The sequence below is a fragment of the Schistocerca nitens genome, chromosome 5 (assembly GCF_023898315.1).
Source record: "Schistocerca nitens isolate TAMUIC-IGC-003100 chromosome 5, iqSchNite1.1, whole genome shotgun sequence".
Lineage (NCBI taxonomy): Eukaryota > Metazoa > Arthropoda > Insecta > Orthoptera > Acrididae > Schistocerca > Schistocerca nitens.
Window position 1 is genome coordinate 102,395,531 of NC_064618.1, and position 72,089 is coordinate 102,467,619.

The window sequence follows — 72,089 nt, forward strand, 5'->3', positions numbered from 1 at the left end:
TATTCTTGCATCTGACGAACACTCGCCGTCGGGGACAACTTGCTGGGTTCTATTACCGAAAAAGTCTTTGAGCCCCTCACATATCTGGGAACATAATGTCTTTGCTCCGAACATCAAAGACAGTTGAGCCGTGGTAAAAGAAAAAAAAATTGCTGTTTTGAAGAGCGCGCCGCAGTGCGTTGTGTGAAGCAGTCGCCCTCCGTTTCTGGCGGTGGCGCCGCTGTGGTATTCGCAGCTCTGGTGTCTCCCTCTGGTGGAAAAGCGGAAAGGTTGCCTGTTCACGTGCATTTAAGGGGCGCTATCAGCTCGCCAGTGGGTCAGTCGGAGTGAGGCTAGGTCAATCTCGCGTCACCACCTGCTGGTCTGTCTCTCGTTCGCATTTGTGCGGCAGTTAGTGTCTGTCTGTCGTCGGAGTGCAAGTATGTCTGTCGTTTGGATCAAACTTTAAGCCAGAAAATGGGAGTCTTGCCACTCCGCCAGTAACAGAACTCAGCCAGGGGTCGCCCGGTCGGGGCTGAGTTCTTGTATCTGAGTCTGCGCGTTAGGCCGCCTGCTCGAGTTGCTCGGGCAACGGTTATTGGCGGTTGGATCGGTCGGTTGGTCAGTCGCGCACTGAGTCACGAGATGACTTGTTCGCCCAGAGCGACCGCGCATGTGAGGTCCCCACGTGAGTCCAGTGGGCCGCGACGGATAGAAAGGGGTAGTGGCTCCGCGTCTGACACGAGAGCAACAGAAGTGAAACCATGACATCTGGCTGGCCGGGGCGAGCTGCGACGCCGTGAGACGGGAGATCGGCGCGCCTTCCTGCGTTCGTTGAAGCGGCTGGCAGCGGACGGTTCGGGAGAGCGTTGGGGGGTGCTGCGCCAGGTCTTCGCCAGAAATCGCAGTTTATTAGAAGTTGAAGGTATGTCGTTTCATTTACTTGTTAAATTCTACTTGTTTTCTTGGTGAGTTAACCAGCCGCTTTTTTTGGGGTCGTCCCACCATTCTTCTCCGTTTGCCCACCTGCGGAAAGGTGGTTATTTGTGAATTGTCTGGTCCTTTTTTCCCTTGTGGAGTTGGGGAGGTTCAAATTGCTCTGAGCACTAAGGGACTTAACATCTGAGGTCATCAGTCCCCTAGAACTTAGAACTACTTAAACCTAACTAACCTATGGACATCACACACAACCATGCCCGAGGCAGGATTCAAACCTGCGACCGTAGCAGTCGCGCGGTTCCAGACTGAAGCGCCCAGAACCGCTCGGCCACCGCGGCCGGTGGTTGGGGAGGGTTAGAGCAATCTGCGGTTCAGGTTGTTTAGTAATCCCCCTGTCAATCTGCCATATGTTAATAGCTGCCTCTGTCATGTTTGTCGAATTCGGAGTTAACGAATTTATAGAATTAAGGTGTAAAGGCCGAATTCTTGAAACATGTTTTTATCTTACCTATCATCTTGAGAGGCGGTATATGTGTAATGTAAAGCATGTTGTACATTTTATGATAGTCTGAATTTGATGGGTTTTATTTAAATAGTCATTTTTATGAGGTTGCCACCCTTCCACCGTAAGAGTCCTTTTAAAAACAAATAGCACTTTCGGTGGCAAATAATTTCTTAGTGTGAGTGTTTGCACCATTTCTATCCCTCTTATGGGGTGCACAGTTAATGTGTTTGTGTGAGTTTTTAAAATTTTTAGTTTAAAGTAATCTGGTGTGTTGCAGATTTGCACCAGTGTAGTCTTTCAGAGGTTGTTGTGAGAGGTCGTGACTACGGCCGTGTTGAAAGGGAATGGCAAGCTTCTCAGCCCGAAGGCTCATACTGTCAATATTGTTCTTTCAGCCTAAATAAAATTGTAACTTGATATTTCGAGGGTGTTTTTCTGCTTATAAATTTTAAATCTGTTTTTAAAAGGCGTTTATGAATAAAATTCCCATTTGTTAAAGGTAGTTTCATTTTCATCAGTTACTCCCTGGCAACTGCTTCCATGCTCACATAGTGTGATTAAATGTGTTAATGTTCTTGATGAATCGCTAGTACATAAAGTAAATTCTTTAAGAAAAGATTTTGAAAGTAGATTCACGTTTCAATAGTCGGCACTGTGGCACCATATCAAGCGCTTTCCGGAAACCTAGGTGAGGTGTCAGGTCAGAGGGGTGTTCTGAACACAATTTCGACACAAAGCAGCTCAATAGGCTGTGGAGTGGAAGGAGTAGGCTAGCAATAGAACAGTGCATCACCACTGACTAGACAATCATTTATTGAACACATAAGTCAGGTATTACCCAAAAGGAACAATCAGTACAAATTACAAATAATATTCCTTTCCCTTAAGTCACTCAAACATTTAAACAGGCAAATAGCAATCATTTAACTGAAATCCTTTTAAGAAGGCAAGACTAGAAAATTTGAATGATGAGTTAAAATCATATTTAAATAGGCTCTGACCGAGCACATATTTTAAAACGAAATACTTCCTTTAAGGAACCAGCGATCAAAATTACATAATCCTCAACAACCTTATTACATCCAAGACATTTAAGATTAAACAGTAACGTGTAACATCAGAGAGCTGCAGTCCCAAGTTTTAAGCCGCACGTTTCAGATGGACTGCACTGCAACGGTACAATACAAGACCCTCAGAGGATCTCCCCACACAGGAAGTTATTGCAGCAATCGACAAATATCAACATCATTCCATGTACAGACCTAAAACAAACTAAAAGCTCTCTTAAGTTTGGTATAGTTAATTCCCTTTCAACATAACATACATCACAAGTCTAGCCCTAGGACGTCACCGACACCCCGCAATTTCGCACGCGAAAAACTACAGCGATGCACTCATCACGTATCCTTACACAATCCAAGAACAGAGAGCCGGCTCCCCAATAGCGAAACATTTACCCACGCGCAGCGCGCGGGTTTGCGGAATGCTGATCTCGCCCTTAAGCTCAACACCAGTTCAAATAGTAGTCAGCCTACAATCTTGAACCACCCTACACATTCCTTCACTTACTGCACAGAAAGCCAATGTGATAGGGAAACAGACCAGCATATGACAAAAGCTTAAGCAATTTCCTTACTAGACAACCCTTATGAATAGTAGCAGTAATCATATTTTTAAAATGTGAGCACACCCACAATCAAAAGACAAACAACGCCAATCATAAGGACAGTAGCACATAAGCAAGTAGCAATGGTAACTTCTGCTTAGATTGGCTACAAATCAGCACGTGATTTAACACACCAGAGAACAGTCTTTACAACATAACCATCTGTACAATAGCAAATTACTGACTCGTGTACTCCCCCACGATTTAGATTCGCAAAACCATAGACAAACGTGGAGAACGTATCACTTAGACCAACATAATGGTGCTCCCTCAGTTACCCCAAATAACTGACTCGCTTAGTTGCACAGCAAAGAACCAGACCTAATGAAACCAACCACAGTTTTCGCCTCTAAATTGTCACAGTACAAGTGAGACTCAATCACAAATGTAATTTTACATCATTTCCTGTATAGTCAATACAAGCGCCTGATTTTCACCCGTTTATAACGGCAGGCAGCAACATCGTACGGAAAAGAACGCAGACACAAGCTCTTACCAATTCTCTTCTCCGAAAGTAGCCACCGCAACTCTCGGGAACCACTAGGACATCCGATGCAAAAATCGTTACTCCTTCACACAAATTACAGGATGCCAACTCGTATATTTCCATGCGATAGATCCGGTCCCACACTCGCTGCGTCAACCCGACAACCGTCTTCCAAGACGTCCCGGAGCACACGCCCACAGGACCTCGCCTCGTTACTCCTCGCGTTGGACCCAGAGGGCGCTGCTTACCGCCCTGACCGTGGCAGGAAAGATAAACCACCAGAGTGGCACTATCGATATGAGCCGCCACGGCTCACTAGGAATACAGAATCTGGCTGTTACCCTCCGTCAGCGATTTGTAGGATATCGGATGAGAAGAGGGCGAGCTGAGCTTCGCACGAACGATACTTTTTAAATCCGTGCTGTTTGTATAGAGATAAGGCTTTAACGCTGTTGGTTAGTCATACCTGGAGTGACGCCGGGGCGGACCGCCCGGCGCCGGCGTGCATTATTTCCGTGCGGGGGCGGAGGACGTGGGCTTTCGCAATGCGGCGGGCGGCCTCTTGCCTTTGGCTCGGCGCTGCCTGTGTGGGACGTGCCTTATCTGGCGGCCTTTGCCGCTCCGCGCCTCACGTCGCTCTCTGAGACCTGCTCCCGCCGCCTCCAGCCAGATAGCTCCCCCCCACCTCGTACCGTCCTCCTCATCTCCACAAATGAGGCGCCTCGCCCGGGGACTCTGGCGGGATTTTAAACCCGGCTCCTCCTGCTCATTACATTACCGGCCGGCCTGCCTGCAAAGTCTGGCAGGCTCCGTCGCAGTTCTCCCTGTCGCCCTCGGAAGGGCCCTCAATACATTCTCCTTATTCCCTTCCCCGCCTTCTAAGAAAACGTCGGCAAAAAAGCACAGCTCATTTAAGAACTTAGATCCTCTCATCGAGACGGTCTCGTTATGACGAAAACAGATGCGCAGCGATATTCATAAGGGGCAGTCAAATGGCAACGGGACAGATGGAAAAAAAAAAATGAGGAAGTGCGTCTGATACTAGCACTCTGACGGTTCCACACAAACTTAATGACGTTGATAGACAGTAAATCGCGCCCGAGGATACACAACCTCAACGACTTTCGCTTATCGACATCGGTACTGGCAAAGTATTAGCCCGGGATTCGCCAAGACCTTCGAGAACATTTGAAGTTTAAAGCTGGACAACAAACGACAAAATAATTTTTTTCACTGTGACATAATCAAAAATTCACAATATCCAGATTTATTTTTCCTTTACTTGTACTATGAGACCTAGATTCTTCTCAAACTTCATGATTCTAGGTCAACGGGAAGTTCAAAAAATGGTTCTGAGCACTATGGGACTCAACTGCTGTGGTCATAAGTCCCCTAGAACTTAGAACTACTTAAACCTAACTAACCTAAGGACAGAACACAACACCCAGCCATCACGAGGCAGAGAAAATCCCTGACCCTGCCGGGAATCGAACCCGGGAACCCGGGCGTGGGAAGCGAGAACGCTACCGCACGACCACGAGATGCGGGCAACGGGAAGTAGCCTATAGCTTTTACTGAGTGACTTTGTAAGTGACAAGATTTGTTACATAAATGGTCGTATCTTTCGATCGCAGCCGCTTAGGAGCTTACGTTTATTAGCCGCCAAGGAGCCATCGATCTAGAGACACCAATTTCAGCTTAATAACTCCACCCGTTACTGAGAAAAAGGGGTCTCAACAGACGGGCTGACAGACAGTCGGAGAACAAGTGGCAAATATATATATATATATTCGTGTGATGTAACTACAAATTCACAATTTTTGGACTTTTTTTTTACTATCAAAGCGTGTAACATAAATGGCCGTATCTCTTGAGTGCATTCACATAGGACCTTATGTTTATTACACTGTCAAGGGGCCGTAGAGTTTAGTAAGTGATATAAATTTCAGGTAGCTACGTCTACTCGTTTATGAGAAAAAAGAGTTTTTAACATTTGGACAGAGAGGTAGAGAAATTGAAACGTCTCTGCGGAGTCGTTTTATAGACGCTTGTTTTACTGGATTCTGTGCATCCTATTCTGTCCACCGCCTGATTGAAGTTTAATTATTAACCCTCCCAGAAAGACTGAGCAATTACACTAAGGCTTATTAAGTGATATAATGTTTGATTTTTTTTTTTTTTTTTTTTTTTGTTCCATAGGAAATCATGACCTGTAGTTATTACGTCTTTCCCTTCACCCTACCCAATGTGTACGTAAATGTGACTGAATGAGTGTTTTTACGAGTGGTTCCCGGTTTCTTCTGTGGGGGACGCTGAGTTGGTTGTCGTCTGCTATGAGCAGTTGATGTTTGCTTCTCGTTTGGAGGGTAGCACAGGATGACCAACTTAGGATCCCAGTACCTGGACAGAGAGGTTTACCCATTTTAGTCTGAGATTGATTTGTCTGTCAGGTTGATGGCGGAAGCCTACTCCTCTGGTAGCTTCCGCTGCAACGGTAGTTAGGCGAAGCTCGGTGGAGAAAGGACACTCTGCAGCTAGCAGTTGGTGAGTACAGTTCGTAGCTTTTAGAGAGGGTTTCTGCCTTGCCGAGTTAATTTTATTTCGTATGGCAAAATCATTCTGCTATTGCACCATTAAAATTTCTTATATTTGTGTCTGGTTTAATGTCTAATTTCTGAACACGTGCTGCAGTTCAGTTGTTCGTAAGCGGCAGGCGCGGATTCCATGTCGTATATCTACTATACAAACCTTGCGAATCGGATAAACCTCTTTCCAAGCTAGTGCATGAGCATAATGGTGATACGTATCTCTCTGAACTACTTCTGTTGTGGGTATGTAGATGGATGATTGAATTATTGTGTTCAAATTCCCTTTTGTGTGTTTTTCCTTTTTTAATTGCGCTATTCTGCCATTTTTGGCGAATTATTTAGTTAAATTTATCATTCTGGCACCAGTCATGTGTATTCATAGGATGTGCATCAAATTCAGTAATGAAATAAATGTACAACGGGAAACATAAACTCTGCATCCTTTATCTTTCTCATTGATTCCAGTTTTCAAATTAATTTTCTATTCCCTGATTTTTTTAAGTTAATCTGCTTGCTTGTGATGAACAAAAATGGGAGGAAAAATCGATTTAATTAAACAAGCTCATTGATATACGACATACAATGCTGTTCATCTTGTTAGCGTCTTTAAAAAAATTGCATTCTAATAATTAAATTCTTAATTTAATTCAACTGATAATTTCCAGTTCGCTCTTTTCTTAATTGTTAGGAAGGACTTCGGTTGGTGGCTACCTTGTCATTTTTAAATTTATCATTGTCCTTGTGCGGTGGCTCAATCAGAAATTGAGCACAAGGGTTACATCTCCATTATTCTTGGTAGGCCTACGTAACGTGTGTCGAGCCTTGGCTAGGATCCGTTTACAGTTATACATAAATACTTTACAAAACAGACAGAGAAACAGACAGGCAAACGGGCAACAAAGTGATCGTATAAAGGTTCCGTTTCTTTACTGAAATATGGAAACCTAAAAAGAAAATAAACCATTTTTTAGAAGTATCCGCGCCAAATTTTATTACATTTATCTCATTGTGAGACGAGACGGTCAATGCCTTCACGGAAAAGTCACTGCACCGTGGCGTGCACCTCTTCGTGCGAAGCAAGTCGGCGGCCACGAATTCTAGAAATCGCATACGGAGAGATCGGGGCTGTAACGATAATATGTAAAGGTTTTCCAGCGAAACTTCTGCAGCATAGTGGAAACAACCTTGGCAACACATGGGTGGGCATTATCCTGCAACAGATTGATGCCGTCCGGCAACCTGCTGCTCTTTGAGCTTGTGGAACTAGGTGTCATAGTAAACACACTTGGCGGAAATTCAAGCGCGCCATCAATTCCAAACGACCAGGAAAGTTGACGGTATCATTCTGCTGCAGGATAAAGGCCGGTTCCCACTAGGGCTGCAGCGCTCAAAACCGCGCGTCAGCGGCGTAGTTGCCATGGAAACGGCGTAAGCGGCACGCCGCGGCGGGCTCTGCGTCGCGGTTTGACCATGTCGAACCGTTTCCGCTGCCGCGTGCCGCGCTCCAGGTGCGCGCCGCCAATCACAGAACGCGCTGAGCGTGACGTCAGGTACGGAATCCCGGGCCACACGAACTTTCGCCGAACCGCTGGCGCGGACGCGGCGGCAACCATGAAATACTTATCATCCGATTCCAAAGAAACTATTCGGTAGAAAAATTTGATTCTTGGGCATGTTACAGCCTTATATCTTCTCTCGATAAAGGACCGAATTTCTTTTCGTTATTCGTCGTGGTTACTTGCTGTATCGCATTTACGTAAACCTTTACACAAAATTTGAATGAGTGTGCAGAGGTAAAAACGCATTGCGTGGACTTTGCGTACAGTTCATTTTAGGTAATACATTACTGCGTATGAAATTTAGTCAACATACCGAAATTGTTTTTAAAGATGAGAGCAGAAAGATAGCTATCACCGTTCTCGAGTTATTGAATGATATGTCGGCGGACGGGCTGTGCGGTGACCGCGCGCGGGTCGCTCGCGACGCGACCGGTACTTCGTCCTGCTCGTCGTAAACCATGTGGTTGTATCAACTGCAAATTTCGTAAACGGTTCAAGAAATCGAAACGTGTTTTTTTGCAAACGATAACTTGTAAAAAGTCATGTATTTCGTCACATGATAAATATCCTAAATCTATCTACCGAGATATGAAAGAAACTACAGTTTTTCGGAAGGGATAGATGAATTTTTTAAAACGGCATTTAATAGCATGTGGATTCAGAAGTTAAACCGAGACTAATTTACTGGTATGTCATAAGATGTAATTTTCTAAGTATCTACAGCTGTTGATTATTTCCTTTGGAAGTAACAAACGTTTTTTTCTTTACCCAGTGTACTTCATTGGTTCAAGACGTGTTTCGCCTTTTACTTTAAGGCATCTTTGGTGGAATCTAGAATGATTCAGTTTTGTTTTGATATGTGATACTTGCAGATTATAAAACAGTTCACATCTCTTTTTACGTGAATAACTTATTACTTACAGTGAATCGAGTTTTTGGGTGACATCTGTGTTTCCCCTCACCTGGTCACATGCTGGAGATTGAACTAAAACTTAGATTATGGAACATAAGCACATTTTCATGTTCTTTCTTTTCTTCTGTCACTAGCTGTAGACATTTTACCGAAAACACTGATTTGAAGTCGTACCTACAGTGTGTTCACCTCATGTCCCTTCCTGTTTGGTTTGTTTATGTACATGTTGCCAACCTAAAGAATTATATGCTGAAAACTAATGTTTGTTTATGTCTGTTCTCCTTATATCTGTATGTGTGTGTGGCTAGCCAGTGATAGTTATAGAAAGTTGAAAGTGAATGCAGTAGTTGTCAGACAGTGGTTGAAAGATTTGGTGTTCAGCTGATTTCAGTTTTGGTTTAAATGTTTTGTGGAGGAGTGCATGGAAGAGTAAATTCACTGCTTTCATTAATAGATAAAATAGTAGAATAGCATTTCAACAGATGATTATTATCAGAATACTATCACCCAACCCCCTTGTCCTCACTCTTTGACGCCTCATAATATGTCCTGTCAACTTACCCCTCTTGTAGTCAAAGTTGTGTCATAATTTCCTCTTCCTCCTCTATTTAATTCCGTACCTCTTCTTTAGTTACACGATCCTCATATCTAATCTTCAGCATTCTTATTGACCACCACGTTTTGAAAGCGTCCATTGTCTTCTTGACAGAACTGTTCATCGCCCACGTTTCACTTACATACAAGGCTGCACTCCACACAAATGCCGCACTCCACACACATACCTTTGTAAAATAGTACCCAGTCATTAGAATTAATATTCGATGTGAACAAATTTTCTTTTTCAGAACGCTTTTGTTGCTATTCACAGTCTTCATTTTATATCCTCTATACTTCTGCCTTCTCAATTACTGCTTCCCTTTCAAGTCATTGCAGTCTTAGAAATGCAGTTTGGTTTCTGTACAAGTTGTAGATAATCTTGTGGCCCTGTGTTTGATCGATGACATCTCCAGAGTTTCAAAGAATGTTTTTATTAAGATTGTCAAAACCTTTCTCTAAACATGCAAATGCTATAAACACAGTTTCGCAGTTCATCAGTGTGTCTACTTAGCTAAGTGGTAGGATCAGTATTGCCTTGCGTGTTCAGACATCTCACAGGAATCTAATATTGTGCTTATGTTAGTTTGTACAACCCCTCCCCCCCTCCTCTCTACATATTCCTTCCACTTTCTAGCCTTCTCTCATTTGCTTAGTTCTGGCTTTGCCAAATTTCCTGACAGTTGCTTCTCCTTTGAGCAAAGTTTTCTTTGTTCTTTCTCATTTTCATTCCCCTATGTTTTCCAAGAGCAAAATTGCGTTGCAATTTTGGACTTTCTGTCAACGTCATGTTTAGACATTTCTATTTCCCATGGCCTACTTTATTTGCTGCATTTCTATATTTTTCCCTCGTGTCAAATATAATATATCACGTTTTATCTAACGAATTCTACTGTACCTTCTTCCCGTTCACATACTCTGCTGCATTCACCACTTCTTCTCTCAAAGATATCCATTCGTATTCTAGCGGATTCCTTCCTCTGTTTCTGTCAGTCGTTGCATTACGGTAACTTTAAGGTTATCGAAAAACTGTGGTTCTTGACTTATTCAAGTTCCATTTCCGTAATTTGCTACCGTTTACTCTCTCTTTAGTTGTAAACCGCAGCTCGTAACCAATAAATTATTGTAGGTTTGCGTCTGCACCAGGAAATATCTTATAATTTAAAATCTGGTTTCGAAAACTTTGTTCCAAGTATGTATTATTCTTTCATGATTCTTAAGCAAGGTGCTGGCGGTGATTACATTATGCTCTGTGCGAAATTCTATCAGGTGGCTTCCACTTTCATCCCTTCCCCCAAGCCTTCGTGTTCTTACTGTTTTCCTGTACATGCTACCGTATCACATTTTAAACTTTTGTCTCGCTTAACCATCTGAATAATCTCTTTTATCGTACATTATTTCAATGTGTTAGGAGATAGTGAACAATCATGAACGGTAGTCATGAAATCTGTTTATGGTGAAATGAGAAAACATGAATAATGAAATATGTGAAACAGTACATTGTACAGAAAATGAAAAATTGGTATGTCTTCACCCAACTTAGTCTTCCCTTCATGTAGGTGTAAAATATAGTTAATCAAACGCACCGGGCGTTTCAGTGGGTCCCGCCCCGTACCTCAGTGGCTGTCCATCATTGGCTACCGCTAGCGTCTGCCGCTTCCAGATGGGAACGCCAATTACGCGAGCCGCCGCGTCAAAGCGGAAAACGCTTGCCGCTGCCGTTGCCGCACGACGCGCTGCCGCGCTCTAGTGGGAACCGGCCTTAAGGCTCGCCCACACGTTGCATGTACGCTGGAATGCCCTTTCCACATCCTCAGTAAACTCCCGATCTCCGACAATGCGATTTCCACATTTCTGGAGCTCTGAAGAACGACATTCATGTATTTGCCTCGGACGAAGAGGTGTGTACGCCTGGGTATAATCAAGAGTCCGCAGCCAGCCGCAAAAATTTTTCCATGAAGGCATTCACCATCTTGTCTCATGGTCGGATAAATGTAATAACACTTCCGGCGATTTCTTTTTGAAACAATAAACAATTCACTTGATTTTTCATTTGCCTCGTTTTCATTTGACAGCCCATTATGTAAATAGTACTGGCCACATTTTCAGCATAACAAGGCTATGAAACAGGAGGATCTCCTCCGAATCGGCGAGAAAACGAACTTAAGGAAGATACTGACAAGAAGTAGGGACAGGATAATATGGCATGTGTTAAGACATCAGGGAATGACTTCCATGGTACTAGACGGAATTGCAGAGGTTAAAAACTGTAATAAAGACAGAGATTGGAGAACATCCAGCAAATAACTGAGAACGTAGGTCTCAAATACTGTTCTGAGACGAAAAATTTGTGACAGGAGAGGAACTCCTGGCGGGCCGCATCAAGCCAGTCAGAAGACTGATGACTGAAAAGGAAGTACACCAGAATCGACACACACAATGAAAAGCCATCAGCACCAGTGTGTTTGCTATCTTTCAGTAGAAGTTCTCCGTATCGAGGCCACTCTGTTCGCTATCAAATTAAAAATCTTTCAGTTCCCTTGTAAAGATCAATCCCCAACAATTACTGTAACTCTGTGTTTCTCTGATTTTTCTGGCCTATGATATGAAGGAATAATTCTCAGGTGGGCGCACCAATCACAGTGCCTGCCACGTACAATATTTCGACAGCAGAACAAGTTGTCCTCATCAGGTCCATTATTAGAATGAGATGAGTAGGCTGTAGCGGCTACTAGTAATACCTGCGGGTGCTGTGTTGAGTTTCTGACAGTTGTGCCGAGTGACTAATACGAACAGTATATCGTGGCAGTCGGCCGCGACCGCAAACAAACAAGAACAGTCCGAGGGGAGAGGAGCAGTGCGGGGAAAGAAGCCCCGCCTCCCTCTGGCAGGGCTGCCATCCTACTGCACGTTCTGTGCTTCCACTAAAGCAGAACTTGCATAACGCTCATAGGAATCGCTGATTTCATTTGTTGTGGCCAGAGTTGCATTCGAATCCCTTCATGCAACAGGATTAGTCTCTAATAAAAAATAAAACATAATAAAAAATAAAACATAATAAAAAGACCCAATCCACAACACTAAGCAAACTGGAGTAGACAAAGCATTTGGTAGTGGCTATAGCGCAATTGTATGTTGCCGTTACCAGTGGTAGTTCAGGCCCGACATCTACCGGTACCTTACGCACGCTTAGTTCAAAGCGCTCCCCACCTAAAACTGTCGGGACGAAGTGTTCACATAATACATTGCGGAGGTCGGATGTGTTGAAATTCCAAGTAGTTCTTTATTTTTACTTTCGTTATCTTTGGTGTTTCTCTTTTGCAATTCGCAACCAACCTGTCACATTCCAGTCATTCGTAGACTTCGTCCAAAGATGGGAAAACCAGCCTGAAGCTTGTCAGAATAAATTATCGTGAAAAAGCTTCTCGTCGCAGTATCTTCAATTTAGCCCGCCCGGATAGCCGTGCGGTCTAACGCACATCTTTCTGGATTGGGAAGGAGCGCCTGGTCCCCGGCACGAATCACCCCGGCAGACTTGTGTCGAGGTCCGGTGCGCTGGTCAGTCTGTAGATGGTTTTTAGGCTGTTTTCCGTCTGCCTCGGCGAATGTGGGCTGGTTCCCCTTATTCCGCCTCAACTACACTATGTCGGCGATTGCTGCGCAAAGAAGTTCTCCACGTACGTGTACACCACCATTACTCTACCACGGGAACATAGGGGTTACACTCGTCTGGTGTGAGACGTTCTCTGGGGGGCGGGGAGGGGGGGGGGGGCTCCGGGGGCCGAACTGCACAATAACCCTGAAAGAGTAGTTCGGTGTGGGGAGGCGGAGGGGTGAAGTGGACTGCGGTAGTCGTCGTGCGGTTGTAGACCACTCCGCGGCGGGGGCGGAGCCTCTCCGTCGTTTCTAGGCCGCCAGTTAACATACAATACAATACAGTCTTCATTTCATATTAAAACTAACTCCAAGTAACATGTGTCGAGGGCTACAGCACGCTGCGCTACGCATCTAGACAAGAAACAAATCCTTGTGTGCTTGTGTGCTACCGGCTGGAAGTTGCTTACCCAACAAGGGTTGCCACTCCACAGAAGTGTCCGTTTCTCAGATGCTCCATCCTCCGCCACCTTTGGGCCAGGCGGTCGTTACTCCCCTCACAGATTCCCCAGCGCCGCATTCTATCCCCTTTCGCGGTGTTCAGCATCCCAAAGACCCCATGGCCATTCTTGATATCGGATCTTTGCTTTTCCATTCTCGTTCTTTGGTCCAGGTTGCTGTTGCTTCCTGTGCACGAGGAGCGATCACAAGCTAAGGAGTTCTCAATGCATTCTCCTTATAGCTATTCACCCTCAGAGAAACTGTCGGGAGAAACTTATCGTCTGTTAATAAGGCTTTTCTTATGCCGATGGGCGATGTACAATGATAAGTACCTCCAGTATTTCAGAAGACAACTGCACGAAAACTGCAAGATATATGGAAAAATTACGCTCATCAGTTGTGAGGTACCCCTTATTTGCAGATAAGAGCGCATTGCTTTATTTCCACTTTTGTTGTTTCAAGTATTGTATGTGAACTTAATGTATCAGCGCTGCAATACGTACAGAGCAGGGAGCGAACGGTGAGTTCCCACACTGGCTGGAGGTTAGCAACCTAGCACTTTCAGAGCCAGTGGGATTAATACTCCTGATATTTTATAAAATATCGGGAATGCGATATATCGATATCTTTCAAAGTATCATAATCGGCTCCCCACACAACGAAAAAAGTAGCGATATAACGTTGGGAAAAATATCGACGTACCTGCCTATAAAAATATGTGCTGCACATTGTAAATATACTGCTGGTTTTAGAGCTATATCGATTTATTATTAGATATTCTGTACATCAACAAGCCAGCACCCTGCCTAAGCCCCTTAGAGCAACAGCTGAAAGGAAAACGATGTACGTTCAAGCTTAGCGATAACCACGTTGCTAGCAATGGTAACTGCATGTAAGTGGCACAACAAAAGTTGTCTGATGGGTCCGTCGTTTGGTTTCGTCCGGAACACTTCATGCTGATTTCCCTGTTTTCTTCATTTCTGCAAACGGCAACGACCTAGCAGCTGTAGTGTCAAAATTGCGTGCTAAAGCTAAACATTGCAGATTCTGTAAGTAGGCTGTTTATGTTTTCTTATTGGCAACGTTACGTAGCGTTCTGTATGAAAATCACTGGCTGTGCTGTGTGCAGTCTGTGGCTAGTTTGCATTGTTGTCTGCCATTGTAGTGTTGGGCAGCGGCAGCTGGATGTGAACAGCGCGTAGCGTTGCGCAGTGGGAGGTGAGCCGCCAGTAGTGGTGGATGCGGGGAGAGAGATGGCGGAGTTTTGAAATTTTAAGACTGGATGTCAATTATGACTATTAAGGTAAATACATTGTTTGTTCTCTATTAAAATCTTTCATTTACTAACTATGCCTATCAGTAGTTAGTCCCTTCCGTAGTTTGAATCTTTTATTTAGCTGGCAGTAGTGGCGCTCGCTGTATTGCAGTAGTTCGAGTAACGAAGATTTTTGGTGAGGTAAGTGATTTGTGAAAGGTATAGGTTAATGTTAGTCAGGGCCATTCTTTTGTAGGGGTTTTTGAAAGTCAGATTGCGTTGCGCTAAAAATATTGTGTGTCAGTTTAAGCACAGTCATGTATAATTTTCCTAAGGGGACGTTTCAATTCTTTTGGTAGCATTTCTCTTCACACGTCTCCGTCCACCGCAAAGACCAATCTCGTCATTTAGGTTTTTGTTCATCATTTTCAACGACTGTTTTCGTGGGACCCTGCCCACTCGTCTAGTATAGGGTGCCTAGGAAGGTGTTTGCTTGGATAGCTACACAACAATTCAAGCAAATCATGTTAATGGAGTTTATTACAGTGAATTAAATTGACAATATTTAACTTTGCCTTCTTATAAATAGGTGTCGCAAGCAATTGGCGACATGCAAATAATCAATATCCTTCGATATATACAATTTCCATGCAAACAATTACATAAATAAGTCACTTTCGTATAGGTGCCGTTCCTGTCGTGGTGTCGTCCTAGTCAGCGTTCTAGTGGCTGACGTCGTCTCACAGCCCTCTCTGCTGCAACGTTTCGGCCCGCCGTGCCGGGGCTTGATGTTACACCGGAACAGTTTTTTAAGAATGTCGACATGAAGCAACAGCACCATTTTTTGGCGCAACTGGCGCGCTGTTTCTTCAATTTGGAAATTTGTTATTCCATTCACACCGCCACCTCCCACTACAGTCGGAGTTCTTCTTTTTGCCACATTCAGTTGCATCACATAGCCAAAGTAAAACACAGGACGTGCTGAAAGCTCAAAAAGTAGTAAAGCTCCTTCACACAATGAAAGAAAGTTATGCCCTACTACAAATTCAAAACAACAACTAGAAATATTTTCCGAAAATTGTAGAAAAAAGTAATGTACTCGTAAAAAAAATCTGCAATCAATATCGCTGTTTTGATATTGTTATGTCGGGGTGAAATACAAAAATGGTTCAAATGGCTCTAAGCACCATGGGACTTAATATCTGAGGTCATCAATCCCCTAGACTTACAACTACTTAAACCTAACTAACCTAGGGACGTCACACACATCCATGCCCGAGGCAGGATTCGAACCTGCGACCGTAGCAGCAGCGCGGTTACGGACTGAAGCACCTAGAACCGCTCGTTCACAGCGTCCGGCGAGGTGAAATGTAACACCTATGCATCTTCGGTAAAATATCGATAGATCGATATTTTATCAACTGCCCAAAATGGGATGAGATGCCGATGGAGAAATCGTTTGTGACGTCAGCAAAGAGATACGAAGGGAAAGTACATGGCTTCAGGAGCGAATCAAGTCATAGTAATTAATAAATTTTTGCTAAAAGAATTACCTTTTGTCGTTCAGACATTAAGAGGTGATTACAAGTCATAAATATTATCTTTGAGTAACTTTACTATGCCAGTAAACGGTGACATTAATAAATAAATGAATTACTTGGTATAATCGAAGAAGTACAATCTTATACGAAATTTACCGATTGTAGGCTCAAGTTACAGATTGTGCGGCATTGACGGCAGTCGTCGATTGGATGCTTTCGATCTAGTCATGCGATAGACCACGCTCTCGTACCGTTAATAGTTATACGAGTATTATATTCAGTGTGAACAAGTTCTATTTCATGGTGTTGCTTAAATAAACGCATTATAACGGCATCCCGTGTAAATATTAGTTCCACAAAAAACTTCTTCATTACTTAAAACACAGACGGTAGTGCTGCAGTTTCAGAATCCGACGGCGCTACTACGGCTCCGCGAGGAGTCATAAAACTACGAGAGCATCTCCAAATAGCAAGTAGGAGGGACTCATACGCGACCGCTCAAAGTGTCAGTTCAAGGACAGACTGGCTTAACTACCACAAAACTTGGGTGGGAATGTGCGGCGATTTATACTGTGCACAGCTTATACCAACATATACGGACCCGCCGCCTAAAGTGAGATACTTCTGGAGGTTTATTACGAGTGGGGCGTTCTTGCAGAGTGAGTAGAGTATCTCTGCCAAGTTTCGATTCATAATACGCGCCGTGGTGTAGTTGCCGAGACCACCGCTGAGGAACAGGAGTGTCAGAGCATGTAGACAAGCCATCTGTTCCCTATTCTCGTATCTAATTGGATACCACCTGTTTATTGGTAATCCAACGAGCATAATCAGTCAACATCAGCAGCATCTTCATTTAAATGCACGCACATATTGACAGTAGCGACGTAACATACTGTGCCAATATTGATCACCTGTGATGTGGATTGAAAACTTGAAGAGATGCTGTATCCTCTGATATGTACCTATTTTCTGTATGCTTTGTTGATTCCATGCAGCCGTCTTATAAAACGCCAGAGGTGCTGATGGGTAACCCTATAAGACAGCAAAATACTTTTGTTAAGTTGTTTCAGTTTTACTGTAAAAGTAAGTAATCTCCTACGTAATATCTGTAGCTCATGCATTACTGTATACTAAGCAGTGTGTCATTTGTAGTAACTACCTTTTTGCAATTTCCAACCACTACTTCCTGTTCGAGGTCAGTGACATGAGGACTGACTTGTCCAGCTGCTCTTTCGGGCCCACGCATACTTTGGTGCACGCTGCATGTCACTGTACTCTTTGTCTACCGTGTTGGTAGTATTTGAATAAAGCTAGGGTGTTACTAAAATGCAGATATGTAGATGGTAGCTGTACATGTCCACCAAAGTGTCTCGTAAACGTTATCAAATGGTTCAAATGGCTCTATGCACTATGGGACTTAACATCTAATGTCATCAGTCCCGCCGGCCGGTGTGGCCGAGCGGTTCTAGGCGCTTTATTCTGAAACCGCGCGACCGCTACGGTCGCAGGTTCGAATCCTACTTCGGGCATGGATGTGTGTGATGTCCTTAGGTTAGTTAGGCTTACGTAGTTCTAATTTCTAGGGGACTGATGACCTCAGATGTTAAGTCCCATAGTGCTCAGAACCATTTGATTTTTCATCAGTCCCCTAGACTTAGAACTATTTAAACCTAAGGACATCACACACATCCATGTCTGAGGCAGGATTCGAACCTACGACCGTAGCATCAGAGCGGTTCCGGACCGCAGCGCCTAAAACCGCTCGTCCACAGTGGCTATCTGGTTTCTGTACAAATTGTAAATAGCCTTTCGCTCCCTGTATTTTACCCCTGCCACCTTTAGAATTTGAAAGAGAGTATTCCAGTCAACATTGTCAAAAGCTTTCTCTAAGTCTACAAATGCTAGAAACGTAGGTTTGCCTTTTCTTAATCTTTCTTCTAAGATAAGTCGTAGGATCAGTATTGCCTCACGTGTTCCAACATTACTACGGAATCCAAACTGATCTTCCCCGAGATCGGCTTCTACCAGTTTTTCCATTCGTCTGTAAAGAATTCGCGTTAGTATTTTGCAGCTGTGACTTATTAAACTGATAGTTCGGTAATTTTCACATCTGTCAACTCCTGCTTTCTTTGGGACTGGAATTATTATATTTTTCTTGAAGTCTGAGGGTATTTCACCTGTCTCATACATCTTGCTCACCAGATGGTAGAGTTTTGTCAGGACTGGCTCTCCGAAGGCCGTCAGTAGTTCCAGTTGTCCAGTTGTCCACTCCCGGGGCCTTGTTTCGACTCAGGTCTTTCAGTGCTCTGTCAAACTCTTCATGCAGTATCGTATCTCCCATTTCATCTTCATCTACATTCTCTTCCATTTCCATTATATTGTCCACAAGTACATCGCCCTTGTATAGACCCTCCATATACTCCTTCCACCTTTCTGCTTTCCATTCTTTGCTTAGAACTGGGTTTCCATCTGAGCTCTTGATATTCATACAAGTGGCTCTCTTTTCTCCAAAGGTCTCTTCAATTTTCCTGTAGGCAGTATCCATGTAACCCCAAGTGAGATAAGCCTCTACATCCCATAGCCATCCCTGCTTAGCCATTTTGCACTTGCTGTCGATCTCATTTTTGAGGCGTTTGTATTCGTTTTTGCCTGCTTCATTTACTGCGTTTTTATTTTTTCTCCTTTCATCGATTAAATTTCAACGTTTCTTCTGTCACCCAAGGATTTCTAATAGCCCTCGTCATTTTACCTACTTGATCCTCTGCTGCCTTCACTACTTCATCACTCAGAGCTACCCATTCTTCTTCTACTGTATTTATTTCCCCCATTCCTGTCAATTGTTCCCTTATGCTCTCCCTAAGACTCTGTACGACCTCTGGTTCTTTCAGTTCATCCAGGTCCCATCTTCTTAAATTCCCACCTTTTTGCAGTTTCTTCAGTGTTACTCTACAGTTCATAACCAATAGATTGTGGTCAGAGTCCAGATCTGCCCCTGGAAATGTCTTACGATTTACAATCTGGTTCCTAAATCTGTCTTACCATTATATAATCTATCTGAAACCTTCTAGTATCTCCAGTGTTCTTCCATGTATACAACCCTCTCTCATGATTCTTGAACCAAGTGTTAGCTATGATTAAGTTATGCTCTGTGCAAAATTCTACCAGACGGCTTCCTCTTTCATTTCTCACCCTCAATCCATATTCACCTACTATGTTTCCTTTTCTCCCTTTTCCTACTCTCGAATTCCAGTCACCAATAGCTATTAAATTTTCGTCTCCCTTCACTACCTGAATAATTTCTTTTATCTTGTCGTATATTTCATCAATTTTTTCATCATCTGCAGAGCTAGTTGGCATATAAACTTGTACTACTGTAGTAGGCATGGGCTTCATTTCTATCTTGGCCACAATAATGCGTTCACTAGGCTGTTTGTAGTAGCTTACCCGCACTCCTATTTTTTTAATTCATTATTAAACCTACTCCTACCTTTCCGAACGAATCACGTTTTATGCTCCATATGACTGTAAAACGCCTGAAAGGAAGCATTTGTGGCTTTCCCTGGACGATCTCGTCGTTCCAGGAGGCCCAATAGATCAACGCAAGTATGCATCTATCACTGGGGACCATGCAACTCGTTTTGCTTCGGCACGATGGCATCTGCCAGCAGGACAGTGCAACCTGCCACACGGCTAGCAGTGAATGCGCGTGGTCAGCAGGGCACCAGGATGAGTTCACCGTAATCCCCTGGCCACCAAATTCCCAAAAGTTACACCCTGTCGAGAATCTGTTGAACCACTTAGATCGGGCTCACCACGGCACTGGATTCGGTGTGGCTCCAAATGCCTGTTGACGGCTTACAGAACCCCACTGACTACCGGGGAGTCTCGGAGCGGTGCGCAGAGCAAAAGGTGACAGCATTAATGTGACTGGACATCTTATTTAGCAGAATGGCTGATTTTAGATGCAAGGCCACAGGTTGGATTGTAATAACTAAATAAAAGGTAAATGTAGCTAAGAGGAGCTTTACCGTTCAATAGCATGGTACGTTATTACGTACCAGAGATCAGAGGAACCGAGCGAGGTGGCGCAGTGGTTAGCACACTGGACTCGCATTCGGGAGGACGACGGTTCAATCCCGTCTCCGGCCATCCTGATTTAGGTTTTCCGTGATTTCCCTAAATCGTTTCAGGCAAATGCCGGGATGGTTCCTTTGAAAGGGCACGGCCGATTTCCTTCCCATTCCTTCCCTAACCCGAGCTTGCGCTACGTCTCTAATGACCTCGTTGTCGATGGGACGTTAAACACTAACCACCACCACCAGAACAGAGAACAGTGTGACAAATAAATAGTTTCTGCTCTTGCTCAGAACTGCGTAATATCGTAGTACAGTTGCTCCTTTCATCCGTAACACCAGTGGCAGCTGTTGAGATGAATGATCGCAGAATAGAAAATAAACTAAAATGTCTCAGTAATCGAAAGGCCTCTTAACGGAGTGATTTAAATGTCATATTCCGCAGAGATCATGCGAAAGACCATGCTCACTTCCTATATCTTGTCTCGCTGGAACAGCTAGGGTATCATATTGTTATTGTTGTTGTTGTTGTTGTTATTGTTGTAGTGGTCTTCAATCCAGAAACTGGTTTGATGCAGCTCTCCATACTACCCTATCCTGTGCAAGCTTCTTCATTTCCAAGTAAATATTGCAACTTACATCCTTCTGAATTTCCTTAGTGTATTCATCTCTTGATCTCCCTCTGCGATTTTTACCCTCCACACTGCCGTCCAATACTAAATTGGTGATCCCTTGATGCCTCAGAACATGTCCTACCAACCGATCCCTTCTTATAGTCAAGTTGTGCCACAAATTCCTCTTCTCCACAATTCTATTCAATACCTCCTCATTAGTTACTTCATCTAGGCATCTAATCTTCAGTATTCTTCTGTTGTAGCACCACATTTCGGAATCTTCTATTCTCTTCTCGGGTAAACTATTTATCGTCCATGTTTCAGTGCCGTACATGGCTACAATACGTAAAAATACTTTCAGAAAATATTTTGTGTCACTTAAATCCCTAATAACTTAAAATGGTAGCATCATATAGATAATGTTGTGGCGAAAGGGAACTGAAGACTGCGCTTTATTGGTAGAATACATAGAAGAGTCAACGGATATACTGAAGTGACTGTCTACCCTACGCTTGTTCGTCCTGTTCTGGAGTATTACTGTGCGGTATGGGAACTGCAACAGGATTCACGGAAGACATCGCAAAAATTTAAAGAAAGGGGAAAGAGTGCCACGAATGTGGGTCATTAAAATAAAGGCGTTTTCGTTACGGCGAAACTTCCTCGAGGTATTTCAGTCACTAGCTTTCTCCTCGGAATGCGTAAATATTTTGTTTGTCCCCATATACATTGGGAGAGATCATTATCATAACAAATTAAGACAAATCAGAGCTCGCGCGGAAGATATAAGTGTTAGTTTTTCCCGCGCTGTTTGAGAGTGGAACGATGTTGAAGGATTTGACGGTGGTTCAATGAACACACTGCCAGGCACATGATTACGAATTGTAGAGTAACCATGTAGACGCAAATGTACAAGATACTGGTTGTATCCTTTGTCAAGGTTGAACAGTGAATTTACTTTCAAAATCTTTTCTTAAGGGATTTACTTTATTTACTAGCGATTCATCAAGAACATTAACACATTTAATAACACTAGGTGAGCGTGGAAGTAGTTGCCAGGGAGTAACTGATGAAAATCAAATTACCTTTAATAAATGGGAATTTTATTCATAAAAGCCTTTTCAAAACAGATTTAAAATTTATAAGCAGAAAAGCACCCTCGAAATATCAAATTACAATTTTATTTAGGCTGAAAGAAAATACTGACAGTATGAGCCTTCGAGCTGAGAAGCTTGCCGCTCCCTTTCAACACGGCCGTAGTCATGACCGCTGACAACAACCTCTGAAAGACTACACTGGTGCAAATCTGCAACACACCAGATTACTTTAAACTAAAAATTTTAAAAACTCACACAAACACATTAACTGTGCACCCCATAAGAGGGATAGAAATGGTGCAAACACTCACACTAAGAAATTATTTGCCACCGAAAGTGCAATTTGTTTTCAAAAGAACTCTTACGGTGGAAGGGTAGCAACTTTATAAAAATGACTATTCAAATAAAAACCATGAAATTCAGACTTACATAAAATGTACAACATGCCTTACATTAGACATATACCGCCTCGCAAGATGATAGGTAAGATAAAAACATGTTTCAAGAATTCGGCCTTTACACCTTAATTCTATAAATTCGTTAACACCGAATCCGACAAACATGACAGAGGCAGCTATTAACGTTGGGCAGACCGACACACAGACACACTAACTGCCTAACAAATGCGGACGAAAGACAGACGAGCAAGCTGGGGACGAGAGACTGACCGAGAAAACAAGTAGAATTTAACAAGTAAATGAAACAACAAATCTCCAATCACTTAACTCCTAATAAACTGCGATTTCTGGCGAAGACCTGGCACAGCACCCCCAACGCTCTCCCGAAACGTCCGCCGCCAGCCGCGAAGCCACTATCCCTCGCTATACAGAGCGGGCCACTGGACTGGCGTGGCGACCTGACATGCGCCGGCGCGCAAGGCGGACAAGTCATGTTGTGTCCCAGTGCGCGACCGACCAACCGATCGATCCAACCGCCAGTGCCCATTGCCCAAACAAACTCGAGCAGACTGGCGGCCTAACACATACTAGCACTATGGACGACAGACAGAAACTGACTGCCCCACACTGACCCTGCCGACCAACTGACCACACTTGCCGATACTGACAGAGGCACCCCCTTCCGAGCTCATAGCGCCCCTTAAATGCTCGTGAGCAGGCAACTTTTCCCCCTTTTCCACCAGAGGAAGACACCAAAGCTGCGACTGCCACAGCGGCGCCACCGCCAGAAACGGAAGGCGACTGCTTTACACTACACGCTGCGGCGCGCTCTTCAAAACAGGAAATTTAACCACGGCTCAAAGGTATTATGGAGAAATTTGATTCAATCTCTATATGGAAACTACGGAAAATCTGTATTAGAACTGCCGTCGTCCCGGGTAATTCGGGAGGAGTGATGTATACTGAAGAGCCACAGAAACTGGTTCATCTACTTAATAACGTGTAGGGCCTCCGCAAGCACGCAAAAGTGCCGCAACGCGAAGTGGCATGGACTCGACTACTGTCTGAAATAGTGCTGAAGGGAACTGACACCGTGAATAGTGCAGAGCTATCCATTAATCCGTAAGAGTAGGAGGAGGTGCAGATCTCTTCTGAACAGTACGTTGCAAGGGATCACAGATGTGCTCAATAATACTTATGTCTCGGGAGTTTAGTGGACAACGGAAGTGTTTAAACGAAGAAGAGAGTTCCTTGAGCCAATCTGTAGCAGTTCTAGACGTGTCACATTGTTCTGCTGGAATTGCACAAGTCCGTCGGAATGCACAATGGACATGAATGGATGCAGGTGATCAGACAGGATGCTTAAATGCATGTCTCCAGTCAGACTCGTAAGTAGACGTATCAGGGGTCCCATATCACTTCACAAGCCTGAACAGCCCCTGCTGATGATGTGTCGGCAGCTGGGCCAACACCTTGTAGATAGAGGTGGCTTAAAAGGCACGCGAGACTAACGCAGACGGGCGTGAAGTACTGGAACAGGATACGTAATTAATGCTATGAAGAAAAGTACGTAGCTGATATAATACTTATCTTTAATAACTCATTGTGGTACATCGCACAAAGGAGACTTTAATTACAATCACTGTAAGGCTAATGGCGCCTTGCTAGTTCGTAGCCATTAACTTAGCTGAAGGCTATTCTGTCTCTCGGCTAATGAGAGAGAAAGGCTTCGTACGTCTAGTCGCTAGCTCTGTCGTCCGTACAACTGGGCTGAGTTCGAGTCAGTCTCTCGAGACCTGCCTTGTGGTGGCGCTAGGTTTGCGATCACACAGTGGCGACACGCGGGTCCGACATGTACTACAGGACCGCGGCCGATTTAAGCTACCACCTAGCACGTGTGGTGTCTGGCTGTGACACCACAGCTGACATGCAGGGTCCATGGATCCGTGAGGTTGTCTCCATAACCGAACACGTTCACACGCGCGACACAATTTCAAACCAGACTCATCCGACCAGGCGACATGTTTCCAGTCATCAACAGACCAATGTCGGTGTCGATAGCCCAGGCGAGGCCTAAAGCCTTATGCCGTGCAATCATCGAGGGTACATGAGTGGGCTCTCGGCTCCGAAAGACCATACCAATGTTTCGTTGAATGGTTCGCACAATGACACTTACTGATAGCCCAGTATTGAAATCTGCAGCAATTTGCGGAAGGGTTGCACTTCTGACACGCTGAACGATTCTCTTCAGTCACCATTGGTGCCGTTCTTGCAGGATCTTATTCCGGCAGCAGCATTGTCAGAGATTTGATGTTTTACGGTGTTCCCGATGTTGACGGTAAATCCGTGAAATAGTGGTGCGGGAGAATCCCGATTCATCGCTATCTCGGAGATTCTGTGTCCCATCGTTCATGCGTCGACTTTAACACCATGTTTAATCTGACTTAAATCTTGATAACCTGCCATTGTAGCAGCAGTAACCAAATATTTCACTGAGCCAGACACTTGTTTTCTTATAGAGGTGATGTCGACCCCAGAGCCGTAACCTGCCAGTTTGCTTATGTCTGTTCCTGGGCGTCCAGTAGCTTGTTTCCGATGCACCACTGCCCGATAGTGTAATCCTCGCAACCTCAATTGACGATGCCACACAGAAACTGTGTCGCGATAGAATACTACACGCCCCATGCCGATTACTCGACAAGCGACTAACGCGGCTACAGTCACCGTATGGTACCAGGGAGTCCAGCAGATTGTTTCTGATGCTCGACTGCCAGAGTAGTGTAGTCATAGCACCATCCGATTGACGAAGCGACACAGAAATTGCTTGGTGCCTGAATACTACATGTGTAAGGTGTCAGGCAAATCCAACACCTTCCATGAAAACCCTGACATGACAAGCAAATCCAGTAGTATGTCACATAGCTCCGAATAAATCGTGACATTAAACTAACCAAAGTAATACGAGTAACGAGTGAGCAAATGGAATACCACAGACTAACACAAGAACGCCTAAATGCATGTCATACCTTCCCACCGTGAGACAGACGCAGTTCCGAGGGGAAAAACGAGAACAGAAGCCGAGAGCAGAACCGTGTTAAGCTAGAAGGCCCTACGATAAGGGACGGACACCCACGTCGCCAGATAACCGCTAGGACCACCCCCCAGCCCATGTTGAAAGATAGAGCCCTCCAGAAGAACAGTATAGATCTTACGATCACACTAAAACGCCCACACCAACTGCAAGTTTTAGCGTGATACTTTTTCGCGTCTCTGTTACGTTGCAAACTTTAAAAACATTCCCCCCACCACGAAAAGCGTAACGTTTCTCATTGTATAGACAGAATTTTTGTAGGTGGAGCTTAAGGTTAACATTGAGACCCTGATTGGTCAGATGAAAACACAGCCAGATAGTTTTTTTAAACCAGCTTCGGTAAATTGTAGTAAGGAGAAGTTAGGAGAGGGTTGCTTCCGAGACGGCGAGGTGAGCGGAGCTGTGCTGCCTGCCGCCCCCTGACGAACACCGACAAGGTAATGAACGCGCGCGACGCCGCATAACAGCGTATAAAGCTTCACTCAGAACTGCAGAAGTCTCATCTGTTACACCCCCTTTTTGCGTAATACTAGTGTCGATCGTCAATTAAAGCTCACGGTGTTCACATTTGCCACTTGAAGTAAAAATCTGAAACGCGATGATTTTTCTGTTATATAGTTATTGAGAAGCCACATCAGCCACTGTAATTTACGACTAGTTAGATAAGTAATTAAAGATAATTGAGGATCACTGTAGACCATTTTGATAGTTTTCTCTCTTGTGAAAATTTAAACCTAGATTATAGATGTGATATGGCATAGGTCATCCTTCGATCCATTGTAGAACTTGGAAACACACTCAGGGAATATTCGTTCACATTTTTGTTGAACGCAGTTGGTTTTTATCATCCTGTATTAAAACATTTCCTTTTATCAATAGTGCAATTTATAAACAATGTTTTGTGAGAAGAATAAAATTTCCAATGGTAAACTTAACTACTTTTTCGACGTTATTTTACCAGCTAACTAAAAATAGGAAAGCCTTGAATCCCTTCCACTAAATTTAGTTAGTATTAAGATTCTATTACAGGGAGTGCAGTGGAGCTGACGCTGAAATCATTAAGTATTTGGTTATATCATCGCTAGTCTCACTGAACTCTTCTGAACTCTACGTGTCATGTCTGGTCTGGCGCCTCCTTACCAGCAACAGGTCCCAGGTTCAAACTAGTCAATTCCCTAAAAAACACGCTCAGAGCGTCGTTGCGCGAAAGTGGTAGGGAGACACGATATAGAACAAACAGACACCACACAGAATGTTAGAAAATGGCGACCCTGCCAGTATGGTAAAATACCTTGATTGAAGGTCGACCACATGCCTAACTAGGTCAGAAAAATATCCTGTTAAAAATTGTCGTAATAAAAAAAATTTTTTTTTGAAAGGCATAAATAGTTGAAAACAGTAGCTGCAGCGATAGATAGTGAGACATTCTAGCAGAGACAATAGCATAATTAAGTTATGAATTTTAAATATTGTTAGAATTAGGTTTTCTCCTCAATGCAAGCGCAAAGGTGGCGGATACGTCGTTGACAAGTTGGTTCTGACGCAACAAGTAAGTGAATGGATTATCAGTCTTGGGTATAATAAGTGTCAAGTCGTGTGTGCAAAAAGTTTATGAAACGCGTGAGATCGTATTAGCGCATGTTGAAGTAGGGCGCGTGAATTGCTTTTAAAACAGAAAATAAGGGATTCGGAAAGATTAGCAATGGCAGATCGAGACCCTGACCGAATTGAGGTAGAGACCCAGCATGAAAATGGACAGAGAATAGAGAACAGTACAACAGACGATGCAGTATCGCGAGAAATAGGACATATAACGCACCATAATGAGGATAATGAACGTCAAGGCATAGAAAACATAAGTCAGCATACGACAGAGGAGCAGGAAAGTAGAGAGACAGTCGATGAGGATTCTAACTTGCGTCTTGAATACGTAGAACCCATAGTACAAGTAATCAGAGCTCCCTCACCACAGAGTACAAGGAATGCGAGCGGAAACGTGTCACAGCACAGTTCAATGCAATCGGTTGCGAACCAACACTTGGGCGAAAACACAGAGCGTAGGACGTCGGAAGAAAACGCAGTAGGACCCACCAATCTGGCAGAATTATTACAACAAATTACCGAAACCATGATAAGGCAAAATAAAGACATAGCGAACCAAATTCAAATTCAGAATGCAGAAACCACGAGACAAATGCGTGCGATTAAAGAACAAAACAAAAAAAATCAGTTACACCTAAGTCATTTTGAAGACGAGGCAAAAGAATCTCGAGAAGTGATAGGAAACTTAATAACAGGTCACAATAAATTGAGAACAGACATTGACAAGGTACAAGCGGACGTACAAACATTGCGTAGTGACATTTAGGACGAGATCAAAACATTACGTAACAACGCCCAGGGAGAAGTCAAGAAACTAGAGAAACAGATAAACGAAATTACTAGACAAGCAGCAGGTACAGCGCGTGAAGTTGTTGAAAACAGTGTGTTCCACAAACGTATCACAAAAGCTGCGCTGAAAAGATATGATTACCGCATAGTCAAAATAGAAGCGCAAACGAAGCGACAATTTCAGAAATTGCGAACAGAGTTGTTGCAACCATTGAAGAGCGTAGTGAACAGGATCGAACAAGCACAGAGTCTGCAACCACATCCGTATCTGTAACAGCACCGGAAAAACAAGCAATTAACGAAGATATTACGCATTTGCGATTCAAATCACAGGCGGAAAGTAACATACATGAAATCAGACAGCCTGCACAGCAACAAACACGTTTCGAAATTCTTGATGAACAATCGTCATCACAAACACATGCGGAACCACAAATGTATGTTTCAGGACAGTTTGGATCTTGCAATGAAGCAGCAAGGTTAGCCAGACAAGATACCGAACCAATACCTGACAATGGAAAGCCAGGTCGCGAAGAGTACAGTGCAATGCATTCACCTACACGTTCACAACCGATGGAAGAAAATTATTGCGTACCACTCCAACGATACTACGCAAGGGTAGCCGACAGTTACAGTGGACAATATCCAATGGATCTACCACAACCGGAAAGAGCGACGGGAGAAATGATGAGAAACAAAAGTGGCGAAGGATCGCGAATTTCATCTGAAACTATGACGAAGTACGACAACGATCATTTCCTCACAGTCAGAAAATTTCAACACTTTCGAGAAGGAAACTCATTAGATCCACGAACTTTTATTGATCAATTCCGAGTAGGATTACCAGAACACTGGACGCTAGTACACAAATTAGACTTTATACGTGCACACATGTCAGGAACAGTCGCAGAAACCACGCAGAATGTTGCAGCGACATGCCGATCGTACGAAGATTTCAGAGAGAAGTTTCTCTCACGATATTGGTCCAGCGAAGCACAGAACAGAGTGAAGTACGAATTATTACAGAACCCATATTTTGAAAATTCAGGAGAGAAGGGTCCCGTGAAATTTTTCGAATTAATGGCAAAGAAAAATCAATGCTTAGATGTACCCTACAGTGACGGATAGTTGATTAAATTATGCGCGATGAAGCTACCATTGAAATACCACCAATCATTAGTAGGTCGCGGAGGCAATGACGTCGAAGCATTTAAAGGTAGCCTGAGGGAACTAGAGTTCATATGTTCGGAAGATGACGCAAGAAAAAGACGAAGCGCACGTGAAAACGAAAGCAAAAAGCAGTGGAATCCACAAGACACAGTACGAAGAAACAATAATTACGAACCACGTGATAACTTCGCACCAAGAAACGACAATAGATTTCAACAAAGAACCGGTTATGGATTTAGAAGAGAATATGGCAATAACTATAATTCACCCAGGAACGGCAACAACTATTACAGAGGGAATAACGACAATCGGAAAGGGTACTGGAGAACCAATAGACCGACAAATTATCAACAAAGAAACCAATATCAACAAGCGGAGCAAGAAAAGAGAATACAGATAGAAGAGGTGGAGGTAAGACCACCAAACCCCGAAAAACGTTCGAATTTAACGCTAAGCGCCCATGCCAAAGGGAATGACGCACCGACCCAGGATAATTGCAGCACCTTGAACAGAGAAGTAAACACCTTATCACGAGAAGAGAAGAAGGAAGAAACAAAACCGCAGGGACCAGATGAAAACGAAGACAGGAAAATAACAACATCGTGTTGGGACGAAATTAATTGGGAGAATACTGACGAGGAAGATGAATTACCAGAGGCATGCACAATGAATGTAGGAGGAAAGGACGAAGTAATGAGTATTGAAGAGCTATTTGAGATGGAAACCAGGGGAAGCGAATTCAATGAGGATAATGCACAGTCGACAGAAGTTGAAAATAAGTTACGAGTGGGCACACAACCCAACGTATATAATGAAGGAAGTTATGAAGCGATAATTAGAGCATTTAGATGCGATTATGTGGAAGTATCGACGAAGAAGGAGAAGATAGACGAGGATGAGGAAAAAGTAGAGGATGTTGAAGAAAGCGTAAATGAAGGAAGAAATAGAGAAGAGGAAATAAAAGAGAGAGAAGTAGCAGTCGAAGCTTATCCCACAGAAAGTTCGAATTCACAAGGGAAATTCCTAAAAAGACTCATGTATGATTCAGTGGAGGATTCGTTGATGCAAGAAGAAGAAGAACAGAAACAACCCTTTCAAATTTAACCAGTTGTGAAGGCCATGGTAAAGCATATCCCAGTCAATATTGTAATTGACAGCGGAAGTGAACTGACTGCGATCTCAGAAAATTTATTCATGCAGTGTAATGCCGATGAGGAATTGCCAGTTCTGAAAACACGTAAGATTAAAGTAAGAGATCCTATTAGAAACAATGCTGCGGAAGTTACGAGACAAACAAGGTTAACTCTTTCGTGTCGAGGTCAAAAGATCGAAGCCAACTTCGTGATTATACCTAAACTAACTGTAGATTTGATTATAGGTGAAGATTTTTTAAATGAGAGACAAGCAATAATAGATATGGGGAAAGGTAGCGTAACATTCGGGAATGTCACACTTCTCTTTGAGCAAAAGCTAAAATTAGAAGAAATACCAGTTATAAACAAACGATTAAAAATGACGCGAGGTAAAGAGGATGAAGAATTAGAATGGTATGCACAAAAGGGGAATCGCCTCAACTCATGTTAGAAGTCCATAAAGAAATCGACGAAAAATTTCAAGAAGTTCAAGGTATTTCGGAACACAGTAAAAGAGAATTAGAGGGTATTTTACGAGATAAAGCAGAGGTATTTTTACCTAAGGCTGACAGTATTAAACACTTTCAGTACAAGTTTGAAGTAAAACAGCACAAACCATTTAGAGTGCCACCCTATACAATCCCATTAAGCTACAGGAATAAAGTATTCTAGGAGATAGATGACGATATTATTGAACTAGCTACCTACTCATATAATAGCCCGCTCCATATTGTACAAAAACGAGATGGGAGCATCAGGTTAGTGCTTGATTCCAGACAGATCAACACAATCATAATCACTGAGACAGATCGCCCAGAAAAATTAGAGGAATTGATACAAAACTTCCACGGTGCTAAGATATTTTCATCAATTGATTTACGGAGTAGTTTCTGGCAAATAGAATTGGCCCCAGAATGTAGAAAATTTACAGCATTTATCGTATTCGGTAGATGTTACCAGTTTAAACGATTTCCATTTGGTTTAAACATATCATCAGCAGCGTTTATTAGGAGATTTAATACTATACTCAGTCCTGAAATTTTACAAAAAATTACTTGCTCCATGCCGACTTCTGTCCAAGGACTATCGCAGCTACAGTCAACGCATGGAAACTCTCCTGGGAGTCCAGAAGCTTGTATCTCATGCACCACTGCCTGCTTAATGTAATCCTGGCACCCTCACATTGATTGTGCGACACAGAAATTGCTTCGCGATTAAATACTACAGGCTCCATGTCAACTTATCTCCATGCGATTAACGCAGCAATGGTCGCCGTATGGAACTTCTTCTGTGAGTTAAGCAGCTTGTTTCTGATGAACCTCTTTCAGTTGACTGTAACCATCGCACCTGCACATTGACAATGCGACACAGAAATTACATCTGGATTGGATACTTCAGTCTCAATGCCAACTTCTCTCCAACAGACTAACGCCATTACAGTCACCATATGGAACTTCTCCTGGAAGTCAAATATCTTGATTCCGATGTACCACTGCCAAATTACTGTAGAGCTCACACCCTCACATTGACGATGCAATTCATAAATTAAGTCGCTATTGAATACAACAGTCTCTGTGCCGATTCTTCTCCAAGTGACTTATGTGGCTACGGTGCCTGTATCGAACTTCTGCTGGGAGTCAAGTACGTTGTTTCAGATGCACCACTGCCAGTTTACAGTAACCCTCGCACCCTCATTTTGACGATACAACAAACAAATTGCGTCGCGATTGAATACGGCAGCATCCATGCGAACTTCTCTCCAAGCGACTAAGGTGGCTACAGTCACTGTAGGGAACTACCCCTAGGAGTCAAGTATCTTGTTTACATTGCACCACCGCAAAATTACTGTAACCCTCACATTGACGATGCAACACACATATTGCATTGCGATTGAATCCTACAGGCTCCATTCCGACTTGTTTCCAAGTGACTAACGAAGAGACTGATGACCTCAGATGTTCCATAGTGCTCAGAGCCATTTGACTAACGAGGATACAGTCACCAGCCTTAAACCCTACTGGGATTCATGTAGCTTGATTCCGATGCACCACTGCCAATTTACTTCAATACTCGCAACCCCACATTGATTCAATAGCACAGGCTCCAAGTCTACTTCTCTGTAACCGACCAACACGAATACATTCATGTATGGAACATCTCCTGGGAGTCAAATAGCTAGTTTCCGATGCACCACTGCCAATTTACTTAACTCTCGCACCCTCACAATGGCGATGCAAAACACAAATTGCATCGCGATTCAATACTACAGGCCCCATGCCGACTTCTCTCAAAACCACTAACGTGGCAACAGTCACCGTATGGAACTTCTCCCAGAAGTGAAGTTGCTGGTTTCTGATGCACCACTGTCAGCCTATTGTAACAATCGCTCTCTCACATTGACGATGCCACACACACATTTCGTTGCAGTTGGATACTACAGACTCCATGCTGACTTCTGTCAAACCGACATACGCGGATACGGTCACCGTAATGAACATCTACACCACTGCCAGTTTAATGTAACCCTCGCTCCCTATTATTGACGGTGTAAAATACAAATTATGTCGCCAGTAAATACTACAGGCTAAATGAAGAAATTTCACCAAGCGCTTACGCAGCTACAGTAACCATCTGGAACTTCTCCTAGCAGTCAAATAGTTTGTTTCCAATGCACCACTGCCAGTTTTCTGTAGCAATCGCTCCACAATATTGACAATGCAACACACAAATTACATCACGATTGAATACTACAGGCACAATGGCAACTTCTCACCAAGCGACTAAAGAACCTATGGTCACCGTATGCTACTTCTCCTGCGAGTGTAGTAGTTTGTTTCTTTTTTCAGAAAGTCTAGTGGGAGTCAAGTAACATCATATTAATGTACCACTTTTAGTTTGCTGAAACCCTCGTATCATCACACTGGCGATGCAACACACATATTGCGTCCCGATTAAGTACTACGGGCTCCAAGTCAACATTTCTCCATGCGATTAACGCAGCAATGGTCACCGTATGGAGCTTCTCCTGCGAGATGAGTAGCTTGTTTCTGATGCACCTCTGTCAGTTTACTGTAACCATCGTACCCTCACATTGACGATGCGACACAGGAATTACATCGGGACTGAATACTTCAGTTTCAATGCCAACACATAAATTTCATTGCGATTGAATACTACGGGCTCCATATAGACTTCTATCCGTGGGGACAAATGCTACTACGGTCTCCGTACGAGTCATCTCCTGTGATTCAAGTGGAGCTTTTTCGATGCACCACTGCCAGTTTACTGTAACTTTTGCACTCTAACATTGACGATGCAACACATAAATTGTGTCGCGATTGAATACTACGAGCTCCATGCCGACTTCTCTCGATGCGAACAATGCGGATACAGTGACCGTATGGAACACTGGCTAGGACTCAAGTAGCTTCATTCAGATGCAACACTGGGTGTTGTGTGCTGTCCTTAGGTTAGTTAGGTTTAAGTAGTTTTAAGTTCTAGGTGACTGATGACCATAGATGTTAAGTCCCATAGTGCTCAGAGCCATTTGAACCATTTTTTTTGAACCGATGCACCACTGCTAATTTACTGTAACCTCACACCCTCATATTGACGATGCAACACAGAAATCTCGTCGCGATTGAATACTAGAGGCTCCATGACGACTTTTGTCCAAGCGACTAACGGGGTTACAGTCACTTTATGGAACGTCTCCTCGTCGCGATTGAATACTAAAGGCTCCATGACGACTTCCCTCCAATCGACTAACGCAGCTCCAGTCATCGTATGGAACATTTCCAAGGAGTCAAGTAACTTGATTGCGATGCACCACTGCCAGTTTAATGTACCAATCGTACCATCACATTGAAGACGCAGCATACAAATCTCGTTGCGATTGAATATTACAGGATCCATGACCACTTGTCTCCAAGCAACTTACGTGGCTACAGCTACCGTATGGACCTCTCCTAGGAGTCGTGTAGCTGGATTCTGTTGCACAACTGCCAGTTCACTGTAACTCTCGCACTCTCACATTGTCGATGGAACACACAAATTACGTCGCAACTGAATATTACAGGCTTCATGACGACTTCATGGCTACAGTCGCTGTTTGGAACAATTCCTAGGAGCAAGTACCTTGATTCCGATGCACCACAACCAGTTTGCTGTAACAAAAGGACTCCCACATTGACGATGCAACGCACAAATGTCTTAGCGATTGAATACTACAGGCTCCATGACGACTTCTCTAAATCACTAAGGCAGCTACAGTATGGAACATTTCATAGAAATTAAGTTGCTTGATTCAGATGCACACCCGTGGGTTTACGGTAACATTCGCAACCTCACACTGACGACGCAACACACAAATATCGTCGCGATTTCATACTAAACGCTCCATGGCAACTTCTCACCAAGTGACTAACGTGCCCACAGTCACCATACAGAACGTTTTCTACGAGTCAAATAGCTTCATTCCGTTGCAAATGGTTCAAATGGCTCTGAGCACTATGGGACTTAACATCTATGGTCATCAGTCCCCTAGAACTTAGAACTACTTAAACCTAAGGACATCACACACATCCATGCCCGAGGCAGGATTCGAACCTGCGACCGTAGCAGTCGCGCGGCTCCGGACTGAGCGCCTAGAACCGCATTCCGTTGCACCATTGCCAGTTTACCGTAATTCTAGCTCCCTGATATTGCCGGTGCAACTCACATATCTCGTCGCGATTGGATACAACAGGCTCGATGATGACTTCTCTCCAAGCGACTAACGCAGCTACAGTCATCTTATGGAACATTTCCGAGGAGTCAAGTAGCTTTATTCCCATGTACCACTGCCAGTTTACTGTAACAATCGCATCCTCACATTGACAATGCAACACACAAATCTCGTCACCATTGAATACTACAGGTTCCATGAAGACTTTTCTCTAAGCGACTAATGCGGCTACAGTCACCATATGCAACATCTCCTAGGTATCAAGTAGCTTGTTTCCGATGCAACACTGACAGTTTACTGTAGCCCTCACACCCTGACTTTGACGATGCAACACACAAGTCTCGTCGCGATTGAATACTACAGCCTACATGCCGACTTCTCTAATATGATCCAACATGGCTACTGTCACCATATGGAACTTCTCCTGTGAGGCATGTAGCTTCATTCCGTTGCATGACTGACAGTTCAGTATAACGCGTGCTCCCTAGTAGTTATGATGGAACACACAAATAACGTACCGATTAAATACTACAGTCTCCATGACGACTTCTCTCCCAGCTATTAACGCGGCTACAGTCACCGTATGGAAAGTCTCCTAAGATTCAAGTAGCTTGATTCCATGCACCACTGCCAGTTTACTGTAATCCACGCTCCCTAATATTGACGATGCAACACACAAATCGAGGCGCAATTGGATACTACAGACTCCATGAAGACTTCTCTCCAAGCGACTAACGCGGCTACAGTCACCGTATTCAACATCTCCTGTGTATCAAGTATCTTGTTTCCGATGCACCACTGACAGCTTACTGTAGCCCACGGACCCTCGCTTTGACGATGCAACACACAAATCTCGTAGCGATTGAATACTACACGCTACATCCAGACATCTCTAATAGGGTCTGACATTGCTACAGTCACCATATGGAACTTATCCTGGGATTCAAATAGCTTGTTTCCGATGCACCACTGCCAGTTTACCGCAACCCTCGCACGTTCAGATTGACGGTGCAACATAAAAGTTGCGTCACGATTAAATACTATAGTCTCCTTGCCGACTTCTCTCCAAGCGACTAATGCGGCTACGGTAATGACAAGGAGCGTCTCCTCGGAGTCCAGTAGCCTGTCTCCGAAAAAACACTGGCAGTTACGTGTAAGCTCACATTGATGTTGCGACACTGAAAATGCGTCGCAACTGAATACTACAGGCTCCATGCCGACTTCTCTAAAAGCGACTAACGCTGCTACAGTCACCGGATGGAACATCTCCTAGGAGTCAAGTAGATTGTTTCCGATGCAACACGGCCAGTTTCCTGTAACCCTTGCACCCTCACAGAGACGAATAAAAACACAAATCTCGTCGCGATTGAATACTAGTGCTGTTACCATTGCTACGAGGTTTGTGGCTCATTGATCCTGGACATGAAAGTTGATTTTTTACTCAATCTACCAGCAAGTCACGACTGGTCACATTGTGTGTTTTGGAGTTCGTTGTCGGCTGTTGGGATATTTCGGCGAGCAACAACGTGTTTTCAAGTTGACAAATTTTAACTACACTCCAGTGGAGTTTAACTGAAGTGCACCAGTGGAATCTTCAGCCTTGTGGCCGTTAAGAGGACATGGAAACGCCTATCCCCGCAATGTTAAAATATGCCTACTATAGGGAACATATTCTCACAAACTACAGGAGACAGAATAAAATTTTTACTGTAAGTGCATTGATATGTTGTAACAATACTGAAGCAACAGTTTGTTGTCAAAGTATTTTCTTACAGAGGTATTTTACATTTATTTTTAAATAAATTTTTCCATCACTTTTTAGTAGATTATCACCCTTAAGTCTTTTGTAAATCAAGTAATTAAAAAATCGTTGTTTCACTGTGTAAAAGAAACCCATGTGACTAAGTCATTTCAGACGTCTAGGTTCACCAGTACCTGAGATAATGTTCCTAGAAGAAGTAAAAAGAACTTACGGGAAATGGAGAAATAAAATTAAAACATTCCTGATCCATAGTAAATACCCCCTTCACTGTTTCCATAATCATCTTCAAGACTTCTTTTGACACCCCTCTGCACCTGACTTGCTTTTTTCACTAACGTCTTCATTATATTTTCAGCATGCCTTTCTCTGTGCTGATCTAAAGTTAACATAGCACGTACTGTGCAGGAACCAACACGCAAACCCAACTTTTGAAGGACCTGGCATTTAGTTCTATCCCCAAGATTGAAGGTTGCCACAGCATCATACAAACCAAAATGTGGTGTATTAATTCCGACAAACACTGTTTTTTGGAGACGATGCCATATCTCACTATTCAAGCACTCGTTGGGGTCTGCGTTTTTCCATGAAGATATTTCATCAGAAGACTTCTTTCAGCCAGATCTCTGAAAATGGGCTTTATTTCTTCCATGATGGCTAATGGTAGACTGTGGCGGTGAATGTATTTCTCTCCAGTTGTTAGTCCCCTGCTGTATTTACACCCACTCTTTTCGCCCATGGGGCACAAACCATGTTCTGGATGCTCATCTGTGGATGCAGTGTGGAAATACAAAGCCCATATAGCTTTCCTCATTTCTTCGATATTGCCCGTATTTTGCCTGATTGCAAGGACATAGCAATTCTGAATGTGGTCTATTATGGAATCAGTCAATCGTCCTTCATCATGCAAGGTTTTCCCGTCATCTAGTTTTTTCCCTTTCATAACTGATTTTAACCTTCTCAGCCTGGCACCCATTCTCTTCTGCACATGTTCTGTATATTCAAGTTCACTTATATTTTCACTGTTCCGATATGGTTTGCTTTCCAAAACTTCTTTGAATGCTTTAGTCACCATCTCCCAGATACTTGACACAGAGAACATTATACCACTCTGAAGAGCGATGAAAAATTTTTTTTCACCCCAGCAACCTCCATGCCACCACAACTACCACAATAATTAGCAACACAGTCATCACTATGTTCATTTTTCAGCCTGTCTATGCATCTACAGTATTTAGAGATTACTGCAACATCAATAACCTTGCCAGTGCTAACACTAATTACTGTTACAACACCATTGTTGGAGGTGTGACCCCTTTTCTGCCACATGCCATCAAAAGCTTCTGTGAGGTCACGACTGCCATCATTTTCATACACTTTTTCTGCCACAGCTAGGTGCATTGACTTGTGTGCCTCATCTTTAACTACAGATCTTAGTGCATAGTTGTAAGCATCAAACTTTAAAGGTATACTTGGAAGATTTAGAACACCACATAACATATCACCTGCTGCTTTGCCCTTGCCAATTGCTCGCAATCCATAAACTAATATTTTCTTGTATCCATTATTTACAGTTACTGAAACAGAACTTGGAAACTTACAACTGTACTTACAAACACTGCAAATTAAATTCAACTGGGCAGCCAGGCCAACATTGGATTCTACTTTGAGAAACGTTTCCTTGACATTTTTTGCAGCACACACTGTTTTTAAGAGCTTCGCACAATATCCTCGTATCAATGAGTTCTAAAACTTCTTTTCCTTTATCAAGTAAATTTTATTTCTCTTCCAAATCTCTTAGTTTTTTATGAGAAGCACTGTTTTCATTTGGAGTATGTTCGTTGGCAAATCAGTAGTAAGAGGAGTCACATTTTCCAAGAGTGATGAAGAACTGCTTTGCTTTGCTAATGAATCATTTCTTTTCTTTTGCCAGTTCACACGCTTTTTAAACACTTTTTCTCTAGCTCTAGGCATTTTCACTGCGAAAAATGAAGCACCAAATACGAAATAATTCGACAACAACAACTTTCATATAGCACACTGATTACAAACAATCCCATCACAAAGTCAAAGAGTAACTTGAGGAAACCAGAGGGAAACATTTTCGGACAAATATTGTATAAAGAGTCGCTGGAAAGCGGGATATTTGAATTCATGTCACATAAATGTACTGCCAAAAAGTTTATAGTTCGCCATGAGAGATGTGTATAACTAAAGCACAATACCAAGTCTCACAAATCTATAAAGGTAAAATAGTTATAATTCTAGTAGAGCTATGTACGATACGTCATTTTAAAGAGGAAACTTGGCGGAATATACTACGTCAATAAAACGTAAATCGATATTTTAACCCAAAATCCGATTCCGTATCCCCGTAACGTTCCGATTACCTGCCCTGGCCGTTGTAAATTCAGGCAGTGGTTGTGGTCGCCAATACCTTTTGTTCCATTGAACTCCCTGTTATGTGCTTGTCGGATGAAGTGGAGGTTAGCTTGTCGGTGGGTCCGTTGACTGTCTCGTGGCTGGGTTGTCGTCAGGTCGACAATGGTTATGCTCAGATCCTGCCTCACCTAAGCGAGCGTTACTGTTTCAATTCCAGGTTGACCCTCGGCTCTTCTGAGCGCCATTCGGTGTACTGCCTTTTCTTGTTTGTTCTTGTTGTTTGTACTTGTATGGCTTCTAGCCGATTTTTAGAGTAAGGTTGTTTAGCCCTTAAGGCGTCTGATGGTTCGGGACTTCAGCCTAACTTAAAAACTGTCATATTTAAAGCCTTGGCATTTTTAAAACTAATGCTATTGAGTGTTAAGTGTTGAGCCTTCAGCCGATTTTGAATTTAAGCTGTTTGCTCTTAAAGTGTCAGATTTCGTGGGCCTTCAGCCTAATTAAGGAACTGTTTTAAGATAAGACTTTGCCTTTTAAATTTCTGATTTTGGTTGAGCTTTGAGTTAAAGACTGTCAGCCGTTTTTAAATTAAAGTGGTCTTCCCCTTAAGGCATGAGATTGTACGGCGCGTTCAGCCGCTAAAAAAGTTCCAAAACTAAGGCTGTGTTTATTTTTTTTATTTTTTATTTTTTTTTAAATTCTTGGCTCTTGTAATGTTTGATCAAATAAAAGGTTGTATGTTCGAATGTAGCTTATAGCTGCTTATTTTGGCCCCATTCCACAACTTAAACTACCTGCCCTGTCCTGCGGGTTTAGCAGAACGTCTCGCTGATGGCAGAGCGTGGTTTCGCTTGTGCTTGACATTCCACTTGCTGTCAGTTTCACTCTTATTCTGTTTTTGTATTCTGTGGCACAATATTGTTTTGGATGTTACTTGTTTCAGGTGCTTATCGTAATGGCAGTCGCACAGTGTCCGGGGATCGGCCTGCACAGAAAGGACCACCTTGTTTACGAGTCGGCAATAAAGCGCCAAATGATTGAGGGCAGTGTTCGAATTGGCAGCCCGTTTGCGTGCTGCCGTTCTTCAGCCGGTTGACGTCATGCCAGCGGTGGTCGGTGAGACAGACGCCAGCGGTGGTAGGTGAGACAGGAGCGGCAATTGAAATTTTGTTTAAGATTGTTAGAGGCCTTGAGGACACTGCTGGTGTTTGGAAGGAACCCAACCCAGTGACAGTCATCTGGATAGGTTACGGGCATAGTTAATGCATTACTTCCGATAGCTCTTTTGGTTCTCAACTGCGAATAGTTCTTTAACTTGTCATCTTCTGAGATTTAGTTCGGTACCTTCTTCAGTGCAGGGATGTTGGATTGCCTGTCAGCATGTGTTCCCTCTGATTCGTTGGTTTCGAGCGGGTTTCTTGTTTTTGCCTTCGACCTAGTAATAGGACTCTAATTAGTCATCTTACGGGACTTAGGTCGGTCCATTCCTGATGCAGGGAGGTCGTTAGCCAGTGGGCGTGTTCCCTCTGCATGGACGGGTCCGAGCAAGCATCTCACTTGCGGCTTTCTCATGCCCATTGTCTTTTGCTTTCTTTAAGGAGCTGCAGGTAAATTTCTTTTTGCTATGTCACCGCCGGGTTATTGTTTGAGGGGTGGGGGAGGTTGAGCCATGCACGGCTCACGTTCATGCCCTTTTTTGTTTGTCATCTTCTATTGTGGTACTCACTAGCTTCTTGCCTCACTTGCCCGTGAGCGGCAGCACCAGCACGTATCGATAAGTGCACTGTTGTAGCATCTCTGGAGCGACTGATAGTATTTCCGGTTCGTTGTGTGTCTGGCGGTCAGCTGGAGGCGGACGAGCAGTGCAGTCGGTTCAGAGCAGCAGTGAGTCGGGGACAGAGCGCTGGTGAGGCGCCGACAGCCAGTGCTCGCCGGCCGCTGGCGATACACAAGAATCCTTTCACCATTTCCGGGCCTGGGCAGTTGGTCGGTCGGCATGGAGCAGTGAGGAAATCTCCACGGTGCATAGATTTGCCAGGCCCGCTGGCGGCCTCTATGCGGTGTCGGAGTCTGTGGTGCTGTTCCCATTGCTACGAGGTTCGTGGCTCACCGATCCTGCACATGAAAGTTGAGTTTTTACTTAATCTATCAGCAAGTCACGACTGTTCACATTGTGTCGTTTGGTGTTCGTTGTCCGCTGTTGGAATATTCCCGCGAGCAACAACGTATGTTTCCAGGTTGGCAAACTTTAGCTACCCTCCGGTGCAGTTTAACTGTACTTAGTTATTTGAACTGAAGTGCACCAGTGAAATCTTCTGCCTTGTGGCCGGTTACCTGCCCTGGCCGTTGACGTAAATTCAGGCAATGTATTTTCCTCGTTGTGTTGTCCTGTCCAGCACGGTGTGTAATTTGACAGCTCAATGTATAACTGGTTGTGAGCGCCAATACCTTCTATGTTGTTCCATTGAACTCCCTCTTGTGTACTGGTCGGGTTAAGAGGAGGTTAGCTTGTCAGTGGGTCCGTTGACTGTCTCTCGGTTTGGTTGTCGTCGAGACGACAATGGTTGAGCCAAGTGCCTGTCTCACCTATGAGAGTGTTGGTGTTTGAATTCCAGGCCGACCCTCAAGACTTCTGAGCGCCCTTGGGTGTACTGCCTTTTCTAGTTTGTTCTTATTGTTTGTACTTGTATGGCTTCTACCGATTTTTATATTAAGGTTGTTTTGCCCTTAAGGCATCAGATGGTATGGGCCTTCAGCCTAATTTAAGAACTGTTTTACTAAAGCCTTTGGCATTTTAAAATTAATGTTATTGAGTATTAAGTGTTGAACCTCCAGCCGATTTTTAATTTAAGTTGATTTGTTCTTAAGGTGTCAGATTCTTTGGGCCTTCAGCCTAATTAAGCAACTGTTTTAAGATAAGACTTTGCGTTTTAAAATTCTGATTTGGGTTGAGCTTTAAGTTATTGGCTTTCAGCCGTTTTTAAATTAAGGTGGTCTTGCCCCTGAGGCATGAGATTGTGCGGCGCATTCAGCCGCTAATTGAGTTCCAGAACAACAGCTGTGTTTCTTTTTAAGAAAAATTTTTCTTGGCTCTTGTAATGTTTGATTAAATAAAAGGTTGTATGTTCGAGTGTAGCTGACAACCGCTTACTTTGGCTCCTTTCCATAAGTTAACTGCCTGTGCTGCAAGTTTAGCAGGGCTTCTCAACGATATTACATAGAAATTGCCGACTTCTCTCCAAGCGACAAACGCTGCTACGGTCACCACATGGAATCTCCATAGGAGTCCATTAGATTGTTTTCAATGCACAACAGCGAGGTTACTGTAACCCTCGCACTCTCACATTGACGATGCGTCAGAGAATTTGAGTAGCGATTGAATCTTACGGGCTCCATACCAACATTTCTTCAAGTGACTAATGAGGCTATATTAACCTCATGGAACCTCTCCTTGGAATCGAGTAGCTTCTTTTGGATGCACCACTACCCATTTACCGTAACCCTCGCGTCCTCACATTGACGACGCGACACGGAAATTAAGTCGTGACTGAGTACTACATGCTCCATGCCGGTTTCTCTCCATGAGACTAAGGTATCTACGGTCACCACATGGAACCTCTCCAGGGAGTCCAGTAGCCTGTATACGATATAGCACTGCCCATTTACTGTGACTCTCGCACACTCTCACTGACGATGCTACGGAGAAATTGCATTGTGACTTAATACTACAGGCTCCATTTTGACCTCTCTCCAGGTGTCTAAAGCGGTCACGGTCACCACATAGAACCACTCCTGGGAGTTCAGTAGCTTGTTTCAGATGCACCACTGATCGTTTACTGTAACCCTCGTACCCTCACATTGTCGATGCTACACAGAAATTGCGTCGCGATTGAATACTACAGGCTCCATGCCGACTTCTGTCCAAGCATCTAACGTGATTACGGTAACCGCATGGAACCTTTCCTGGCAGTCCATGAGCTTGCCATGAGCTTGTTTCCGATACACCCCGTTTGCTATAACACTTACCCCCTCACATTGACGATGCGACACAGAAATTGCGTCGCGATTTCATTTTCGCAGTAGTACAAAACGTACTAGTCTACTTTGAACTTTCTCGCTATACTCCATCAATCCTATTTCTTCAGGATCCCGCATGGCGCAGTAGTACTCCAAAAGAGGGCTAACAAGCGTAGTGTAGGCAGTCTCTTTAGTTGATCTATTAGCTTTTCTAAGTGTCCTGCCTATAAAGGGCAGTCTTTGGTTTGCCTTCCCCACAACATTTTTTGTGCTCTTTCCAATTTAAGTTACTCGTAACTAATTTCTATGTATGTATTTAGTTAATTTTACAGGCTTTAGATTTGACTGCTTTATCGGGTAAGCGGAGTTTAGTGGATTCCTTTCTGCACTCATATGGATAACCTCACACGTTTCGTTATTTAGGGTCAATTTCCAATTTTCGAAACATACGGATATCTTTCCTAAATCGTTTTTCAATTCTTTTTAACCTCTTGATGACTTTACTATACGATAAAAGACAGTATCATCTGCGAACAACCTAAGACGGCTTGTCAGATTGTCTTAAATACTTCATACAGGAAAGGGACAGCAGAGGGCCTATAACACTACCTTGGGGAACGCCAGAATTCACTTCTATTTTGCTCGACGATTTTCTGTCAGTTACTACGAACTGTGACCTGTTTTACAGGAAATCACGAATCCAGTCACATAACCGAGGCGATATTCCATAAGCAATTTCACTGCAAGACGCTTGTACAGCGTCGAAAGCCTTCTTCAAATTTAAAAATGCTTAATCAATTGGCAATCCCTTGTCAATATCACTCAGCACTTCGTGTGAGTAATGAGCTGGTTGTGTTTCACAAAAACGATGCTTTCTAAATCCGTGTTGACTGTGAGCCAATAGACGCTGCTCTGAATTTGCTTGGAGCGGAATGCAAGGCGTATCTGACCATTGGAAAAGCCATTCCGTTGAAATACCGTTCTCACCTGTTGTAGCTCACCAGGCAGACTGTCGGCATCTGAGACCACATGTGCTCTATGCAGTGGCCGTGCGGTTAAAGGCGCTGCAGTCTGGAACCGCAAGACTGCTACGGTCGCAGGTTCGAATCCTGCCTCGGGCATGGATGTTTGTGATGTCCTTAGGTTAGTTAGGTTTAACTAGTTCTAAGTTCTAGGGGACTAATGACCTCAGCAGTTGAGTCCCATAGTGCTCAGAGCCATTTTGCTCTATGCACAAAAGAGCGTAAGGCACTACCGCGTTGTGCAAGGTGATGACAATTTGTGGCCTACTAATATAGCTCCGTGTGAGGTGGTTTGTGATTGCCACTACGTCCCAGTGTACCATTGGCTTTTCTTCTGACCGTGACATCTAGGAACGGTAAAAATGTATCTTTTTTCAGTTCCATTGTGAAACGTATATTCGCCTGGAGCGAGGTCAGATGCCGCAGAAACACAGGTTATATTTCTATTCCGTGGGGACACACCGTAAACGTAGCGTCTACGTACAGCCAGAAGCAGGAAGATTTGAGACTTTCTAAATGCAGTGCCTTTTCCTCGAGATCTTCCATAAAATAACTGGCAAGCGCGAGAAGCGCATTTGCAACAGATCCATCGGAAAAGCCTGAAAAGTCATTGCTGAGGAATTCTTTTGAAACATAGTTCCTGATGGTTATATAACGGTAAGACAGAAAATTCGAAAGCAGATTTTAAACTGTAAGCATCTCTAGGAACAGATGTCGACTCTGATCATAATTGATGATATCCAGATAAGAATTGAAGAAATTAGGAAAAAGTGAGAAATTCAGGAGATGGTTGTAACTTGCAATAATTGAAAAGTTATTGAGCGTTTCAGAGAGAGCATTAGGCAACGGGTGACTGAACCAGGAGAAAGGAAGACAACACAAGAAGAAGGGGTAACTTTGTAAGATGAGATAGTGAAGGCAGAAGAGGATCGGACAGGTAAACGAATAAAGTGTAGCAGAAATGTTTGGATGACGTAGGCAACATTGAATTTAATGGACGAATGAGAAAATATATCAATATACAGATGTCTAAGAAGTTAAACTGTTACAAAGTGAGAAGTGGCAAAGATGGAGTGGCTGGAGGATAAATTCACAGCTATAGAAGCATAACTGCTGCCTACAGGAAAATAAAAAAGATCCTTGGGGAAAAAAGAAGACCTTGCACATCAAGAGCTCAAATGGCAAGGCAGCCTCCAGGCGCCGTCCTTATATACTTTTATATCCTTTATATTGCGACAGTTTGCATATTATGTGTGACCGCATCGCCTATACCCGTACAAGACGCACTACGAAGACGTAAGTCCAGAATTGCTTCAGAGTGGCTCCAGGAACACTCTTCCGAGTTTAAACAGTTCCGCTGGCCACTAAATTCCACAGACATGAACATTATTTATCGTATGTGGGATGCCTTGCAGCGTGCTGTTAAGAAGAGATCTCCACCCCGTCGTACAGATTTATGGACAGCCCTGCAGGATTCATGGTGTCAGTTCCCTCCAGCACTACTTCAGGCATTAGTAGAGTCGATGGCACGTTGTGTTGCGGCACTTCTGCGTGCTCGCTGAGGCCCTACACAATATCAGACTGGTGTACCAGTTTCTTAGGCTCTACAGTGTGTATAGAGAACAACAGCGGCCCTATCACACTTACCTAGGGCACTCCAGACGATACCCTTGTCTCTGATGAAGACGCGCCGTCGAAGACAACATACTGGTTTCTATTATTTATGAAGTCTTCGAGTCACTCACATATCTGTGAATTTATTCTATATGATCGTACCTTCTTTAACAGCTATCAATGGGACACCGTGTCAAATATTCCGGAAAACTAGAAATTTGGAATCTATCTGTTGCCCATCATCCAAAGTTCTTAATATATCATTTGAGGAATGGGCAAGCTGAGTTTCGAACGAACGATGCTTTCTGAAATATAAATAACATACTGTTTCCTGCCTGTCCGGCTAGCCGCGCGGTCTAATTGTGCTGCTTGCCGGGCGGGAATGCGTCCCGATCCCCGGCACGAATCCGCCCGGCGGATTAATGCCAAGATCCGGTGTGCCGGACAGACTGTGGATGGTTTTTAGGCGGTTTTCCATCTGCCTCTGCGAATGCGGGCTGATTCCCCTTATTCCGCCTCAGTTACTCTGTGTCGGCGATTGCTGCGCAAACGCCGTTTCCATGTACGCGTACACCATAATTATCCTACCACACAAACATTTGGGGTTGCACTCGTCTGGTATGAGACGTTCCTTGGGGAGGGAGGGGGGGGGGGGGTCCACTGGGGGCCGAACTGCACAACATCCCTGGATTCGGTGTGGGGCGGCGGTGGGGTAGGTGGACTGCTGTGGCCTGTTGTGAAGTTGTGAACCACTGAGGGCTACAGCAGGACGAAGCCGTCATTCCTAGGTCCCTGATTTAATACATACATACATAGGTACATTTTCTAATTGGCGCTCAGACTCTTCTCGGACGCACTGTAGATTTTGTGGAGAAATGGGAATAGTGACGCCCTGTGTTAAGTGACGCACACAATAGATTAATACTGGACAGTCGTCTTTTGACCACCACATTTAGCCTGAGATTTCGCTTAAAAGTGACGTCAAACTGTGGGATACCTTCTGTAAGGCTGAGCTCGGAATGGCACAGATATATGTGGATTCTACCGGTGACCGACGTCCGCTCCCGGTAGCTGAGTCGTCAGCGCGACAGACTGTCCATCCTAAGGGCCCGGGTTCGATTCCCACCTGGGTCGGAGATGCTCTCCGTTCAGGGACTGGGTGTTGTGTCGTCCTAATCATCATCATTTCATCCCATCCATGTGCAAGTCGCCGCAGTGGCGTCAAATCGAAAGACTGGCACCCGGCGAACGGTCTACCCGACGGGAGGCCCTAGTCACACGATATTATTATTACCGATGACCGACGTCGGCCGCTGACCGCCGGTCTTCTCAAATCAGCACGCCACTACTCGCGGGGTCACAATATAGCCGATTGCAGCACGCGGACGTACAGACACTGGACGATTATCGGTGAAATTCAAACCAGTTTGTTTTCTTCGGTAATGTGAACTGACGCTACACGAAACATGGAAAAGGAGAAACCGATAAATTCATCAAAGAATTAGTTTGTGGCATCATGAGGATGAAAAATGTCATAACCGGAATGTAGTTCGGAAAATATCGGCTGAAATCTTAGTTTTATTGGAAAATTGAGGTGTAAATTATTACCTCGTAAATAATTTCAGTGAGAAGGTTACTTTGCTGCCTAAGTAGCACAGCTCCGTTAAGACGTCTACTTCGTTCTCATTTCTGCTACTTCTCATTACTTTCCCTTTTCTCCGATTTACTCTCAGTCCATATTCTGTACACATCAGACTGTTTACTCCATTCAACACATCCTATACTTCTTTTACACATTCACTGAGGATAACAATGTCATCAGCGAATCTTATCATTGATATGCTTTCACGTTGAATTTTTAATGCCACTCTTCAACTTTTCCTTAAGTATTGTCGTTGCTTCTTCGACATGTAGATTGGAGAGTAGGGCCGAAAGAGTACATCACTGACTTACATTCTTTTTAATCCCAGCACTTCGTTCTTGATCTTCCACTCATAATTGCCCCCCTTGGCTCTTGTGCGTATTGTGTTTTTCCCGTCGTTTCTTATAGCCTACACTTAATTTTCTCAGAATTTTGAACACCTTACGCCATTTGACACTATTGAACGCTTTTTCCAGATCCGTGAATCCTGTGAATGTGTCTTGGTTTGTCTTCAGTCGTGCTTTCATAATCAGCCACAACGTCCATAATACGTCCGTATAAATATGAAGAACTTCATGTACTGCAAGTTGGCTTCAAAGGAGTATGCCCTTTCTGACGTTAATCGATGGTGGGAGAAGGGAAGTGACGTCGCAAAGTTAAAGCGTTTTTAACTGTTGTAGCTGGTCCACGTCGGTATCTGCACATTCGAAGCGGCAGATTGCTTATCGAAGGAACCCGGGTTCGATTCCGAGCCAGGTCGGAGTGTACCTCCGCTCAGCGACTAGCCGTAGTGTCGTCCTTACATTCGCATCGTTAAAATTGACATTCTACTGTTGAGATGGCTTTATTGGTACGTACTGAAAGTCTATGGATTATAAAAAATCTTCCGTGGCCTGGTGTTACAACCCTCATCTAGTGTATTCGTGAAACTTGTCTGTTAATCACAGTAACTGAGGACAGAGTGTGCAGTACTCGCCACGTTGCTTTCCAGACACTGACAGCTCTTTTACATACATTTGGCATCTTTTTAACAGCAAGCACTGTACTGCCGCACTCGTCTCCAAGTAGAGAGCCGTCATGGTATCCCTCCCAACCAAGAAGGTTAAAATATAACCTACTTCATGTTACGATATTGCAGTGCCGGTGTTATTCTGATGACAATGCACTGCGGCGATCCCAGTTACTATACACATCAGATGAATTCGTAATTGCGAATAATGACTACCATCAGCTGTGGAATGGAATGACGAGAAAGAGAAGTTGTACCGGAACGCGCCTCGAACCCGGATTTCCCGCTTATCGCGAGCGGTCGGGAATTCATGTAATGTGTTTGGTAGCGCCGCAGTGCAACGTCATCAGAATAACACCGACACTGCACTATCGTATTTATCTGCCGATACCGGGCATGCGACTTTCAAGCACAACTTCTGATCTGAACGGGAATGTACATAATGGACGTGCCATTATAGATCGTAGACGTATGGTTGACGACGTATGGAAGTTTGCGTTTTGCCGTGAGTCGTACACGGATAGGCAAATGCAAAGGCGACCGCTCGAGATAAGGTGGAGATCTGGGTTCGAGACCCGGCCCGGCACAAATTTTCATTGTCGTCATTCCATACTACAGCTGATGGTAGTCATTATTCGCAATTGCGAATTCATCTCACGTACTTCATATTAGGTTGCCTTGTAAGTTTACACGTTGGTATTGCTATGGTTGTATTAATCGATTATCATTTTTCATTTGTAGTTCACTGTTCCTATTTGAGTTACACTTTGACATTTTGTCATTTGGAGATAGTGAGTGGAGTTGTGGACATAGAAAAAGTAGTGTCAAGTGGAGAAATCTGAACACTTGAGACATATCCTTCTGTTTGAGATCAGAAGAGGGGTGACAGCAGCTGATGCAACCAGAAACAATTGCGCCGTGCATGGGGATAATGACACTGGACTGCAAGAAAATGGGTTTCTCGTTTGAGGAGGATCTTTTTTTACATTGGTGACTCTCCACGTTTAGGAAGGGTATTCGAAGTTTGGTGAAGATCCTTTAAACCCATTAATCCACAATAAGTGAAGTCAGTATACTCGAGAACTGTCAAATATAATGAACTGTGTTCATTCCACCATTGTGCGACGTTTGCAAGCAGTGAAGAAGGGCCGAAACTCGGGTGTATGTGTGCCATACGCTCTAAGAACGAAATTACAAAAAATAGCGGTGGCAATTGGATCGTGAACAACACAGACCCACTCCTATCCTGTATCGTTACTGGTGACGAGAAATGGTGCTTTATGCTAAAGCACCAATGGTTGAGTCGAAACAAAACAGCAACTACGCGTACGAAGACCTACGTGCATGCATAAAAGATAATGTTATGTATGGTGAAGCAGCGACAGTTTGGTGACGACAAATTGCTTCTCTGACTTGTAACCACCACTGATGACATTCACTGTCAACGACTAAGCTGTCTTACAGACACAATCTAAAACAACGATCAGGAAAACAGCGTGGAAAGATGCTATTCCACGAGAACGCCATCCGCATTCTGCCAGACAGACAAAACACATTATGCATGAGTTGGGTTGTTAAGTCATTCCGCATCCAAGTTATTCACCTGAACTTGTGTCCTCAGATTTTCACCTTTCCCACTCTCTATCGAACAGCCTTCAAGGAACTTTCTTTCCCGATGAAAATACGCTCCGAACATGTCTCTACGAGTTCTTCGCCTCCAAAACATGTTATTTTTACAGGCACGGAACGGGAAAGTTACCCCGGCATTGGCAGTCCGTTGTAAACAGTGGAGGAGAATATATTATTGTTGCATAAACTCTTCGTTACGATTTATGTTGTGTTTATTAAAATTATGGAAAAACGCTACGAACATACAGGCAAAGACGTGAATTAGTTTCAAACTACGGCGTGCACACACTTTATTCAACACGTAAACGTCACTACGGATATTCGGATTTAGGTTGTGACAAGATCGATATGCCTGCCGTCATTGGCAACGATGTGGCGCAGACGAATAGCGAAATTCTGTAGTACTCGGTGAAGTGTTGGAACATCGATGCTGTCCATGACCTCGTGATTGGTTGTTTCCAGCTCAGCAATGTTTTGAGGTTATTGCTGCACACCTTGTCTTTAATACAGCTCCCCAAACAGGAGTCAAATGTGTAAAGATGCGAAGAATATGGCGGCCCATTGAGGAACGTGCTAAAGGCCTCTGGGTAACCCAGAGCCTGAATGCGGTCCCCAAACTGCTCCTCCAGAACATCACTCTCCTGCTTCAATGGGATTGAGCTACGTTTTGCATGCACCACATCTTGTACAAATCAGGGTTGCTTTGGATAATGGGGATGGAATCACCTTCCAGAACCTTCACGTACGTTCATTAGTCACCGTGTCATCAAGGAATGTCGCACCGATTATTCCATGACATTGCACACCACACTGTTACCCGTTGATGCTGAAGAGACACCTCCATTGCGAAATGCGTATTCTCAGTCCCCCAATTGCTCCACTTTTGCTTAGAGACGAATCCATCGAAATGAAAGTAGGCTTCGTCGCTAAGCCAAACGATACAAGTTCCTACACTATGTGATCAAAAGTATCCGGACAACTAACTGAAAATGACTTACAAGTTCATGGAGCCCTCCATCGGTAATGCTGGAATTCAGTATGCTGTTGGCCCACCCTTAGCCTTGATGACAGCTTCCTCTCTCGCTGGCATATGTTCAGTCAGGTGCTGGAAGATTTCTTGGAGAATGGCAGCCCACGGAATGCTCCACTGAGTAGAGGTATCGATGTCTGTCGGCGAGGCCTGGCACGAATTGAGCCGGCCAAAGTGGTCGTGCGGTTAAAGGCGCTGCAGTCTGGAACCGCAAGACCGCTACGGTCGCAGGTTCGAATCCTGCCTCGGGCATGGATGTTTGTGATGTCCTTCGGTTAGTTAGGTTTAACTAGTTCTAAGTTCTAGGGGACTAATGACCTCAGCAGTTGAGTCCCATAGTGCTCAGAGCCTGGCACGAATTCGGCGTTCTAAAACATTCCAAAGGTGATCTATAGGATTCAGGTCAGGGCTCTATGCAGGCCAGTCCATTACAGGGATGTTGTCGTATAACCAGTCTGCCACAGGTCGTGCATTATAAGCAAGTTATCGATCGTGTTGAAAGACGAAATAGCCATCCCCGAATTGCTCTTCAGCAGTTGGAAGCAAGAAGGTGCTTAAAACATCAATGTAGGCCTGTGCAAGGGGTACAAGCACTCTCCATAAAAAGCACGACATCACAACACCATCGCCCCGAATTTTACTGTTGACGCTACACACGCTGGTAGATAACATTCACCGGGCATTCACCGTACCCACATCCTGCTATCGGATCGCCAGATTGTGTACCGTGGTTCGTCACTCCACTCAACGTTTTTCCACTCTTAAATTGTCCAATATTTACGCTCCTTACAGTAATCAAGGCGTCGTTTCGCATTTACCGGCTTGATGTGTGGCTTATGAGCAGCCGCTCGACCATAAAATCCAAGTTTTATCACCTCCTGCCTAACTGTCACAGTACTTGCGGTGGATCCGGATGCAGCTTGGAATTCCTGTGTGATGCTCGGTATAGATGTCTGCCTATTACACATTGCGACCCTCTACAACTGTCGGCAGTCTCTGTCAGTCATCAGACGAGGCCGGTCCGTACGCTTTTGTGCTGTACGTATCCCTTCACTTTTCCACTTCGCTGTCACATCGGAAACAGTGGACCTATGGATGTTTAGGAGTGTGGAAATCTCGCGTACAGACATATGATACAAGTGACACCAAATCACCTGACCACATTCGAAGTCCGTGAGTTCCGCAGAGCGCCCCATTTTGCTCTCTCACGATGTCTAATGACCACCGTGGTCGGTGATATGAAGTAGTTGGCAGTAGGTGGCAGCACAATGTACCTAATATGAAAAGTGTTTTATTTTGGGGTGTCCGGATACTTTTGATCACATAGTGTATCATGGTCCGCGGCCAACTTGCAGTTTGAACGTCCTAACGCAAACAGTTCAGAAGTTAAGACTATTCTATTTCATATACACTACTGGCCATTAAAATTATTCGCCAAGAACAAATGCAGACGATAAACGGGTATTCATTGGTTGGTTCAAATGGCTCTGAGCACTATGGGACTTAACTTCTAAGGTCATTAGTCCCCTAGAACTTAGAACTACTTAAACCTAACTAACCTAAGGACATCACACACATCCATGCCCGAGGCAGGATTCGAACCTGCGACCGTAGCAGTCGCGCGGTTCCAGACTGTAGCGCCTTTAACCGCTTGGCCACTCCGGCCGGCGGTATTCATTGGACAAATATATTATACTAGAACTGACATGTGATTACATTTTCACGCATTTTGGGTGCATAGATCCTGAGAAATCAGTACCCAGAACAACCACCTCTGGCCGTAATAACGGCCTTGATACGCCTGGGCATTGAGTCAAACAGAGCTTGGATGGCGTGCACACGTACAGCTGCCCATGCAGCTTCAACACGATACCACAGTTCATCAAGAGTAGCGACTGGCGTATTGTGACGAGCCAGTTGCTCGGCCACCATTGACCAGACGTATTCAATTGGTGAGAGATCTGGAGAACGTGCTGGCCAGGGCAGCAGTCGAACATTTTCTGTATCCAGAAAGACCCGTACAGGCCCTGCAACATACGGTCGTACATTAACCTGTTGAAATGCAGGGTTTCGCAGGGATCGAATTAAGGGTAGAGCCACGGGTCGTAAAACATCTGAAATGTAACGACCACTACTCAAAGTGCCGTCTGCCGTCTGTGCGAACAAGGGGTGAACGAGACGTGTAACCAATGACACCCGGGTGATATGCCAGTATGGCGATGACGAATACACGCTTTATCGCGATGTCGCCAAACACGGACGCGAGCATCATGGACCATCGTAGGCGCTCCTGTCTGTGATGCAGCGTCAAGGGTAGAGCAGCCATGGTCTCCAAGCTGATAGTCCATGCTGCTGCAAACGTTGTCTAAATGTTCGTGAAGATGGTTGTTGTCTTGCATACGTCCCCATGTGTCGACTCAGGGATCGAGACGTGGCTGCACGATCCGTTACAGCCATGCGGATAAGATGCCTGTCATCTCGACTGCTAGTGATACGCGGCCTTTGGGATCCAGCACGGCGTTCCGTATTACCCTCCTGAACCCACCGATTCCATATTCTGCTGACAGTCTTTGGATCGCGACCAACGCGAGGAGCAATGTCGTGATACGATAAACCGCAATCGCGATAGACTTACAATCCGACCCTTATCAAAGTCAGAAACGTGATGATACGCATTTCTCCTCCTTACACGAGGCATCACAACAACGTTTCACCAGGCAACGCCGGTCTACTGCTGTTTGTGTATGAGAAATCGGTTGGAAACTTTCCTCATGTCAGCACGTTGTAGGTGTCGCCACCGGCGCCAACCTTGTGTGAATTCTCTAATCATTTTCATATCACAGCATCTTCTTCCTGTCGGTTAAATCTCGCGTCTGTAGCACGTCATCGTCGTGGTGTAGCAATTTTAATCGCCAGTAGTGTAGTTCAATAATTTTCGCTCTGTATGTGCCAACCTAGTAGAACAGATTCCCACGTAATCTAAATTATCGTTCTTGACACCGCGAAAAACCGACGACCACATCGGATACACCATGCCCAAGCTGTCGGTCGATGTTATCGGGTTACATGTGGCGACGGCGTCTGACGACCGTTGTCGTTGCCATTGTGAAAGCACCCTGTAAGACGACGGCTACTTGTTGGCGGCGGCGCCTGCGGACGGAGCCGCTGCTCGCTGCAGCTCGGCTGAGCGGCGCAGGAAATTACACGTCACTCAGGCGGCCGCCACCAACAAAACATTCCACGGCGAGCCATCAATCACAATCAGCGCCGGCCGCAGCAGGCAGCAGGCAGCGGCCGCCGGGCACCGGGCCGGTCGTTACTGTCGGTCCCTCTCCCAGCACCCGCACAGTGTCCTGGGGACGGCGCGCGCCTTGTTTACAGGCCCGGGAGGCCTCTGGGCGGAGCTGAGTGTCGTGTTGCATCGTCTGGGACACTACCGCGGGTCCTGGGCGAGATACGCCGGTCAACAACCATTCGAGCCCTCCTCCTCCACCTTGTATGTTAACCTGGGGCCTAGAAACGACGGAGGGGCTCCGTCCGCGCCGCAGCCGCAGTGGTCCACAACCCCACGACGGCTACCGCAGTCCACTTCACCCCTCCGCCGTCCCACACCGAACCCAGGGTTATTGTGCGGTTCGGCCCCCGGTGGAGCCCCCCAGGAACGTCTCACACCAGACGAGTGTAACCCCTATGTTTGCGTGGTAGAGTAATGTTGGTGTACGTGTGCGTGGAGAACTTGTTTGCGCTGCAATCCTCGACGTAGTGTAGCTGAGGCGGAATAAGGGCAACCAGCCTGCATGCGCCGTGGCAGATGGAAAACCGCCTAAAAACCATCCACCGGACCTCGACACAAGTCCGCCGGGCGGATTCGTGCCGGAGACCAGGCGCCTCTTCCCACTCCGGAAAGCCGTGCGTTAGACCGCACGGCCAACCGGGCGGGCCCCTCCTCCGCCTTACACGCAGTAGGATGAATTGTGGGTTATTCGTAAGTTCAAAATACTGAAATGTGAGGGGATTCTTAAGGGACAAACTGCTGAGGTCAATGGCCCTAGACTTACGTACTACTTAAAGTAGCTTACGCTAAGAACAGCACACACAGCCATGCCTGAAGGAAGGAAGGAAGGGGCCGTGCAGTCCGTGACATGGCACCTCTGGCCGCGTGGCCACTCCGTGCAGCTATTCATACCTCCGGGATCTCAGAAGACGACTGAGCGAAAATTACAGGATATACCGAAAATAGACACACGGCTGTGGAAGTAACATCAAGTTTTGAATCATAGTGCGTGCGGTCACGTATTTTTACAGTTTTGGCTTATAATGGAGCGACGGATATGTTGTGTACGACATCATTTGATAGAACCACTATTGTTGGGTTCTTTTGAGGGAAGAGACCAAACTACGAGGTCATCGGTCTCATCGGACTAGGTGTAAGTAGGCTGTTTATGTTTTCTTATTGGCAACGTTACGTAGCGCTCTGTATGAAAATCACTGGCTGTGTGTGTGCAGTCTGTGGCTAGTTTTCATTGTTGTCTTTAGTGTACTATTTTTTCTGCTTGAGCTTTGTCATGTTTATGTATAAGTTATTGCATTTGCTGCTGCTGTTTGCCAGGCATAGTGTTACTGAATTTCACTTTGTATTAATCTGTTAAGCCAGTTTTACTACTGATTTATTTTTCTTGTTTGCTGCGCATTGCCTTATATTAGTTGTAATACTGCAATTGATTTGCTAATTTATGCTGCTTGCTTTGCCAATTTGAATTTTTTTGTCATTGCTGTTTCTGTTAATTGTTTTGTGCTGCTGCATTGCCTCGTCCCTTAGTTTAGCATCTGAGCTCAGTAGATTTAAGTTAGCTTAAGATGGGGTAGGCAATATAAGAGAACAAGTTGTGATGAATTGGAAGAAATGCATTGAGAAGCTATAAGAAAATGGTTTTGCCAAAAAAAGTATTCTGAAAGAGGATATGAACCAAAAAAGTAGGGTTTAGGGACAACAGGTTTAGGTAGGATTTTCTTGGAAATAAATGATGAGGAATACTGTTATCCTCAAATATAATTTGCATTAATAATATGTTATTTGCTTCGTAAAGATGTTTAGACATTATTTATTCTGTTTTGTTTTAATGCTAATGTGAGAAGTTGGGACTGTTAGTGCTTGCACGTGTGTTGATAATTCAGCAAGGGACTGGATAACAGCATTGCTGGTTCTAAGGACATTTCAAAAACATTTTTTTGTGAGTGCACAAGTGGTGGTTTATGGACTTGCTAGATTGTCCGCAAGGCTCTTCGATGGTGATTGTGCACCTGCACAGTCGCAACAGATGGCTGCTGACCGTCTCTACAAGGACTACAGTGGGTCTGCATCTTTGATGGCCCACCAATACCATTATCTCAACAAGGACTACAGTGGATCTGCATCTTTGATGGCCCACCAATACCGTAATCTCTAACAGGACTACAGTGGGTCTACTCTATGATGACCTACCTACAAATATTCTTCAAAACTTCGACTGACTCTGCGGTGGGTTTGCTCTGTTGTGGCCCATTACCTGTCTGCATGTCGAGAGTCAGCACTGTCTTTCCGTTGGAAGGACAACACTACTTCTTCAAGACTGCATGGAAATCTACTGCTTCCGTGTGCATTTTCTTTTACTGCTCAGACTTTGAGAAAAACACTGCAATTCTACTGTGATGAACGATCAGGACTGTCTTTATGGACTGTGAGAAAATTTTAGCTTTTGACCAACATTGTATCGATAAGTGTGTGCATTTGATTTCTTTGTTATTGTAATTATTAATAATTTTTTCAAATCTGTATTGGCCCAAAACAATTTGTAAAATTTTTTGTGGGGAGCATGGGGGCTATGTAAGTAGGCTGTTTATGTTTTCTTATTGGCAACGTTACGTAGCGCTCTGTATGAAAATCACTGGCTGTGCTGTGTGAAGTCTGTGGCTAGTTTGCATAGTTGTCTGCCATTGTAGTGTTGGGCAGCTGGATGCGAAGAGCGCGTAGCGTTGCGCAGTTGGAGGTGAGCCGCCAGCAGTGGTGGATATGGGGAGAGAGATGGCGGAGTTATGAAATTTGTAAGACTGGATGTCATGAACTGCTATATACATTATGACTTTTGAACACTATTGAGGTAAATACATTGTTTGCTCTCTGTCAAAATCTTTCATTTGCTAACTATGCCTATTAGTAGTTAGTGCCTTCCGTAGTTTAAATCTTTTATTTAGCTGGCAGTAGTGGCGCTCGCTGTATTGCAGTAGTTCGAGTAACGAAGATTTTTGTGAGGTAAGTGATTTGTGAAAGGTATAGGTTAATGTTAGTCAGGGCCATTTTTTTGTAGGGATTTTTGAAAGTCAGATTGCGTTGCGCTAAAAATATTGTGTGTCAGTTTAAGGGGACGTTTCATAGGGAACTAAGTCGGCCTTGCCCTTTCAAAGCAACCATCCCGGCATTTGCCTGGAGCGATTTAGGTAAAACACGGAAAACCTAAATCAGGATGGCCGGACGCGCGGTTGAACCGTCGTCACTATTGTTGTCTACATACATGAACGATTTTGGCGGACAGGGTGGTCAGCAATCTGCGGTTGTTTGCTGTATATGCGGTGGTGTGCGGTAAGGTGTCGAAACTGAGTGGCTGTAGCAAGATACAAGAATAGCAAAATTGATGACTGGCAGCGGGCCCTGAATTTGGAAAATGTAAGTTGATGTGGATCAGAAGGTAGATCAAACTTCTAATGTTCGGATACAGTATCTGGGCATAACAGTGCAAAGCGATATGAGGTGAAACGAGAAAGGAAGAACAAATCTGTAATATTCGGATACAACATTAATAGTGTCCTGCGTGACACAGTCAGGTCATCTAAATATCGGGTCGTATGGTACAAAGAGATATGAAATGTAATGAGTATGCGAGAACTGTGGGAAAGAAGGCGAATGGTCGACTTCGATGTACTGGGAGAATTTTACGAATGAGAGGTTCACCCGTAAAGCAGACAGCATATAAGACGCTGGTGCGACCTATTCTTGAGTGCTGCTCGAGTGTTTGGGGTGTGTACCAGGTCGAACTGAAAGAAAACATCGAAGTAATTCAGAGGCGGGCTGCTAGATTTGTTGTCGGTAGGTTCGAACGACACCTCAGTGTTACAGAGAAGCTTCAGGAAGTCAAGTGGGAAACTATTGAGAAAATTTAGAGCACCTGCATTTGAAGCTGACTGCCGAACGATTCTACTGCCGCCAACATACATTGCTCATAAGAACTACAAAGATAAGATACAAGAAATTAGGGCTCATACAGAGGCGTATAGACGTTTTTCCCTCGCCCTATTTGCGAGTGGAATAGGAAAGGAAACGACTAGTTGTGGTACAGGGTACCCTCCGCCATACACCGTACAGTGGCTTACTGCGCATCTATGTAGATGTAGATGTAGATACACATTGGTAAGGGGAACAGGATTACAGAGTAATGTGACAACTGTCGTCGTAGGAAAGCAGGACAGGAACAAAAGTAGTTAGTGAACAAGTTAAACGAGTAAACAGAAGACTCACTTGTATTTTTCCAAGTTTACGTAAAATCATTACAGGTAATGCTCAAGAAACAGAGTCCAGCTGTCAGTGTCAACAAGGATGACGCTCTCTGTTCTTAAGTACAAACAATGGAGTCAGAGTTGTGACTGTGTGGCGTCTCCATATCAAAGTACAGCAAAGAGACTCCGAGAGCGAGTGGGCTAAGCCGCTGTGTCCGGCTGTCCTACATCGTGGCGGCAGAAGACGCTCGTGGGACAAAGCCAATGGAGGCTTGGCTCAGCGGGTGTGCTCCATTGGGTCCAGCCGATCCCACATGTCTGCTGCCGGCGCCTCACAGTAACTTGAAATTTCTTTGCCAACATAAAGACGTCTGTGGGGTGGTATTGATACATGATACTATAGTGTGCATCTTTGGTTCTTTGTATTACTTAATTATGTGTAAATTAAGACCTACATTATCGAAGCAGCATCATTACTTTGTCCGAGGAAGAAAACAGATAGGAAAGGACGACTCAGAATTTATAAAACAGAAGTTATAGAGGGCATTAAAGTAAACCAGGTAAGTTATTTGAATCTGGAATGAATTTTCACTTTGCATCGGAATGTGCGCCTGGATGAAACTTCCCTCCACGTTAAAACTGCGTGCCAGACCTGAACTCAAACCTGGGACCTTTTCCTTTCATGCGCAAGTGCCGTACCAACTGGGCTACCAGAGCACAATTCATGATTTATCCTTACAGCTGTACTAACCCTCGTGTAAGAAAGGATGTTGTGGAGACATGACTTACCCACATCCTGGACGATTGTTGCCAGAATGGATTTTCAACCTGGAGTATGCACTGATGTGAAACTTCCTGCCAGCGGAGTAACTTCTATGAAGTTTCGAAAGTAGAAGATGAGATACTGGCTGAAGTACAGCTGTAAGGATTTGCCATATTGAACACCTGCCCATTTTGAACTCCTGTTGCAGTGTAACACTTCCACGTGCTGATTTTCAGTGGCAGGATTTCGGAATTCCTGTAAGGATTTGCTGCATCACTAGTAACACCCATATTGGACGCGTACTGCAAGGAAGACATTCAACGGTGGGATTTGCGAATTCCGCTCGCAAGCCTCGTGTATTTGTCCAGTAAGAAATTCAGGTAGTTTTCTCAGCACCCAAATGAAATTCTTATCAAGGACTCATACCAGTCTGTGCACGCGAGAGCAGCTCATAAACCTTCACTGGACTGTTCTTCCCCAACCACCCAACAGCCCGGATCTCGCACCTTCCGAGTTCCATCTGTTTGCCCCAGTGACGAATGCTCTCCGCAGGGAGCAGTACGTGCATAACTGTGCGGTAAATGACGGAGCAAGACATTGACTCTGACGTCGACCAGTAGAGCGGTATCACGCGGGCATACTGGCACCCCTACTAAGGTGGCGTAAAGCCGTCGCATTGAATGGAGATTATGTTGAAAAATAGGGTTTTGTAGGCAAGAGTGGGGAGTAATATGGTGTATTGGAACCCTGAATAAAATCAACCTGTTTAAAAAGAATTAAGTAAATGAAAGTGTGGCATTTCTTATTGAATGTACCTCGTATCTACTGTGAAGGCGTAATTATTGATAAGTACTGTTCTTATTTTATAACTTGTTGTGTACAAAGGTATTGTAGGAAGCTCGTGAATAAAAGGGAGCTTCCATCTAGTGGTTCCAACCAGGTACCTCGACGCGCAAGTCGCCGAAATGGCGTCAAATCGAAAGACTGGCACCCGGCTAACGGTCTACCCGACGGGAGACCTTAGTCACGCGATATTATTAACCAGGTAGCGTCGTTTACATTGAGATGCAGCCGACTGCTGGAACAAAATCCGAAAGCCGCAAAATCAAAATGGTTTTTTTTTCTTCTAAAAGTGATATTAGAGCTGTTTCTTTATTCATTATAGTGTTTCACGTGTTTCAGCATGGTTTCAATTAGTATTCCCAGTTTAGAAGTGCTACCATTGAGATCAGAGTAATGAAAGGGCATCTGGCCTTCAGTGTTCGTTTCTCCATAGTCAGTCGGTTCTGAAGAGGAGGTCGCGGAAGTCAACTTATTAGTTTGACTACCTGTCAATGACGTGGTTCTTAAAGCAGTTGAGGTTAAACTATTTAGGTCCTAGAAAGAGTCCCCCTATAACATCGGGCCTCTGATAGGTTATGGAGGCATTGGAAATTTGACAGTTTGTCAATTACGTAAATACGTTAGGAGTAGACTGGTGCTTGAATTCCTTAAGGATTTTGTTTTGTTGCTGTACAGTGATTACTCAGTTTGTTGGTGGGAAATGTTTGATGACAGGGTTGTTGGTAGTCGGCAGTGGGTCCGACTTTGATTCCATGTTATCTCACGTGGTAGGCTCACACAGAAGACCCACGGGGCCACAGCGTTTATGGATGTAATTGCTGGTCTTTGGCCGCGGACACCGCACTGATGAAGCAGGAACAACTCAGCTGCTGTATATTTTTGCGATCAGGCACAAGTCAACTGGTTACAGACCTTAATGTTAGTGGTACAGCAAGAAGTCAGTTTCTCCCGTAACATTGCCGGGATGCGTTTGTAGCCAGACGCCAGTGCCTGAAGAGATTCAGCTTTGTTTTCATATGTTAAAACGAGGGTTCAAGTGGTGGCGGCGCAAATATTTTTTTATTAGTACCGGCCAGATAGGCAAAAAAATTCGGTACCACTGGCACTCGTCTATCGTTTTATGGCTGTATGACATACTTTGCTAAGTAAAAACACGCTACGTCAAATTCAAACCTAGGTTCTCAGCTTCTCGATCCTAATGGAAACTCCAGGTGGGAATATCAACAATGTAAGAAAAGATAGATTGCTACATACTGTAAAGGTGACATGTTCAGTAGCAGAGAGGCGCAATTAAAAGACACTTACACATTATCTTTCGGCCATAGCCTTCGTTTGGAGAAGAGGAACACAAAGCATTCATTCACACAAGCAAGCGCACCGCACGTATACGTGACCGTCAACTCCGGCATCTTAGGCCAGAATGCCCTTAGGCATTCTAGTCCAAGAATCAAACCTATGTAGTCAAGACGTCATAGAACCGTTATGAAAGAATTAATGTTGTGGTCATTGCGGAATAGGTTGCACATTGGCAGTGCATTCTGTATAACAACCGTTTGCCACCCTCTCCAACTTTTTACCATGAAGACTTAAGCCCGCCCCCCCCCCCCCCTTCCGGAAAAGTCCTTGCAACATGTCCTCAGCTCCCAATGTCTGAACTGTGCTGTGTGATTACATAATCATGCATAGGATTGAGGGAACGTGTGTTGTGTGTTTTATTTTTCTTTTGCTTTTTTTCTAATTCAGAAGCTCGAAAAGAACTAATAAGATTTCATTGTGTATCTGCGAGGTGTTTAATATTTTCTTTATTATAATGCGTGTGTAATCGTCTTTTCACTAACTTCTATCTTGAAATCCTATTGTGAAATTTTAGTTAAGCTATTTGGGAACAGAATGGAATACAAACTCTAGTTCTGTTTTTTAAGGTATTCACAAACTGTATGTACTTCTTCTCCATTTAGATTCTATAAATAATTCACATTGTTACAGGTCAGTTGATCTATGAATACAAATACATCATCATCAGGATAACATACACACAGAAAATATGAAAGTGTTAATTTTCTCATTCTCATTGGATGATACATTTATTTATATAATATTTTTATTATTAAATGTAAAGAATCAAATAAAATTGTTTTCTGTTAAATGGAGCAAATTCCAAGTGCCTCTACTTCAGCTGTCACTAGATCAGAAGCACCATTAATGAATATATTTCAGAATAACAACAGGATTGTTTACAGTAATGAAAATATGTGTTTCAAAACTGATAAAGAGAACAATCCTTACTTAAAGCTAAGGGTTTGGCTGAAATTTTAGAATTTAAGAATTCAATAAAGCAATTTTATATCGTATGAGCGAAAAATATAGAAATAAATTATAACGATGTAGGGAGTAGCGATTTGGTATTCTCTCCACACGTGCAGCCACTTGCTGTGTTTATTAATGAACCAGACCATTTTCCCTAATTACAAAGTCAGAAATGAGATTAGTGAAACAATTTCAAGATTGGATTTTATGAAGAAGTTTCACCATCCACTAGAAAACATGGGTAATGTAAGCTACAAGCAATAACTGAAAATTTTTGAGAATAAAGTGAAGATTTATAAACTGATAAGGAAACGGCTATGTGTCTGCTGAAGAAAAGAATAGAACAAATTCAAAACTTAAAAAGATTAAAGAATTTCTTATAGAACAAATTATCGAAATACAACCACATGTTCTTGTACCAACTGAAAATACTAATTTGCGAAACATGCTTGTTGTTCTGTGATTATTTGATAATTAACTTGAGTATGGTTACTATTTGATTAAATGGCAAATGAGAAAGCTACAAACTCGATTATATCTATGTGAAAATAGACATCCAAATTTTGAAGAAATTGTAAATAGAATATAATCCAAACTCAATTAAATTGCACAATAAACGGAAGAGGAACTAAATTAAAATATTAATTTTTAAGAAAGTTGCTTTTCTTTAAATAATTGTTATAGTGCATGTCAACTTTTCAGGATGTAAGAAATGTTTTATAAAATAATGCTGTCCTTACTAGCCCAACACTTACGTGAATTATCAGACCGAAACCATTTAACATATTCTTTATCAATTTTCTTTCTTAAAACTTTCACAACACACACACACACACACACACACATATATATATATATATATATATATATATATATATATATATATATATATATATATATATATTTTGTTTTCTGTAGTTCACACTCATAAAAATTTTCTTTTATTTCTTCTCCATCTATTCATCTTTTATTTATATGTGACTGGATCAGAACGAATAACACCTTCAATTTCAAAAATTTCTGTTGGCCAATTACCTACATAATATTTTTCAAAAATTCCTTTAAGTTTGTTGATTCTAACTTTATTGCAACTTTGCATTCCGCTTAGAATTAGATATAATGACAGCTGGCTTGTAATTTTGTTCATTAACTTGTGTTGGCATAATTTTTATTGTAGATTTTTGTATTACAGTGTTCATCAAGCAATTTATCAATGCATCAACCGAGCCAATTAGACAGAATCTACAGATTCTATCTACGTTCTCTGATATCGAGGAAGTTTTCTGCAATACGACCTTCAAATCCATGGTTATAGATGTAGAAGAGCATGGCAGTGAGACAACCATTTGTAGGTGGATTAAGTCCATGTTGAGCAGCAGAACGGAGGAAGCCAGCCTGATGAGAGATAAAATAATGATCAACGCCACCAGAGGGTGTCTATGATGAGGGGATTTGTCCCCACTACTGTGGAACCTAGTACAGAATGAACTCACTGAAATAAATAAAAGAGGCTTATTTTGCCAAGGATATGCAGGCGACTTAGTCGTGGTCATATTTGGCAAACTGCCTGGTACTGTCAGGACTATGGTACAATGTGCATTGAACATTGTACAAACCTGGTGCAGGAAACAGGCCCTATGACTTGACCCTATGAAAACAGTTGTACTACTATTTACAAGCAAGGATGTCCAACGCACATACTGGAATCTTAAGGTTTGTGATGGAATTCTACCTCTAAATGAGATAGTGAAGTATCTAGGGGTAACCCTGGATGCGAAACTATCATGGACTTCTGACATAGGGAATATACTACGAGTACTAGAAGAGCTTGTGGAAAAAACCTGGGACTAAACTCCGTGACTATGGACTGATATACACCACTGTAATAAGACCTATGGTAGTTCATAGAATCCTATGGGGAAATATCGGTTAGCAGGGTACACGAGGCGGGGAATTTGCGTAGGTGGTACAAGAGTCGTGGTATCAAAATCGAACATTTATTCAGACAGCCAAGCAGCTCTGAAATACCTATCAACCCCTGCAATGAGAACAAAGATAGTTTCAGAATGCCACAAAGCCCTCGTGAGACTAGCGGAAAGCATCAGGATGTACCTGCTGTTGGTCCATGATGACTCAAAAATCAGTGGCGACATTTAAATCAAAACTACGAAACTGTATCGGAAGACAGTGTGTTGAATACTGGAATTTGATCTAGAAACAAAAACATGGCAAGCTGATGACGTCAGACCACGTTTCAAAAGAAGTTCTGTAATCCTGGGTTTGAACAGGAGAGAGATTAAAATCATGATTGGACTAGTGACACCTGCGCACGACAGGTATGGAAAAGGAAACCTATATGTGTAGTTGTGTAACGAGGGTGAAGAAACTGCACGACACCTTCTCTGTCAACAGAAGGCGTTGGAGGTCAAAAGACACAGAATATTCGGGGCATCATGTTATGAGGAAGTTATATCTAATAAAGACCCAAAATAAGGCGTCGTACTACTCTTCAAGGGCACTGAACCACAGGGTGTGGAACTGCTCAAGAAACACCGTTCGGTGAGGGCAGCACTGGTCTAGGATCGCTGTTGTTTTTATCTCCATCTTCAGATCATCTCTTCTAAACTTTTAGCTCTACTTTTATTAATTAATTTGCATGCACCCTATGTTTAACGAGGTGTTCAATGAATTTTAACTACCTGTGACTACTATTTTTACGATAGCCTACCAAACCCTTACTAAAATTTGTTAATTCGAACCACTATTTGTTGTCGGAATTAGACCTTGTCTCAGTGAATACCGGCTGGTCTTGATCACAGTGAAAGAAAGTATGATTGTAGAACTACCCCTGGTTGTATTAATTCAGATGTTATCCTTTGCCAGCCAGTGATGAAATTATTAAATACTTGCTTCAAGAGTTTGGTCAGGTTTCGTTTAACTCCTCTTTATCTGTATCAGTGAGTATACGCTCATTCCAGTTAATGTCACTATTATATAACTACGTAATGTTTAAACGGCCAGAATTACAGTAGAGTGAATCACGTCTATAGGGAGTGTTTTTCAGTCTAGTTAGGAACCCGTAACACAAGAATCCAAAATATTCCTAAAATTAGTAACAAACAAATATGAAATTGGAAAGGTGAAATATAATTCGTTTATGTCGACAGCAATGTGTGGGAAACCCAGTATAGATTCCAGCGTCAACGCTCAATTAGTACAGAAATAACTGCCGGTAGTAATCCATCAACTGGAACAGTGGCGGGCTGCGACTTTGATTAGAATAGTGCGGCACGCGAAGGAACGGTCTTTCTGCTGGTTGAGGCCTATAACAGATATGTGAGGTAAGTGTTTACAAACGGTCGCTAGTTACACGGTGAAAAAAGCCGAAGAGATATGCGATGAGTTCGATTACTCCTCTGGTTTGTCAACCGCCGCGAATGCCCAGTGAAACTGCCTCTGTCATTGGACACCGTGTCAACACGTAATCCACCCCTGAAAACTTAGTTTTGCCTTTCCTTAACTTCTAAAAGAAGTCGTTTCTCAGGAATCCATACTGCTCTTCCCCAAGGTCAGCGCCTACTAATTTTTCCAATCTTCTGTAAAGAATTCGTGTTAGTATTTTGAAACCATGACTTATTAAACTGATAGCTTGGTAAGATTCTTTAGGTTCTTCTTACATTATTTCTTATACCAGTTAAGAGGAGAATCAAGGAGACTTGCCCATGTAAAATTTCTCGACGAAGTCTGTCGTTTCTCATCCGCTGTAGAAGCCCAATTAACCTTATTTGCTAATCAAAGAAGGTGCCTTCTATGCTTTGTATCTTCGGCTTCTCAAGACATGTTGTGACTAATATGAAGTCTTTCCATTTGATGATCTTAATGCAGCTAAGTTTCTGTTGACTGAAGTGTTTTATTTTCTTAAGATCACGCCGATATGAGTCCAGGTTTCGCGACCATAGAGTGGGGTAGAAACGACAACTGCTTCATACAAATCACTTTGGTGCACAGCGTCAGATCTTTAGGTACACGCTATGTGTAGTAAGTACAAAATAAACGTGGGCAGCACATACTCTGTTCTCCACGTCCTTTTACAATGAACCTTTAGATGATCACATACTTCCTAGACAGGGTAACTGGTCCATGTTTTACAGAGGTATCACTACTACGAAACGGATAGTTGCTGCTCATTATATAACGGACATGTTGTGTTGCAGAGAGGCATAACAGAAAGACTGTAGGAAAATGTGTGATTTTACAGACGGGTGCTGAACTTAAAGATATCGAAAGCTATAAAGGCAGTTCTAGAGGCTCACTGCGCGATTAACCTTGTTTATAGAACTTTGATGGTGACGCCAAGCTAGTGATATGTACTACTAAAATAGTTTACATGCAATTGTAGCTCCGCATCTGTATGAGCATGAGAAGCATTTCCGTCTGTATATTGTAGTCCAGTTCACTGGGTGAAAATTGTGAAACTTTTAGAATCGAGTTCGATGTGGTTAAAGAGTCCTCTGTCGAACCTGTATTTTTCTACTTCTGTTTTGTTTACAGACGATGTCTCATAAATTCTGCCTGCAAAGTACTTCAGTGATGGGACGAGGACACATAATTTTTTGAGCCGAATACGAGGGATCTTCCATATTGATTTACACTTTACTTTTGACTCATCATTACAGTTACATTATACAATGTGTAACGGCTGTATGTGTAGATATTTTTATTGGTTACTGAGGACAGTACAGTGAACAACATGACATCAATAGCCGGTCGCGGTGGCCGAGCGGTTCTAGGCGCTTCAGTCAGGAACCGCGCGACTGCTTCGGTCGCAGGTTCGAATCCTGCCTCGGGCATGGATGTGTGTGATGTCCTTAGGTTAGTTAGGTTTAAGTTGTTCTAAGTTCTAGGGGACTGATGACTATAGATGTTAAGTCCCATAGTGCTCAGAGCCATTTGAACCATTTGAAACATGACATCAATATTTACTTCGATTGTTGACTAGCAATTGTAGCTATTAGAAGTGGTAGTATGATTTTATGTTGATTAGTACCTCCGAGTACCTGCGGCCAGAGCTTATTGTTTATTTTTCCCTGGGTGGCATGTCAGGTCTTAAAGTGTGGATGCGTGGACGTAAAACGGGTAGTCTACAATGCCAGGTCTCATTCAATTCGCGCACGAGGTACAGCCACGCAGAAAACACCAGGTCATAAAGTTTGTGACGTGTTTGTGTGTAAACTGTTCGATACAGAGAAAAACAAGCAACATGTTGATGTGTGTAAATATTACAGTACCCCACATAAAAATATCTGCACTCGTACCCAGTACACATCGTATAGTACATTCATCTAACTGTTGGTGACGGGACAATCGCTAGAAGTATAACCGTTGCTTAGTACCAACTACTGTCATTACGTGAGCAGATGACGTGAAGTGTGACCATCAACGACAGCGTTAGACTTCGTAGATTCTGTGGAAGGGGAATCTGAACACTGCGGCTATTCAAAGGCGATTAGCAGTAGTGTGCCGGGAGTGTCCAGAACATACGTCGGGTGTGGCAGTACCTGAAACCCCATTTAGGCTGTGGCGGCCGTGGTTTTCCGACTTTTATTGGGACGAGTGTTGTCGTGACGCAAGCAACACTTTTTAGTGGCGGAGCACACTCTCCACAGACCACCACAAATTGTAGATGAATATCCGCAATGGTTACACTCTCTACCACAGAATCTACATCTTCCAGCACTGGCCTTAATGATGACAGTCCATAACGATAGTTCGTGACAAATTAAAACCATTTGCGAGACCGAGACTGGAACTAAGGGCCTTCACCTGTCGTGGGAAAGTGCAGTACCAACTGAGCTACCCAAGTAAGACTCACGACACGTCCTCACAGCGTTAGTTCCACCAGTACATCATCTCCTACCTTCCAAACTCAAAATTCTCCTGTGAAACTTAGCAGGACGAGCACTCCTCGAAGAAAGGATGTTGCATAGACATGGCTTAGCCTCAGTCTGAGGAATGTTTCCATACTGAAATTTTAACTCAGCAGTAAGTTTCATATCAGCGCACACTACGCTGCAGAGTGAAAATTTCAGCTTGGACATTGTCCGCTCGCGTAATGATAGCAGTTGGAAAATGGGGGTATACTGTGCAAGGATTACACTTCTCATGCTTGTCTTGCCTCCTATGGCTAGACCAAACTACTACATACGTACAAGGGTAATGAGGAGTCAAATGACGCACCATGAATGCTAGGAAACAATAAAGTGTATCTTAAGGGGCGTAGGAAGCCGAATAGGCCGACTTGGAACAGGAGAGACACCACAGGACAATTTAATTTCCACTGTCTATACCTTTGCAAATAAATTCATTCAACTCTGTCACCATGAGCAGAAAGCATTCATGATTTACAGTCGTAGCAGTGGAAGTTCAAAAACATAACAAAATAAATTTTTTTACGTGTGAAACTTCATCATTTTTTTCACTTACCATTGACTACATTTGTTGCTCTAGGTGCACTTTTCTTCATATGTAATAGAGATTCTTCGGTGAATTTTGCACAGCATACGAAACATATATACAGGTCTATGAAACTCGAGAATTTTTCTAATTTATTAAGAACTGTGGTAACAATTGAGATAATTAACTATAAAATTGGAGTTTTTTTCTAAACATAAAGATTAAAATGTAACAGCACATTCATTTTTTAAATTTTCATACACCTGTAAGTATGGTTTGCAAACTATCGAAGAATCTCTCTTACTTATGACGAATAGTGTACCTATAGCAACAAATTCAGCCAATTGTAAGTGAAAAAATGATGAAATGCCACAAGTAAAAAAAATTGTTTTGTTATGTCTCTGAACTTAGACTGCTATGAGTGTGAATCCTGAATGCTAGCACTTTCAGACTGATGCAGGGACACAGAAATTACTTCGTCATCGCACTACAAAAGCCTTTCTGCAGATGTCTCGCCATTACAAAAATGCTGTCATTCAGGAACCGCAACCCAGTCAGTCGAGTGTCGCCCTACTGCATATGTCTGACACACTTAGAGCAACTCTGGTAATGTATACAATGATACTGTCGCTGCTATTTGGCTACAGTCTCATAATGGAACATCCTATAGGTGGCAAGTAACTTAACCATGGAAAAGCTGCCGACTTACTGTAACACACACACACTCAGATTAACCATAGCACTAAGAAAGACTTTCTGCAGACACCTCACCCTGAGACACATGCTGCCCCTTAGGAATTGCGTCCTCATCAGCCGAGTGCCGCCCTACAGCATATGTCTCATTGACACACTTGGAGCAACTCTCGTAGTGTACATCAATGATGTCGCTGCCATTCGGCTACAGTCTCATAACGGAACCTCTCATTCGTGACCAGTAATTTGCAAGTGAGGCAAAGCTGCTGGGTTAGTCTAAGCCAAGCGCACCCAGATTGACGCTGGGACAAAGAAATGCCTTCACCATCGTACAACAAGAGGCTTTCTGCAGTCGCCTCACCATGACACACAGAAATTGCCTCACCATCAGTCGAGAGCCGCGATACTGCACATGGCTCAGTGAGCTAAGCTGGACTCACTCTGTCAGTGTATATCAATAATACTGCCACTGCTACTCGGCTGCAGTTTCATAATGGAACGTTTTATTCGTTTCCAGTCGGTTTTAACAAGCCATGGGTGGATGCTTACTGCAAGCTTCGCACACTCAGATTGTGAGATATGCACACAATTGGATAATGCATCTGAACTCTCTTCTCAGGCCAGGGTGTTGAACAGAAATTCTATAGAGATATGAATCTCTCCCTGTAAGGTAGCTAGGTGCGGATTGTAACAAATTAATTAGAAATTCTGCTGTAATGTAACTAGAATGCATGAATTAACAAAATTGAAAGATTAGGATCTATTCTAGAAAGACAAAACAGCTGTTCCCTTTTTCATTCGACATATAATTTATCAACTGTGCTTTCAGGGGTCAAGTGATACACAACAATCATGTTCAATTATGTCCAACACTCAATAGCAAAATATTTAACTCTTAGACATATTAAACTGTTAATTATTAAATTATTATTTCTACAAATGAAAATGTTATCACAGCCCAGAATGATCAAAAATCTTTATCCATTAAATTTACTTCTATGATATCGTAGGTGCTCAATACTCTAAGTTGGTGGAGAATAAATTTACCTTTTAAACCAATGGAAAAAAAACTCTCATGTACTCAATGTGAGGGTAGCTTAGTATCCTAGCTTTTGATATTCAATGGTCAAAGAGTACGGAGGCTGGAGTGAGCAAAATCTCGACTCAACATCTATTGTGACCTAATGCGTGATGGTACTTTACCAATTGGGATATGCAATAGTGTTGTCCCCGTGCTGGACCTGAAATGCTAATTCCCTTCTCTGACCTTGATTGAATTCTTTTGATTCGAAAACCTTCTAATTTAGTTGTATTCACATAGCATGTGTACCTTGAACTTTATGGTGTTGTCGGATCCTAGTTCGTTAATGACATAATTAACAAAATTTCCCAGCAACCAGTACACAGCATTATTTGTTGCTTCTGGAAAATAGCGTGCTTCAGGCCTGTGATCAATGACAGCGATATATCCACAGGGGTTGTCCTTGTAATCAGAGCTATTTGCTCCCTGACCCACTTACAACTATCAATATGACCGCTGCATCTATGAATTATTGTGTCAGCTAGATGGCACTGTTGACATAAATTTCTTTCACAGAGCTCGATTGCGTACAGCCTTTTATTGGTGGTTACTACATTGTTAACTGTATTGTACCATGACTTTTTATATTAGATGTGTACACATTAGAACTAATGTTTTTTCTTTCAAATCTCAGTCCAATCAATGTTTGGAAACTGTCGTTCTATTTTGTTCCTTCCTTCGCTTTTCTTTCGTTCCCACATTACGCGTCTTGATGTTAAGTGTCGTGACTGTATGATTTCAGCACTTACATAACTGAACTGAACATAGAAAACCCTCACATGCTGTAAACGACTGGTTATATTCATCGCGTCAATCTGAGGAAGCAGGCATTGACGTTTAATGATCTCGAAAAGTTGGCTGGTTGTGCTTTCTCGACAGTATCTTATTAAATTAACTTGCCTTTTGATAAAAAGTGCAGAGGCTTTATCCGTTATACCAGTTAGTCCTAGTCCACCATTTTTAGGTTCTAAAGTCGCTACTCTAGCAGGTACTTTGAACACCTAACCTCGCCACAAAGAGTTGGTGATTTTGGACATTATTCTCCACGCTGTCATTCTCGGTACCGGAAACAGCTGGGCAGTATCATAAGCTTTAACAAGGATGCATGAACTGATAGAGTTTGTTCTTTGTACTTGGTTCATATATCGAGTTAAATTCTCTATAATGGCTTCTTGCACTTTATCTGCTGCAACTTTCGAATTTCATGGGGCAGGCTGTCAGGGTGATCCCAAGTGTTTTATGTTGTCAGATTAATTTTGCCCACCGGACGTTGATATTATCAAAACCACCGACATTTAACATGTATCGTTTGCATTGGCCCCGGATGCTCTACAGTACATATCAAGCACTGTTGCTAGCGTGGTGACGTCTTCATTATTCCTTATAATGTCCCCTATATCGTCAGCATAGGTTCTTATAACCGTTTTATTTCCTGTTAATATTAAACCTTGTAACCTAGCATGGACATGTCGGAGGAAAGCTTCCAGTGAAAAATGCGAAGAGCTAC